This window comes from Solea solea, chromosome 21, assembly GCF_958295425.1.
Source record: "Solea solea chromosome 21, fSolSol10.1, whole genome shotgun sequence".
In the NCBI taxonomy this organism is placed as follows: domain Eukaryota; kingdom Metazoa; phylum Chordata; class Actinopteri; order Pleuronectiformes; family Soleidae; genus Solea; species Solea solea.
The window spans coordinates 21,184,285-21,256,373 of NC_081154.1; the positions used below are offsets into that span (position 1 = coordinate 21,184,285).

The 72,089-nt window shown below is 40.3% G+C and overlaps 1 protein-coding gene across 1 annotated transcript; it reads left to right on the top strand.

The window, feature by feature from the left end:
• Window positions 1–14,070: 14,070 nt before the first annotated feature.
• ngfrb (nerve growth factor receptor b) lies at window positions 14,071–58,948 on the top strand. The gene is made up of 6 exons (XM_058621737.1): window positions 14,071–14,386; window positions 22,172–22,313; window positions 30,824–31,180; window positions 48,643–48,874; window positions 51,098–51,258; window positions 54,259–58,948. Exons 1-6 carry the CDS (start codon window positions 14,348–14,350, stop codon window positions 54,600–54,602), a joined length of 1,275 nt encoding a protein of 424 aa, XP_058477720.1. The 5' UTR covers window positions 14,071–14,347; the 3' UTR covers window positions 54,603–58,948.
• The last annotated feature ends 13,141 nt before the right edge of the window (window positions 58,949–72,089 follow it).

Consider the following 72,089-nt stretch of genomic DNA (forward strand, 5'->3'; position numbering starts at 1 on the left):
GTATTTTTACAGCAATTTGTTACAGTGTACACTATACTATCCCTCAATGTTAGGGGATTAAACTCAGCTAGAACCGTCTGATGTCCGTCGGATGCAGAACAAACACCACAGAGTAATAGCAACCTCCGGGGATGGATCTAAGACCAAAGGGGTTATGATTGTAATGAAATGTAAACTAAATCTGGCAATTGATAAAACTAGCTGTAATAATTCAGGAAGATTGGCTTATTGTGGGGTTTCTATCCAAGGGAAAAAAATAGCCTTTGACCCATCTTATTTTCCTTGGTTAACTAAAGAGTTACTGTGTCTCTCTAATTTCTCACTTATTGTAGGATCAGACATGAATAAATTTTTCGATTGTAATCTAGATAGATCTAATCCATCCATTACGCACTCACAAGCCTTATCCTCTGACGCTTTAAAGAACTTTGCTAAGGACATTCATTTGGTGGATATCTGGAGGATGGTTAGGAATTACACATACTTCTCCCCATGTCATAAAATGTTCTCGAGAATAGACTATATCCTAGCCACACCAGACCTGATTCCAACTGTAGATGAAGTTGTATTCCTATCTCGTAATATCGCTGATCATAACGCAATAATAACCTCTTGTACAGGGTACACCCTTCCAGGTGGAAGTTTAATACAACTCTTCTTAAAAATGGAAAATATCTCTCACAAGTTAAAACCAAATTGGTAGAATTTATTAACATTAATGAAGATTCAGTCTCGGATAACACAATTGTATGGTCAGTGATCAAGGCCTTTCTGTGCCACAATGCGATTGGCTTCTCATCTTATCTTAAAAAATGCAGATTGCAAAAGATTTCCCTATTAGAACAGGCTTGCAGTAATTTAGAGAGAGAGCTTAAGGACCGCTATAGGGACGAAGTGGAGAGAAAGCTTAAGTCAGTGAGGGCAGAGCTAGATGATATACTTAGGCAGTGGGTTGATTTATGATGCACACCACCAAACATAGATATTATGCTGATAACAGTAAACCAAGTCGTCTCCTTGCTTTAACGTTGAAACGGCAAGAAAACCTATTCAACATCCCTTCTATTAACTTTCCCAGTTAAGGGACAGGTCAACAAAACAGCCAATATTAATAATACATTTAAGTCATTTTTCGAGAATCTATACTGCTCAGACACCCAATCCTGCATACCGGTGTCGCAAAAAGCAGTACATTTAGGTATAGAAATGAGTCCCTGTATCCAGGCAATAGCCAAATATAACTTTGAAAAAAATTAAGGATGACCTTGAGAGATGGGCAGCACTCCCTTCATCAATGCCTGCCCGTATAGCTACAATCAGTCAGTTCTATGCTCCCTTTACCAACCCCAGCGGGGTTCTGGCAGAAACTTGACTCAAAGTTTAAAAAGTTCATTTGGAATGGGAAAAAAACTCGCATTAAATGGTCAACATTACAGCGAGATAAACCCCAGGGTGGATGGGCTTGTTCAAACTTTAAGTTATATCATTCTTAGCGTTCTTGTTGCGTTCCTTAAAACACTGGTTTGATACAGAGGTAACTTCCCCCTGGAAGACATTAGAACAGGAGCTGGTTCCTCCCCTAAGACTACGGGATGTGGCTTTCTCTGGACTCAAACATAAGAAATGTTATTCTCAATTTGGCCCGATAATATCATATGTAATACAAACTATGGTGAGTGTAAAGAAATATATGGGTTTTAAGTCAAAATGGCATAAACACGCCCCTATTTGGCATAATGCCAATTTATTGACGGGTGGCGAATCATTCATTTCACAATTGTGGGCTCAACATGGCATTTGGACATTTAGTGGAGCGGCTAAGTGATATAATCGTTCAGTTTATGATACAAGCGTGAAAATTGGCATGAGCACTCTCCATGAGTCACTTGACAAGAAAATTGTCCGAGACATTTGAAATTTCAAGATGGCGGCCATTTTTAAAGATGGCCGACACCGTAGTGGAGCAGTTAAGCGATACAATGGTTTAATTGGTGATACCAGCGTAAAAATTGGCATGAGCAGTCTCTGTGGGTCACTTGACAATGAACCACCTTCTACTACTTGAAATGTCAAGGCGGCAATTTTTTTCAGGATGGCTGCCGCCTGCCATGTGGATCTTTAGATGTATTGGGTTCCTCAAGAGAGATTGTTTGACTGTGTTTTGTCTGACTCCTCGCCCACGACCTGTCCAGCTTGGTAAAACCTCTCAGGAGTTCCCTCCCACCGGCATAGCTCTCAGGGTTCACCGAGATACACAAGCTCCCTTACCACGACAAGGTAACAGTCACAAGGGAGGTATTTTTTTTCATACTTTTTTTATACTTTTAAAAAAAACAACTAACCGCCATTAAACATGCCAAATATATACTAAGGGGTGGGGAAACACAGTTGTGGTGCTGAACGGACAGTGCTCCAAAATAATAATTGAGCAATGGTTAATACTGAATGGCAATAGTGACAGATCCAGAGGCAACAGCATCTCTGGCTGACATGGAACCATGACAAACAGTATCTGAAACTGTACTAGGGAACTAAACTGAAAATGTGAAAGAAATGTTACAAAGTAACAACTGAACATGTCACAGTAATAGGCTGGTGACATGTAATATTTACTGTCTATATTCTCTCTGATGTGGATCAGGCCACAGCACCAAAGCACAAAAATGACATCCTCCCAGTTTGCAAGTGGATCTCAGAGAATAACGTGTTGCTGGAATGGCTGCTTTGTGCGACATTTTACAACGTCCTTTCACAGTATCTGAGGTGGACCTCCCACATCGACTCTGTCCATAAAAAGGCCCAGCAGAGGCTTCCTGAGGCAGCTCAGGAAGTATAACCTGCCCCAGGAGCTGCTCTTCACTTTCTGCCCATGGCCAAGAGGAAAGGAATTGGGCACGTAACCAGAAGGTTGCTGGTTCAATGCCTCTTACCAAGGCACCCAATCCCCCATTGTGCTACCCATTACTCCTGCACCCAGCTTGTGTGTGTTCACTACTGCTGTGTAACAAGAATGCAGAGGACAAATTCATCATCAATCACTGTTTGGTCTAGAACAGCTTCCAAACAGGGCAAGAACATACTGCAACACAGAATCTGGTCTGCAGATGACCAGATTCTCTATTGACTATGGCTATTTACACCTCTTATGCACCATATTCATTGCAAAGTGAACATTTGTATATATTTTATTTTATTTTCATTAAATTGTATTCTATTTTATTTATACTTCCCTCAATCTTATTCTCAAACTTTTTTTTTTTTTTTTAATGTGTACACAGAGCGATAAGAACCAAAGTCTAATTCCTTGTTGCATAATGCATACTTGACATGTGGCATACAGTTGATTCTGATTTTAATTCTGTTGTCTTGTGTTGTCCCACATTTCCATGGTCGGCCTCTGCTAGGGGCCTCCAACTGGGATTTGAACCTGTGACCAACACTGTGATCCTCTTCCTCCAGATCTTTCGCTAAAATTATTCTCGCACAATGACTTTCAATTTTGATGTTGTGTGTCTAATGTGCCATCATTAGATTTATACTATAGACATTGCACAAATAGATTTATACTATAGACATTTGTGTCAGACAAAGCCAACCAACAATTTCAGCAATTCATGCATCCAAACATGCTTGTTTTATGTGAGCACAATTGCAGCCCAGCAGGGGGCAGCATTGCATCAATCACAGCCATTCATAGTCCTACTATACTAAATACTGTAATACAGCCATTTCAAAAGAATCTAGAAAATAACAAATACAGATGAATTGTAATACAGTTGATCATTTAATTAAAAATGGCTGGGTCTCCTGTTATCAGTGAAGGTTCCATTAGCTTCTGTTACTATTCATTCAACATGTTACACATTACAATTCAATACAAACAAATCAATTCATTAGTTAGAATAAGATAGTCAGGCAGAAAAATAAGCACAGATCTGAATGAAATAACCAAGATTAATCAAATAAATATAATTATATAAACATTTACTAGACAGGAATGAAGGTTTTTTTGTATAAAAGTTTTAGTATTTATTCCTTTATATTTAGGGATTAAATGTATGGGTTAGTAGTTAGTAGATCCACAGTGCTGATGTGGTTTAGGATTTTTTTTAAGAGGTAAAAACAGATTTCATGTATATAATCTGTGGAATGGATCAAGATGGAGGGACGGTTTTTATTTATTTAACCTGTATTTAAGCAGGCTATCCCATTGAGACATTGAGACCTGTCAAACGTAATGTTCCTTTCCCTCCTTTCATTTTCTTGAATATCAGGTTGTCTAAGCTGGAGACACTTTTGGGACCTGAACATAAACCTGAAACTGTTCATGAGGAGAGATTTAACAAATGTGAACCACACCTATATTTAAAATAATATTAAAGAGTACATCATCCTCTAACCAGGAGGTCAGTGGATCAATCACCTGCACCACTAACCCATGTGTCAATGGATGAGACACTGAACCCTGAGTTTCATACTAAGTTTCATACTAAAAAACGATAAAAGGGGAAAACAATATTTTAATAAGGACAGTTTATGCCAGTTTTTTCCATAGGGAAAATCAGCATGTCTTCTGTTGCCTTGTTAAGTAAGTTTGTCTCACTCAGTATAGTCAGTATGGATGAAGAATTTCAAACATATTTATCTTGCTGGTGGAGGCAGCAGTGTTTGACACTTAAGTGTGTTTACAAATGGACACAAATGTCAGTTTCCAGTCTGAAAAAGATGCTGTTTAATGGTGAGATACAGCAGCAATGCATTAGGTGGATCATATGAGTCAATTTGATTTACAACATGGTTGATTAGTAAACACAATTGTTCAAACATAATATAACTCTGGACATTTAATGTTTATTTGGACATACTGATGTTACTGACCAGTATTGCTATACAGAAAAAGGCACCTGTTTGTAACATTATGTCTAACATGAATTCTATATTGTAAAAACAAAAAGATTCCCTACAATAAAGTATTTTGGATTCTGAGGTAAAATAATAAATAATGACACAAACTTACTTTTCAAGTAGCCTATGCAGAGAATTTCTCTTTCTATCGAGCTAGTACTATAAAAGTAATTATAAACAACAAATAAAGCGCTAAATAATGATATTGGTGGCTTACCTGATGCTTTCTCACTATTTCTGCTTTGGGGATTGAAGTAAAAAAAACACACATGTATAAAAAGTTGGCATGGCATGTGTGACAGGCGTGACATCAGCACTACAGACAGCAGGGAGGAAACGTCACTCCCACTCCCACATTTGAACTGGACTGGAGATGTTCCGGAAACATTTGATTTATGCTGCGTTCCATTTGCATCGGAACTTGGACTTGGGAGTTCACCACGTTCCAGTTGAGAAGTCAAAAAAATGGACACAAACACATCTTGAGCTAGCCAATGCTAGAAATGCTAGTTAATTACAACGATACTTGGTATTAGGTCAGTTGGATGTATGACTGATTTTCTGTAACACAAATATGACAGAAGTCATACAAACACTGCTAAAAGTAGCAGTGTTTGTATGGTGGCAGCCGCCTAATCCCAGTTTGGGGGTTGGTGAGGTTGCTCCAAGTTTACGACTTGGAAATTCTGGGTTCCTACTTCAAATGTAATGAATGTGTGGACTGATGAGGAAACCACAACATTCCTCTACTTAGAACAAGAAGCAACTACAATCATAGATGGAAGCAGCAACAGAAAACCACCATGTATCTGTCACACTGCGGTGAGACTCTAGGAACAAAAAATCACTCTCAAGTAGGCTAAAGGAGGCTAAAGGAGGCTGAAGGAGATTAAAGGAGGCTGAAGGAGGCTAAAGGAGGCTGAAGGAGACTAAAGGAGGCTGAAGGAGACTAAAGAAGGCTAAAGGAGGCTGAAGGAGACTAAAGGAGGCTAAAGGAGGCTGAAGGAGACTAAAGGAGGCTAAAGGAGGCTAAAGGAGGCTGACCTGACAGTATCATTATCTTTATTGACGTCATCATCGTTGTGTCTGTGGTGACCAGGACGTTTTCGCCACCTTGTCTCTGTGAACTAACCAACCAATGTTCCAGACACGACCCTCACCTTCCATTGATCTTCTTTCATTTATGGTGTTTCTCCATTATACAGTTCTAGCACGGCTCGGCTCAGCTTGACTCAGGGATAGTACCTGATACCTGGTGCTTTTTTGGTACCTGCTCTGGTGAGGTTCCAAGAGAGCTGAGCTGATACTAAAATGTGAGGTCGACAAACTGAGGACAGACTGAGAGTGTCGTCACTGGAAGAGTCAGATCCAACCGAACAATGCCGAACTGTAGATCAGTTGAAAAGACATGAAAATCCTGAAAACATGCGTTAATGTCCAACATTTAACAGGAGTCTGAGGAGTCTGGAGTATTTAACCACGTTCAATGACTGTGTGAGACGGAGTCTGTGCTCCAGTCGTGCAGGGAGTACTGAACCATTCTCTGAACAAATCTTTTTAATTCACTGAACACTGAAACAAAACACTTTGCTTGTCACTAACATGCCACAGTGGTCACTCCACACCCTGACACGAGGGCCCGTTCAGGGCCACTCACAGCCCTGGTTTTTAACAGAATTTTGTTTCAATTTGCAAAACATTTGACTGGAAACCAAGCTTGTGTCTGTGACTGTGATTGCATAATAGGATGCAGGGATTGGTCAACAGCCTGGGGCTGATTTTTGGCCTCATGTGTTAAAACTGTGAAGTGTGTCTGACCAAATGTGATCAATATAAAAGCCCATAACAGTCCTTGATTCAAAGCAAGCAAGAATATTGTACACAAATGCATCCGAGGCAGAGATACTGTCCGTCAGTATATAACTGTAAATCAAGGAGCTAATAACTCTTTGTGGTGTAATGTTTCCAGTGTGCTGTCTGAGGATGGAGGAGGATGTACAGTAAGAGGAGATCAGACGGTTTGGATCAATAAAGCGCAGATGAGGGAGTCCCATGAGAAGAGAAGGGCTGTGTTGCCATCTGGCCTGTCCAGGGTTTCAGTCCTATCATACCCACAGGCTGCAGCAGAGACACAGATTCAACAGCTTTAACCTTTATTGCAGTTTCTTGTCCATGTTCTTGGTTGTTTCTCATGTGTACGACGTACACAGGAACGCAGCGCTCTGAAGGTTTTCCCTGAACACAACATGATACCTCCCTCATGCAGTTATTGGTGTGAGTGCTCTCACAGTGATTTCAGCTCGTCCTTGGCTCGTCACATGATGCCTCTCCATCTATTACAGTACATTAGAAAGGAAAGCTTGCAACAAGACTCTGGATCACATTGTGTTTGGTCAGTGCTGCTCAATGCTGACATGACACATACTGCACATGTGTTTATTTGTTGTGTGGACAGATAACTTGCACCAAACTGATATGGACACATGGACACATGGACACACACACAGACACACACACTTTTTTTTCCACCTGTAACAAAACCCTTTTCACGGAACCTGAGATGTGACAGTGAGCTTGTAGTGGACCACCCATCTTCTGTCCACTCACTGGCTGGTGACAGATGGTCGGTGTGTGTGTGTGTGTGTGTGTGTGTGTGTGCAGACACCATAAATAACCTTATACATGTCACAGCTGCCTTTTGAATCGTCAGAAATACGAGAAAGGACACAAACAATTATGTTTAAATTCATTACAGTTCTTATATTAGAGACAAACTGCATAAATAAACTATATCTTATGGAATCAAAATATCTTATGGATTAATCACTTTGTAAATTGCAAACCAAACTCCAGAGAGAAAATCGTTTTTGATCCCAGCACTCAGGAGTTGTTGATCTACTGATGCCACAGTAAATGGTTATGGTAAATAGTCTGTATTTATACAGCACTGTTCTAGTCTTGATGATCGCTCAAAGCTGCTGTACACATTCACCCATTCACACCCATTCACTCACTTTTGAAAGACGACTGAGCAACCGTCGGCCTGTGAAGTTCTGCTGTGTTATTTTGTGACTTCAGTGTTCATTTAGGTAAATTGTCTGTTTGGATCTACCTAAATGAGACAAAGTTACAATAGAGCAGCAGCTAAAAATGCTCATTTTCATTATTTTCATTATTTTCATTGAGTCATTCGTTAAAAACTTTCAGGTCAGGAAAGTCAGTGAGACCGAATCATGTGTAGTAGTAGTAGCAGTAGCAGTAGCAGTAGTAGCAATAGTAGTAGTAGTAGTAGTAGTAGCAGTAGTAGCAGCAGTAGCAGTAGCAGTAGTAGTAGTAGTAGCAGTAGTAGTAGTAGTAGCAGCAGCAGTAGTAGTAGTAGTAGTAGCAGTAGTAGTAGTAGTAGTAGCAGCAGTAGTAGTAGTAGCAGTAGAAGTAGTAGCAGTAGTAGTAGCAGTAGAATTATTGTTATTATTATTATTATTATTAGTAGTAATAGTATTAGTAGTAGTAGTGGTAGTAGTAGTAGCAGCAGCAGGAGTAGTAGTAGTAATAGTATAACTATTAGTTGTAATAGCAGTACTAGTAGTAGTAGTAGTCGCAATAGTAGTAGTAATAGTATTACTATTAGTTGTAGTAGTAGTACTAGTAGTAGTCGCAGTAGTAGTAGTAATAGTATTACAACTAGTAGTAGTAGTAGTAGCAGTAGTAGTAGTAGTAGTAGTAGTAATAGTAGTTGTAGTAGTAGTAGTAGTACTAGTAGTAGTAGCAGTAGTAGTAGTAGTAACAATAGTAGTAGCAGCAGTAGCAGTAGTAGTAGTAGTAGCAGTAGTAGTAGTAGTAGCAGCAGTAGTAGCAGTAGTAGTAATAGTAGTAGTAGTAGTATTAGTAGTAGAATTATTGTTATTATTATTATTATTATTATAGTAGTCGCAGTAGTAGTAGTAATAGTATTACAACTAGTAGTAGTAGTAGTAGCAGTAGTAGTAGTAGTAGTAGTAATAGTAGTTGTAGTAGTAGTAGTAGTACTAGTAGTAGTAGCAGTAGTAGTAGTAACAATAGTAGTAGCAGCAGTAGCAGTAGTAGTAGTAGTAGCAGCAGTAGTAGCAGTAGTAGTAATAGTAGTAGTAGTAGTAATAGTAGTAGTAATAGTATAACTATTAGTTGTAGTAGCAGTACTAGTAGTAGTAGTAATAGTATAACTATTAGTTGTAGTAGCAGTACTAGTAGTAGTAGTATTCGCAATAGTAGTAGTAATAGTATTACTATTAGTTGTAGTAGCAGTACTAGTGTACGCGTGTGTGTGCATGAGCCTGGAGACTCCCTTTGTCTAGCCTCACAATCAGTGTCTCAGTTTGCGGGATGCTACCGTGATAACACAGCAGGTTGCCATGGAGACGTCCTCGACCGGGGCCCAGACAGAGTCAACAATCAACAGGTGTCCGTGGAGGAGGGGAGGTTGGAATACAGAGCGTCTCACTGCAGCGATCGCCTTGTCCGAGGCCGGTGCTGCGGGGTCCGAAACACAGATTATGATGATTGTTGGGTTAGGGCGAGTAGACTGGATTTACTCTGTTTGTCCATTTGGTCTCCAAGGCGGTGCATTCACTGTTGCAGAGCCGAAAGCTTCTCCAAGATGTTATCCATGTTGCGGTTAGTAACCACAGTCTGTGCTGACAGCGCTCAGACTGCAGCTATAAGTGCATAAACAAAGTGGGATTATACATTATTAAGCTAAATAAAGGCATTTGTAACCTCTCATATGACAATAATTCTTGAAACATGGATTATCAAAGGATTATCCCACCCTTGTTCCTGTTGTGTGTTTCAGAAAGTCTTATTGCAGCTGTTATCATGTCACCTCAGCATCAACAAGCTGTCACAAGGCTGACCCAGAATCAGTATATGGCTAGATCTGCAAGAGCTGACCTGAAGAGAGGAATCAGGAAAGCAAAAGCAGAGCACAGACAGAGGATTGAAAACCACCTCTCTAACAACAACCCCCGACAGGTGTGGCAGGGAATCCAGCAGATTACCAACTTCAGAGGACAGACCAACACAGGAGTGGACTCGAGCATCGCACTAGCGGAGGAGCTAAACTCCTTCTTCGCACGCTTCGAGACCCCTGCCCAACAGTCTGCAGCCACACCACCCCAGCCGAACCCAGCTCCCAGCCCCCAACCACTGGCACAGGCACATGAAGTGGAACGGATGCTAAGCAGGGTGAACCCCAGGAAAGCTTCGGGACCGGACGGTGTTCCAGGGAAGGTGCTCAAGGCCTGCGCCGCACAACTCTCGCAGGTCTTCACCACAATCTTCAACCTCTCCCTGACACAATCCATCATCCCAGCTTGCCTGAAATCGTCCTCCATCATCCCAATCCCTAAAAAATCAACCGTCGCCACCCACAAGGACTACCGCCCATTCGCACTCACACCCATCATCACCAAGTGCCTGGAACGGCTGGTCCTAACCCACATCAAGACCCGCCTCCCTCCCTCCCTCGACCCTCACCAGTTCGCCTACAGAGCAAACGGGTCGACAGAGGATGCAATAGCCATCACACTCCACACCGCACTGAGCCACCTGGAACACCGGGAGAGCTACGTCAGGATGCTCTTCATTGACTTCAGCTCAGCCTTTAACACAATCATCCCCGACATCCTGGTCAGCAAACTGTCTGACCTGGGACTCCCCCCACCCACCTGCTCCTGGATCAAGGAGTTTCTCACAAACCGACCTCAGACGGTCAAACTGGGTCACCACCTTTCCTCCACCCGGACACTGAGCACAGGCTCCCCACAAGGGTGTGTGCGGAGTCCACTGCTCTACACCCTCTACACCACTGACTGCAGACCCACCCACTCCAGTAACACCATCATCAAGTTCGCAGACGACACGATGGTGGTGGGACTGATCACGGGGGGAGACGAGTCTGCCTACAGGGACGAGGTCCAGAAACTGTCTGAGTGGTGCTCAGTAAACAACCTGTCTCTGAACACCACAAAGACAAAAGAAATCATCCTGGACTTCAGGAAACACAGGTCAGATCCACTTCCCCTCTACATACACGAGGACTGCGTAGAGAGGACCCACACCTTCACCTTCCTGGGCACCGTGATCTCTGCAAACCTTTCCTGGTCTGCCAACACCTCAGCTGTCATCAAGAAGGCACAACAGCGTCTGCACTTCCTGAGAGTGCTCAGGAAAAGTAACATCTGCCAGAAGCTGCTGGTGGCCTTCTACCGCTCTACCATCGAGAGCATCTTAACCTACTGCATCCCGGTGTGGTTCTCCCACTGCACCGAGGCGGAAAGGAAGAGGCTACAGCAAGTGGTCAAGACAGCACAGAGGATCATCGGATGCCCCCTCCCTTCCCTCAGAGACATCTACTCTTCCCAGCACAGCTGAGGCAATCACAGAAGACAGTTCCCACCCCGCACATCACCTCTTCGACCTGTTACCCTCTGGCAGACGCTACAGGTCCATCAAAACCAGAACAAACAGACTCAGAAACAGCTTTTACCCACAAGCCATCACTGCACTGAACACAAACAAACACTGACACACACACACACACACACACACACACACACACTGACTGACACGCACACACACCACCCAAGGACATTGTGCATATACTGTAACAACACTGTACATACTACCTATTTATCTATTTTATATCCTTTGCACTGAACATTGTTCCTCTTTTTTATTACCTGTACTTTTTTACGTACTTGACACTTGGTTGCTGCTATAATTTCGTTGTACATGTGCAATGACAATTAAAGGTTTCTGATTTCTGATTTCTGATCTGGAATCTCCAGTCTTTTATTTGCCTTGGACTCAAGGGAAACTAACAATGTGGGGGACAAAAACATCTTAATTACAACACGTCTGCAAGCTTGGCGAGCAATAAGGAAGTTAGAGGGTCGTTTCCCAACCCTGGTCCTCAGGGACCACTGCCCTGCTCCAACACACCTGATTCAGATGGTCAGCTCGTCAACAAGCTCTGCAGAAGCCGGGCAACCGGCTGTTCGTGTGAATCGCTCAATCTTCACTCTGCGAGCATGTGAACTTAAAGTATCTGCGATGCAAATGGAATGCTGATCTCAATCTTACAATAGATGAATCGACACGGCTTGAAATATGGCAGTTAGCGAGAGAGATCTCCATATGTAACAGAACTACAGAGACTCAGTTTAGAATACTGCATCGTCTGCAGATCCTGTATGTGTGTATGTGGACATGTATACATGTTGAGAAGTACTGAATTTGATGTTGATCCTCAGGTTCTTGTCTTGCCCGGTCCTCATATCAAAGACGGCCGCTCAGTATTTTTTATTGCTCTGATGGATTGATAATGCACCACCTACAAAGTGATATTTGACTTACTACCAACCTTTTTAGGACGTGGAGCCTTTCTTTAAATATGCTGGTGAAAGACTTACAGCAATGATCGATGGCTAACTGATGTTTTTGGGTATTAATAATTTCATTGATATTTTCTTTCTCTCCAGATATGTATGTGCTACATCGCTGTCAATTGTAATAGGTCTGAGTGTTTCCTTATGTCAGTGTGTGAATGTGTGTGTACATTGTGTATATCACATAATAGTTAGTCTGTTGTTTTTGTTTTTATCAGAAAATATAATTTTTTTTAAAAAGCTGTCAGAAATGATTAAGAGGTTTCACATGAAGCTGTAATCATTTTTTCTCCAATCAATTACACAGACCACACTGATTAGACGAGTTTATTTTGCCCCACATGTATGACTGTGAAATTGATTTTTTTCCTCTCCATCTGGCCCCTCCTTCTCAACTGTCATGCATTATTTATCTCAACCACAGCATCTTTGCTTCCTCTCTCTTCTGCAGCCCCCATGTCCCCCACTGGCCTTAGTCCTTTAATAAAAGCCTTAAAAACACAGGCCCATCAATACACACTTAAAGATCAGAAGAGGTTAGTGCAGAGAGATGCACTCAGTGATAACAGCTATACCTATAATGTTCCTCACGTGTTATTGGATCTTAAGATAACAAGCAAAACCTGACAGAACACACTGCACAACTTTGGACGTCTAAGGACGTGATGTGTTCGATTGTTTTTTGGATGAAGTCATGATTAGAGACGTGTGGAACCCCCCGTGAGCCTGAGACACATGAAACATCACATTTGAGCCAAGAATATGTTTTGTGTTCCATGTTAGACAACAGGAAACTGACATTTGTTTCACTTTGTAAACTCCATTGAGATTTTGTGACTATGTGGTTTTACTTAAATGAGACAAAGTTACCAAACAACGCAGCATTAGAGCAGCAGCTCGTGCAAACGCTGAGTTTATGATACATTTTGGTGCTGAAGAGTGACAGTGACCTGACAGTGACCTGACAGTGAGCGGTGTCTCAGGCTGGCTCTTATACAAGCATACGTCCGTAAAACACTGCTAAGAACATTTTATGACTCTGTGATAGCATCGGTTCTTTTTCTCCACCATCTTGTGCCTACTGCCTACACACCAGTGCATTATCCTGTGCAATTGTCATAATATTTATCAGTATTTATATTCTTACTGAGACTGTAAACACAATATTCACTATATTATTTATACTATTTCTCTTGCTTTTCATTCATTGTATCTCATCTTAAACTACTCCTTTAACAACACAGTGAACTCCATTAACAGGAAGTGATATGACAAATTCAACAAAGTAAACCCCACAACAACTAAATCAACCTGTATGGTGATGGTCATGATGTGCTGATGTGTGTGTGTCGCCTCAGGTGTCAGCCTGTCCTGACAGTGGCTCTTCACTTGTTCTGCATAAAGACAGCAGTGAAGCATTGATGTATCAAGATCCACGTCACATTTCTCTGTAGTTCTCTCTCGCTAACCACCATATTTCCAGATATTTAATTTAATTTGGCACAGATTTTTATCCTTCTTGATGCAACCCTCAATTTAGAGTGTCCAATGAATCCGTTAACATCCGTGAGCAGCTCTTTTATAAAGAATAAATAACTCAACTCAACTATTGGGCACCTTGCTCAGAAATACCCCAGCACTTGACCTGATGAGATTCAAGCTGCTCTCTCTCTCTCTCTCTCTCTCCCTCTCTCTGTGGGCGTGGAGTGGGAGATGTCTTCCTCCCGAGCTGAGCGCTCGTGCCATATGAGTCCAGCAAAGCGCACAGAGCTGAGCATCCAGTGGTCCAATATTAATCTTTTTCCTCTGACTGGGCACGCGCGCTCTCTCTCTCTCTCTCTGCGTCTTTGTGTGTGTGTGTGTGTGCGCGCGCGCAGCCGCAGCAGCTCGTGAACTCAGCGCAAACCAGCGGTGACACACACTTGGTCGCGAAGAAGACTTTTCGGAGAGTTTGAGAGAAACAAAGTGAAGACGCGGTGATGTTTCCTCCACGCAGGGATCACTGAGAGACTTTCAGGATGAACTCCGCTGTCACAGCAGTGGTCCTCGGAGTGCTGGTGAGTCATCTCAGCGTGTAATCTCAGCGTGTAATCTCAGCATGTAATCTCAGTGACCTATCTCAGTGTTTGTGTTAAACTTGAGGGAATCCTCTGCGTGTTTACTGCACCACCGCGCGCGCAGCTTAAACAGAGGAAGTTTATCTTATTCCTCTCAGTCTTAAACATCCATCACCAGTGCCGGTCCAAGTCTTTCTGTGGACCATTCATCAGAATCAGATTAAATATGTGAAAATGTTCTCTTGTCTTTGATGTGTGTAAGGAGTTTGAACTCTGAAGGGAGAACAAACACAACACAGACTGTGGAAGGTTTGCTTCTTTTTGTGGCCTGGCTCGAGTCCCAGTACTGTGCCCGGGCCCAGGGGTTGGGAACCCCTAATCTATACTTTATGAAAGAATGTGGTTAGTTTAGGGTGTAGGTGTGGTGTCCCTTGACCAGGGCCGCACATTTTCATTCATTGTTCTCAAATCAAAATCACAGTTTGCATCTATTACTGAGCATGGTTTTTGGTCTCAGCTGCCTGCACCTGTAAATGATCCGTGAGAGGTCCGTGTCTTTGCACCTGTCCACCACGGCCATTCAGGTTGTTACTCTATAGCTCCAGTTGCTGGATGTGTAGTTCCACCCTTCTCAGTTACATGTGGCTCTTCAGACACGCAGGACAATAACAGTGTCACAGTGAAAGGAGCTCGCCGTGAGGATCTCAGTGATTTGTTGAAACCCAGTAGCGTACCGTGGGGTTTCAGTCAGGGCCTTCAGTAAAAAAAACACAACCACATACAAAACACACTATTATGCACTATATTCACGAGACAGTTGATCTGCAACAACCATAGCGCACACGCACACCACTGCGCATCTATAGGCTACTGCATCATTACCACCACATCTTCCGTTATGTCACTCAGCAACTGCAATTTCACTATTTATGATCAACAGTTTTGTCCTCACCACTTCTAAAAAAATGTTATACATTTATCATTAACACTCCAACTACCGTAAATGATGTACCTCTTGGGTGTAGGTCTTCCTCTTGAAATTATTTCCTTCTTTTCTCCAAACGATCGCCGTGAAAAGTTCACATGAAGGAGATCAGAAACATGATGGATCGGTGGTGTTAATGCAGTGGCCATAGCTTACTTCAAAACCCGCCACAGGTTCAAACGTCGTTGATGACAACAGCGGGGGCTAGCGCCAGACACATCGCTGGGCCTGGGGCGTTCTGTCACTATGCATCACATTTTGATTGGCTGACGACACACGTCAGTCAAAGTTATAACCAAATAGGAAATGGCAGCTTCAACGAAAGGCCAGCAATGATACTAGAGCAGGTCCACGGAGCTATGATGCGTTTAATGACATCCAGGAAAATCCAGCTCAGCTTCACAAAAAATAACCATATTCTTTCTGGAAATATAATCATAACATACTGAAAAAGTAATTGAATTCAGACACGTTCAGACACACATTCATTTGATTATTTAAAAAAAATAAAAAATAAAAATAATAATAATAATAAATAAATAAATACTTTTTTGATATTGTCAGGGCCAGCCGAGAAGGCCCTGCTGGCCCTGACAGCCCACACCAGGGTTTGGTTTTATTGACCAAGCCCTGGTCAGATCAGAGCAGGGAGGACATGTGAAAACTCTGCATCCCCATGACTTACCATGGATTTCACTGTCTTTTATCTCATAGGGTCCAAATCCTGACAGCAGTTGTCATGTCTGTGTAGAGATCAGTGCTGATGCTCTGCTGCTGTTGTCATTGGGAGATATAAAACACAATTGAACCTTATGCTTTGTATAAAATACATGAAAATCAACACAGCAATGTGGGCTCTAAGCCTGGTACTGAGTAGGGCTGAACAATGAATTGAAATATTATTGAAATCGCAAAACAGCCTAATGCAATTTTCAAATGGCAGGAGGTGTGTCAGAATATCAGAGAAAAGAGAACATATTGGTTTCTCACAGATCTGCACAAATATCACACATGATTCTGAATCAGTGATTCAGAATCATTCAGCCCTGAACCATGTTGCATTTCACAGCCACATGTCCGTCTTTGCAGTAATTTTGGGGGAGATTTTTTTAACGATTTATTTGTATATGTTTTAAATAACATGTATCAATAAAGTTGTTATACATTTACCAGAAGTATATTAGAAGTTACAGATACGGCTGTAAGTTTGTTTGGGAAACTCTGGTCTGTCACGGCGTGTCATCTTTCACTGAAGTTGAATAAGTTAGGTTACCCGAGGTCTTTTTTTTGTTGTCTTATTGAACAAAACAAGAGTAGACTGGAAAGTGTTTCACAGCCTCTTTGTTGTGTGTAAGACGTCTGACTCCTGAACACAATACGGACGGTGGTAATGTGGCACAGCTCAGCCTAGCACAGGTGCCAGTACTGGCCTCCAGGTGCGGGGTTGGGAACCCCTAATCTATACTTTCCCAAAGGTCGGTTGAGGTTATCAGGGCGTTTAAAGGGAGTGTGGTGTTTCCCAAACCTTTAAATTGTGATGTCCACAGAATGTAATGATTGCTGTGTTACATGGAGCAAAGGATCCAGACAATATTCACATTTGAGAAGCTGAAACAGCAGACCACTCAAACTGATTTATCACCAACATTTAGTGAGACACTTTCCTACTTTATTCAAATTCAAATGATCCTAAGTACAAGTATTCATTTTTCAGGACTCTCCATTATAAAGCCATGCACAGTATTTCACAATAAGAGGATTTGAACCAGTGCTTTTACTGTGGATGTGTTGTGTTTGAAACCGTGGTCAAAGATCATTGTCACTGTCAGAGTGTGATTATGTGTACGAGACGGGCAGGGTGATGATGTTTGCATCTGCCCAGGTCTGCCCAGGTCTGCCCACGTCTGCCCAGGTCTGCCCAGATCTGCCCAGATCTGCCCACGTCTGCCCAGATCTTTGAGTTCAGGAGGACTGTCATCAAACATGAGTGTTGATAAAGAAGCACAGAGCAGGATTATGACTAATCAGGGTTATTCTCATAACTGATGAACTTTAAATTCAAAACCATTGTCAATGACGTCACACATCAGCTTCACATGACTCATGATGACGTTCCTGCACACAGGAAGTCCGTTTTACATCAGCACAGATGGAGGCAACAGCAACATTGTGCTAGTAAGGTGGGACAATTGCAAACAGTTTAAAAGAACACTGAAAACACAGAGAAGTGTCTTAAAGTGCTAAAAAACAATGGCAACTGGACTTTTGTTGAGTTCTTGAAGACGCTTCTCCTCTCAGAAGCTTTTTGGATAAGACGCAAAATGTAGTTCTAGTTTCACTTAGAAGCAAAGTTCATCTTTAATTATCTGACATTTTATTGTGATCTTCTGATTTGAAACTTTTTCGTTGGGATACATTTAGCCAGCCCTAGTTGGTGATTCCATAATGTTTTTGTTGCAGCTTCAATCAGGACTCTGCTATATAGTTACATAGTTATATAGTAATGTTTCTTTCCTGACATTGTTTGTGACTGAATGTTGAATATTGAACCTTTTTTATGAGCTATTTTTACAAAAGTGTATTTGCTGAGGACTAAGCACTCAGCAGTTCCCAGCTTTGCCCAAGGTCCTGGTTTAGGAACAGGCTGTATCACTGTTACATGACAGCTGATACCACTGATGGGTATGCATCCTCTGCTGGGTCAGCACACACACACACACACACACACACACTCAGGTTGACTCAGGTCCATTCACTTGGACATCTTAAAACAAAGCAAACCTAACCTGAACCAGAACTAGTTTGATTACTCAATTCATTAACTATTTTGATAACTGATTATAGATTTAAGAATTCTTTTAACAATAAAACCAGTTTCTTAAATGTCAACATTTACTAAATGACTCATCTTCTTCATCATCATCATTTTTTGACATTTGTGGACTAAAGAACAATCAATTATGAATATAATTGCGAGTTGCAGGCCTGAATACCAAACCCTAACTTTAACTGAACCACAATTCAAATCTAAGATGGGGTTCTACTTCATTTGAAGCGGATTTGGTCTCCATGAGGATTTCAAGTTTCAATTGCTTGCATTTGTCTCCTCTTTTCTCTTCGTAAAACATGATGTTTGGGAAGACGTGATGAAGCAGTGATGTCGTTCAGATCCAGGTCTGGATTTGAATTGGACTCGGCTCATGGGAAGGCTGTTACAGAGGCTGACGGCTGAGGTTCAGGGGTTAAGTGCCTCCAACTGAAAATTGACCACAGCATTAGTGAGATTGGTTGGAGCTCCAGAGTTATGCATCCAGATGCTTGCACACACACACATTTGAGTGTGTGATCAGCTTTAGGGAGATCAGCTGACTAAAGTTGAGGAGTGCAAGCCCTTGATTTCCCATCGAAAAACCAATTACAGGAAACAAGTCGAGCTCCAACTTGCTAAGTGCTGCTCGTCCTTTACTTGCTCAAATCACATTAGCCTCTAATTCATCTGTATATGTGCAATGCTACAATGAGGAGTTTCTACGGAAGTTTTGGGAGTTGCACCCACACCTGGAGCTAGAACAAGGTCAAAGAGGGGGAAAAAGAAGCAGATGCAGCTCAACACTGAAAGTTGGACTGATTTCAAAAGTGTTTGGGAACAGGTTTGTTCACATACGAGCTTGTTTACGCGTGTGTGCAAACGTATGCGTGCAGATGGGTGTGTTGCAGTATGTAAAGGACACTTGAGGAGAAGCAGCAGTGTGACACGTCTGACTCACACTGTTTGTGAGATTAACAATGGATTATTCACTGATTCAAAACTAAAACAAATACATAGAGAATCAAATAAGAAACCAGTGACTACCTCAGGGTAACAGAGTGTTATTCAACACATTTAAATTCATCAAAACAACATGATTTAGAAAATAACATGAGCTGCAACTTAATTGTTCCATATGGTTCCCAAACTGTGGTTGCCAATACTTAAAGAGCTCAATATTTTCTTACTTGGTATAACCACTGATCTATAAAGTGACCTTTTTTTTAATATTCACTATATATACACACAAAGATGAAACAATACTAGAAGCTTGAAAGTAAAGGGGCCGTGACACTGACACATGTGCACACACGCCCACCAGCTGACTCCGTGTTGCCTGAGGGAAACCTTGTAGTTTCTGTGGACCTGTGTCTTGTCAGCAGCATTCCACACACACACACACACACACACACACACACACCTAAACCCTGACAAATTGATGTTGTGCAACATTTTTAGACCAATGCAAGCCCTGATGCACACAGCTGTCCTTTTAAAGACGTGCATTGACTTCCATTCATTTGGACAGCCTAACCTTCAAATGTTGGTCCTGCACTTCACCACTTCTGTCTCATTAGGACAACAGTGTCACGCAGCAGTTAAACAGTGAGTTTAGCCATTGTTTGCCATTGCAAGAAACAGCTTTGATGATGCAAATGAAACTTAACTTTAATCTGTCAGCTTAAAGTTACACTTACATTATTTTGCCTCTGCTTGGAACAGAAACCATGTAACATTATTTGTTTGCTGTGTCCTTCATCTGAAAACACGCTCTGTCAAGACCTGACTGATGGAGCGTTTGTGTGTATACAGCAGCAGGGCAGGGCGGGCGGGGACAAGAATAACCTTTTTTTAGTGGAATAAACTTGTCAGTGCGGACCATGTATCAGTACATCAGACACATTTAAAATCCAAGCAGAGCAGAGCAAGAGAACGCTGTTCTGCAGTTTGTCTGACTGAGAGAAGAGAAGAACATCCTATCCTCATAAGTGAAGGCTTCAAAACTAGCCACTCTTCCTGTATATGGCAAGAAACACAGACTCTGACATTAATCGCTGTTTTTATCGGGCTTTACCTGATCTGGCTCGAAGATTTTACCTATATACTGTATATATATATATATATATATGTATATTTACACATACATATATATATGTATATATATATATGTATGTAAATATGTATATACACACATGTATATGTGTATATATATACATACATACATATATACACACATATATACATATATGTGTGTGTATATATACATACATATATACACATACATATACACACATGTGTATATACACATACACATATATACATATGTGTGTGTGTGTATACATATACTCAGTCAGTCATCATCTACCGCTTTATCCTCAACCAGAGGGTCGCGGGGGGTGCTGTGCCAATCTCAGCTACATCGGGCGATAGGCGGGGTACACCCTGGACAGTTCGCCAGTCCATCGCAGGGCCACACACAGATAGAGACAAACAACCATTCACTCTCACACTCACTCCTATGGTCAATTTGGAGTGTCCAATTTACCTATCCCCACATTGCATGTTTTTGGACTGTGGGAGGAAGCCGGAGTACCCGGAGAGAACCCACGCACACACGGGGAGAACATGCAAACTCCATGCAGAAAGGCCCTTGTTCCAACCGGGGCTCGAACCCGGGTCTTCTCGCAGCACCCTGGTTTTCTCAGGGTGTGGCAAAGCCAGCTCCACCTTCTTCTCAGGATCTCTGGCTCCATAGGACGCTGATCCGTCTTTATGACCTTTGACCTCTGGCCAGTGAATTGAAAGGATCCAATGTAGACACTGGTTGATGAATGTCTGGATCTGGTTCATGGTGGTTTTTGTAGTCCTCCATGTTTCTGCTCCATTCAAGTTGTAGAGACAGGGGCGGCTGTGCGACCCCATTTAAAGAGTTAGAATAAGATTACGTCGAGTCCCATGTGTGAACAGTAAATGATATATGATACATTCAATATGAGGATATTGTGGTATTGAAGTGTCTCAAAGTGTCTCAAAGTGTCCTGGACCTGTGAAGATCTCAGGTCAACTGGGTTTGTTTCAGTGGCAGTGAAACAAAACGGAGTGAAGTGTGAGATTAGAGATGTTCTACAGTTCCGGACGCTGGTGTCAGTGGTGAGGAGGAGCAGAGCATGGATGAAGGGAGGGAGCCAATCTTTATAAATCAGGACAGCAGATGGACCAAATATTTGGCAGCTTCTCCTTTTTTTCCTCAGTCTGACAAAAAAAACACTACATGTGCAGGGCTTTATTATTTTTCTTTTAGATTATCCATCTCTAAGGGTCACCACATATTTGATTTTATTATTAATTATTTATCATATTTAATTTTTTATTTTTTGTGTCCAATTAACTCAAACAATAAGGAGCAGTGGGGATTGGGTGTCCTGGTCAGGGCAACTCAGCCTTTCACTGAACTAAAAAACTAAAAACACTGGTTGTTTCCGTTGTTTAATTCCCAGCTTTTTCCCATGTCTTCATAGTTCATATCATGCTGTGGACCTTTAATAAAGTATTGCAGTTTCATGAGATTCTGATATTATTATACTGCCAGTGAGGACTACTTTTAATATACAGTTTTACAAGAACAACAAGAATGGAGAGGAAACGTGAGGAAACATGTAGACACACACATTCTCTTGTACGTCATCAATCATCAGAGATTTTCTGGATCCTCTCGCAGGGTCCTGACCTGAGCTGGGAAACCAAAATAAATCTCAGTGAAAGTTAGAAGATTAAAACAGTGAGAAAGAATGAAATGTGGCTTCACATGGGTTTGTTTATTTTGTTGTACGTTTGTGAAGCGCAGGCCTACAGCAAGGATTTCAAATGAAACAAAGAATTATCAAGGCTACAAGTGTTTAAGCCTTTGCAGACAATCATTACAAGTCATTTGTGTGTTAATTCTGTAATAAACTCATGCAGGACGCTTTGATCTCTCTCTTGTGATTGGCAGGTTGGGACTCTGGCCAAAAAGGACGAGTGTTTTTCAGGCCAGTTTACAACCAGAGGGGAATGCTGCAGGCAGTGTCAGCCCGGGGAGGGAGTCGTCAGAGCGTGTGGAGTCAACCAGACTGAGTGTGATCCCTGCCTCGACAGTGAGTAACACACACTCACTGTTATTCTATGTTCACATGCACAGCTCAGTCAAGTCAGACATTCTTCTTAAATTACAACATTTTTCATTTTTCTTCTGTATCTGAATGTGAATCCCTCAATTTGAACAATTTGTATCATTGCTTTCAAATTTTGAATCTGTAAAAACTGGGTTTGAAACTGAATGGATTGAAAGTTTGTCAAAGTCATTTTTTTTGTTCAAATTGGTCATTTTTAAATGTTCAAATTGTTCTATTCATGTTCAAACAGACCAATTCACAGTCAGATATAAAGAATTCAATTGCACAGCATTCTTCACCACCTTTGTTCCATATAACAAAGAAATCATTCAAACACATCAGTTTCTTGTGTGGACAAAACAACACATTTGACAACATCATCATTTTGAGGTTTGGAAAACGGTGCTCAACATTTTTCAATGTTTTTTTTTGTGACATTTTATGGTTCAAACCGTTTATTTGACTCATTGAAAAAATCATCGGCACACACACACACACACGCGCGCCATGCGTCCACTGCTCTAATGCTCTGTCAATGATGACTTTCTTACACAAAAGAAGACACATGGATCAAAGGGTGTTTTTAGACTATATAAACTTCAGTATATTTGCAAGGAAGTAAAAAATACTTTATTTATGTATACTGTGGTTTGACCATGTTGCTGCCAATAAAGCAGGAAATCCATCTGTAATTGATGATTGTTTCTTTAGTTTCACTTAAACGTGATTCAGAGCTCTGGACGCCTCAAAAAAACCAGAGTGGACATAATTCCTCAACCTACATCAATCCTTTCCATAACTTTGTCAAATAAAATAAAGGTTTTATTCATGTCAGTCCATCTCAAAAAATAGTAAGACATTACGTACATGCACTTTAACAGCAGTAAACTTAAGTTTAGCCTTAACTGCCGACTGCAAACTTTCACTCTACAGTTCATCTTTGGGTTCCCAAGATTCACTTTGAGTGTGTTTTATAGCAGCCATGCAATATTATGATGCATGGATGAAGGAGATAAAGTGAGTGCTTTAAATATTCTGAGATTTCCAGATGGAATCGCTGAACTAAAAAATCAACCGTTAAATGCGGCAGAATCTTTCAAAATTCACCATGATTTGACTTTTTAGTTTTTTTGATGTCAGTATGTTTTGTTGAGATAAAGCTGTTTCTGGTCCAGTCAGACTATTGCATATGACACACGATCCAAGCCTATAATCCAAGACCAATCTTGCCTCATTGCAGCTTTAAAACCTTATTGTGAGAAAACAACTATGTGACCTGGTGTCAGAGCATGATGTGTCTGTAAAGCTTCAGTGATGCAGCTCCCGTGTTACTGCCCTCCTCATAGCTTTTACCATGTAGGGAGTGAAGCAGTGTTGGACTGAAAGACTTGATGAGGACAGTGAAGTGGACACGACACAAGAGTGGGGCCAGAAAAATAAAACTGTAGTGGAAGATATTTATAGCAACAGACACTGGAATGATGAGCAGTGTAGAGATGAAATATGAAACAAGAAGGATATTTAAGGTCTTGTATGAGGTAGATTCATGCTTTAGTGTAGGGAAAACAAATGAACACATACTGTATTTTTCTTTGTAACTCCATCATGACATCAAAGATTAGCTCACACTTGGTCCTGAGCCCGAATCTTGCCTGTTCGCAGAGTTGTTTAAAATCCCTGATTATCCTGCGCCTGGGCCAGGAAGTAGCTGTAAACCTCCCTGGAAGCCCACGGTCAGAGAATGATTCAGACTCACAGGTCATGAGAGAAGTCACAGAATGATGCATTTATAAATGTGACCAGTGAGTTATTTTAATTTTTTATGTCTAGCATAAATACTACTTGAATTTTCTATGGTTCTGACTCTTCTCTGAAATGGAAGGTTGTTGGTTCAATTCTTGGCTCTACTAGTCTTCGTGCTGATGTGTGCTCAAACAAGACACTTAACCCCCCATGTTGCTAGTAATGGCTGTGCTGGCAGCGTGTGAATGGGTGTGAACGATGTGTGATAGAAAATAGATGGCGTGTAAAGCAGCTTTGAGTGGTCACAAGACTGGAAAAGGGCTGTTTAGTGGGAATTGATTTATTGGTTGAATATTTGAATGTGCTAGACTCCATGACTGCATGACAGCTAGTAAAAGTAATGCAGGGTTCACAGCATGTTGAGCTGAGAACCCTGAGAACGGGGGGGAGATTATAAGTCACTATTCCACCTGACAGTAGCAGTAACACCATGTAAAATGTAAAATGGTATGGTACGGTCCGGAGTAGACCGGCTCAGCCCACGACAGTCAGTTGATGGGTGACAGAAAACATTTGACATCTCTTTGAGACAAACAGCCACAGAAACAGCTGCTGGGTGTCCTCCATTGTTACTTCACCCCACAGGAATATGAGCAACAGAGGCCCAAGATCTTGACCCTGACCTGGATCTGAACACGCAACCTTCTGGTCTGGAGTTCTACAAAACCTGGTCCTAATGAGGTTATGGTTGAGGTTAGGCATTAACTGGCTGTGGTTAAGGTCAAGCATTAACTGGTTATGGTTAAGGTTAGGCATTAACTGGCTGTGGTTAAGGTTAGGCATTAACTGGTTATGGTTAAGGTTAGGCATTAACTGGGTGTGGTTAAGGTTAGGCATTAACTGGTTATGGTTAAGGTTAGGCATTAACTGGCCAAGGTTAGGGTTAGGCATTAACTGGTTATAGTTGAGGTTAGGCATTAACTGGTTATGGTTAAGGTTAGGCATTAACTGGTTATGGTTAAGGTTAGGCATTAACTGGCTAAGGTTAGGGTTAGGCATTAACTGGTTATGGTTAAGGTTAGGCATTAACTGGCTGTGGTTAAGGTTAGGCATTAACTGGTTATAGTTGAGGTTAGGCATTAACTGGTTATGGTTAAGGTTAGGCATTAACTGGTTATGGTTAAGGTTAGGCATTAACTGGCTAAGGTTAGGGTTAGGCATTAACTGGTTATGGTTAAGGTTAGGCATTAACTGGCTGTGGTTAAGGTTAGGCATTAACTGGTTATAGTTGAGGTTAGGCATTAACTGGTTATGGTTAAGGTTAGGCATTAACTTGTTATGGTTAAGGTTAGGCATTAACTGGCTGGGGTTAAGGTTAGGCATTAACTGGTTATGGTTGAGGTTAGGCATTAACTGGTTATGGTTAAGGTTAGGCATTAACTGGCTGTGGTTAAGGTTAGGCATTCACTTGTTATGGTTAAGGTTAGGCATTAACTGGCTGTGGTTAAGGTTAGGCATTAACTGGTTATGGTTAAGGTTAGGCATTAACTGGCTGTGGTTAAGGTTAGGCATTAGGCATTAACTGGCTGTGGTTAAGGTTAGGCATTCACTGGTTATGGTTAAGGTTAGGCATTAACTGGCTGTGGTTAAGGTTAGGCATTAACTGGCTGTGGTTAAGGTTAGGCATTCACTGGTTATGGTTAAGGTTAGGCATTAACTGGCTGTGGTTAAGGTTAGGCATTCACTTGTTATGGTTAAGGTTAGGCATGACTGTGGTTAAGGTTAGGCATTAACTGGTTATGGGTAAGCTGTCGAAATGAATGGAAGTCAATGCAAGGGTTAGGGTTAGGGCTAGTCTCTCTCGTCTCCTCTGTGACTCACAGCGTCTCTTCTGCTCGGCTGTGATGCGTTCACTGATGCTTGTACGTTCTCGTCTCCTCTCACAGCATCTGTGCACACATATACTGTACACTTCTGGCTTTCTCCAAATATTGGTGGGGACATGTCCCCACTGTCCATACAAGCAGCTTTTTTTCCTCAACCTTCAACTTTTCATATACACACACACACACACACACACACACACTTATCTCTGTCCTTGTATGGGTGTTGAGGGTTGAACATCAGAGGTGAACGTGCTGTTTTGATGATATAAATATGACCCCCCCCCCCCATGCTGCAGGCTAGTGTTATTAATGTATTGACTTTGCATTATTGATGCAAGGCATTATGATAATGGCTCTGAGAGCAGTGTGGTGGTGGTGGTGGTGGTGGGGCAGTCTGAGTGTGTGTGTTTGTGTGTCTGTTTGAAGGGGGGGAGGAGATAATGGGGTAACAGAATATGACTGGACACTGAACAGTGAGGGACCATAGTGTCCACTTCTGAAGACATGATTAAAGCAAACACAGAAGGATCCGTCCTCTCGAATGACACAGTCTCTGATTTCCTTTCATTTGTCTGCCTGTCTGAATCTGCCTGCGACTCCGCCTCCTCATCTCTGTTTTAATCTCGGCAGCATCAGAGCGTTTGCCGCAGTTGGTGGCCTGATGACGCAGGCCGAACACTTGATACACTGTGAGAGATAAAGCAGAGAGAAAGGTCCTTTTCTCCTGCCATGCACAGTTCACTTTTCTGTAGTTGGAGTCAGCATGGAGCTGAAATAATAATGTACATTTAGAAACAATTACCATGACACTACCATGAGCATCTTTAGGCTTTTTATTGGACAGAAGAGAGAAGAGATTTTATGGAGACTAGCATGTTGTCTCACAGTAAGAAGGTCACTGGTTTGGATCCCAGTTCATCTGAAGGCCTTCCTGTGATGCAGAATGGGGTTGATTGGACATACTAATCTGATGGTAGGTGTGAATGTGAGTGGGAGTGGTTCTTCCTCTCTGTGTATTTGCCCTGTGATGGACCTGTGATGGACCTGTGATGGACTGGTGACCGGTCCAGGCTGTACCACATGTCAGCTCCCTGCGACCCTCATGATAAAGTGGTAGAAAGTTGATGGATTGAATCCTGTTCCTGTTTCCACATCAGGACCAATGTGGAACATACGACATGGTGTAATGTCTGTTTGGACCAAACGTGTCATACTTTGACTGTTTGTTGCTTCATTTGAACAACACTGTCACTGTGAGGTCAAAGGTCCCTGTGATGCAAACACATAAACTACCGATAACATTTCATCTTGATAAGTTTTAAGTTCACAATGAGAGCCGCTCCCAAAACCACGAGCAGACAACCATAACCTAAAGAAGATCATGGAACCCACGGTGGTAATGTTACAAATGTTGAATTACAGACACATATTCAGTCATAATGTGATAATGAACCATATTTAGTTAAAGAAAGGTTGATTTATACTCATTTTCCAACTTTTCTTTTTTTAAATATTTCCTTCCTTTCTGTACAGATGATCTTTACAATCAAATGTGTTTTATATTACCGTATATATCAAAACTACTTCACAAAAACACATAGCATTTCCATTGTTTCCAGTATGGGGACACTCTTCATTACAGTCTTTACAGTATATAATATCCATAATATCCATACTTGTGAGTACTTTTCCGTACTTGTGCGTACTTGTCCGTCAAACCCGGAAGTGTTCTTGCTCCGCCCATTTTTACCAAATATGCATCGGGGATTGCATTTTGGCGGAAACTAGCAGCAGATAATAGAAATATAAATCTGAAATAAATATTTTTCTAACCCTAACTACAGGTTCTTTGAATCCTATCCACCTATAATTATCAAAAACATGTGGAAATGTTTTCAAAAACATTTCTGTCAACAATGTAGACACACACACACACACACACACACGGCACAGATGCAGCTCTTACAAATGGCTCTGTTGCATAATTTAGTGTGTTTCCCAGTTCTCTATGCAGCTGAAATACAATTCCATAAAACATTCAATATTGATTATGTTCTCTCCAGACAGATATGTCCAAGGAAATATGGCAGGTATGCAAAGGATTTATGAAACATATGTCATGATGTTTTTAAGTCACTGCGACAAAAAATGTTTGTGTTGGTGTTTATGTTGAATTTTTCCATGTGGCAACATTTCCATTCCATCAGAGGAAAACTTCTGTAAGAATCACCATGTTAGTGTCACTTAACAATAATAATAATAATAATAAGCAATAATAATGCTGTGATGTGATCTAAGGTACGTTACATCAATTAAAAATAATGAAATGCTTAGAATAAAATTATGAATTAGTAAATATGTAATATCATCATTATACTGTATATTTCTTTTACATTTGTTTTATTAGTCATATAACATATCGACCGCAAATGGCTAAAAAAGGCTTTTCGGTTTTCGGCTGAAGGAGTTTTATCACCGAAACACGACAGAAACAGGATGTTGTGATGACGCGGCCGGCACACGCTTCGAGTCTGTCCAAGATCAGTTTGAAAGATCAATAAAACGGCTCCAACGAGATGTGAGTACACAGTGGAACGGTGTCTGTTAAATGCTGGAAAGAATTGTGCAAAAGTGAAACTTGGCTGCAGACGGCGCAGATTATTCACTTCACACCAGTGGTTATTAATGGAGAACATTCTCTCTCTTTGAGCAGTGAACTAAAGAGAAAGTCATCTGATGCATCTGTGACAGACACTATTCCCTTAATGGCAGCACCAACGCGTCTTCTACACAAAGAGGTTGAGACAGAAAACAAAGAAAAAGTCGAATCCCCTGCACTTCATCGTGACTGTACTTGATCCTCGTCATAAAGATCATTACTTGGATTCTGTTGAATAAACATGCATCATTAATCTTTCTAACTTAAAGATGCTAAATTGCAGCCTTAAACATCAAAGGCATTGCAACTTGTGCAACCAATACAATCAATGAGTCAATAAAATGAGTTCCTACTCGAGTAAAATGATCTCTGAAATCGTATTGCAAACCAGTTTAGACAGCATGATAAAGAAAAATAATGTAATTATAATAATTGTGTTTTGTCATACCTATGGATGGTCTGTTGCATTGTAATCAGGGACAAAAGAAGGAGTCCAAGATCTGAAATGCTAATATGGAGCCAGAGAACAGCCTGTGAAATGTTCTTTACCTGTAAAGAACATTTCACAGGTTGGTGTTCGCTGTAAGACTGAGTTTTTGTAAAAAGCAACGAGAATGTCTTCTAGCATCAAGTCTTCTAGCTTCACATGAGACCTTTGATTTGAACTGGAGCCAAGTATTTCAGGCAGATGACGGACAGCCTGGAGGTGGAGTTTGAGCAGTGGAGGTCAATATGAGCCAAAAATGATCTGGCAATAACAATATTAATGTTGACATTTCATCAAATTTCATTGTGTTTGTTTTGATATGGAACATATACATGATGCAATATGAATAATGAAATGATAAATGAAGTCATATATAATCTGGACAACTGTAATTAAAACAATTACAGTTATTTAATGTAGAATGTAATACAAAACCAAATGTCTTATTATTACTATTATAAAACTATAGCTTCAAATATATTTAGTATACCAATGTTTTCACTGTAACATAATATGTAAGTAGTGGGGGCCGCATGTGGCCCACAGCCCACCAGTTTGACACTTGTGCTTTAAAGACTCTGAGATGACTGGGCTAAACGCGTTGTAGTTGTACCACTCTTCTAGATTACCTCTTTTTCCAAAAACAAAAAACATACATTTACACTATATTTGAAAAAAAAACAAAAAAAAACCAACTTTAATGCTGCATTCTTTACATTGGAACTGGGAAGTCGGAACTCAAAATTCACCCCGTTCCAGTTCAGCCATTGTTGGCCACACCAGGCGATAATAACACTCTACATCCATGGTTCCCAACCTGGGGTCCAAGCCCCCCTTAGCGGGGCGCCAGAGATCACATGGGGGGGCAAAGAGCTTTGACTGCTCTGAGTTTTGAGTGGGTTAATATAACTATATTTGTGCATCCCAATCAGACACTCTACTGGAAATCAGAAGTCAGTATCACCCAAATAATAAATAATAATAAATCACTTGTTTGGTCCACCTTTCAGTTTATTCACCTATTTGTCCCGATCACGTTCCTGTTGTGTGAGAAACGTAAAAGTACCAAAGACTCACCGGGATCAAAAAAAGAAAACAAGGCAAAACCTTGGTTTTGATTTAACGGAAGAACAGGACAGTTTTTATCCATATACACTGTGAGAATAGGAACAAAAAACTAAACTTTTTACGTGTGCGTGCCCTGGACAGGGGTTTGGGTCAGGTGGGCTCTGGTTTGTCCTGGACACAAGCAAGGGGGGCTTCAAGGAAAAAAGGTTGGGAACCACTGGTCTACATGGTAGAAACATGTCTATGGTTAAAAAATTAAACTTGGCTTGTACAAGTTATGGTTCTAAACAAAATACGCAACCTCAATTTGCTCTCAGTTATTGTGGGGTTCTGTTCTCGCCCCAATCGCTGTTCAGTCATAAATATCAAACATGTTTAATACTTGAAATTGCGAAAAACTCTTATGGGTTAGAAGAAGTTAAAATCACACCTGTTAATCCCTCATACTACAGGGTAATTTGGCCAGATAATCTGTTCAAATCATCCTAAAATCAGAAGCAGACCACAATAGTCATTGTGGTCTGCTTCTGATTTTGTATATTAAGTAAATGTACAAAATGGAGCTAAACCATGTTGTTGTGCGTGTGTCCTTTTAGAAACAGTTCCTTGTTTTTAAAAAACAACCATTTTGTTTCGTCTTCTTTTTCAGGTGAAACTTTCTCAGAAAACCTCAGTCACACAGAGAAATGTAAGACCTGCACACAGTGCACAGGTCTCCTCCGCATGGCAACGCCGTGCACGGACTCCAATGACGCTGTCTGTGTGTGCAACTACGGCTACTACCAGAACGAACTGTCGCAGCAGTGTGAACCCTGCACCAAATGTCCTGAGGGCCAGGGGATGTTGTTCAGCTGCGAGCTGGATCATGACACTGTGTGCGAGGTGTGCACTGTGGACACATATTCGGACCAGGAAAGTTTTCATGAGCCCTGCATCCCTTGCACCACCTGTGATGATGATGAGCTACTGCAGGCCTGTACGTCTGTCATCGATACAGTTTGTAAAGGTAAGACCATGAGCTCATACGCTTTCGTACTTACGCATTTTATTGTCATTTATCGTCCACCAGGACAACTGTGTGATTTTCTCGATGAGCTAGACACCCTGCTCTCCTCCATCCCCGAGCTTGACTGTCCCATGATTGTCTTAGGTGATATGAACATGAACAGACTTCCTATCACTGATGCACTCCTTTTAGCTGCAGTGGGTTCATAGCCCTCCAAAGAGCTTGATCTCATTCTAACCAGAAATTGTTCCTCAGATACCATCACGGTCACACCTTGACACTACATTTCATTCAGTTCAGTGTGGGTCTCCCACCCAGTTCTCGTCCCTTGTATCTCCACTCTTCCACATTTTCCTCCCTGGAGGTTAATGATGCCACTGACTATTTCTGCTCTACATTGAGCTCTTGTCTGGATAGCCTGTGTCCTCTATGCACCAGACCTGCTCGATCCTCTCAGCCTAAACAAAGTCCAGTCACTACTGACATTCTTCTCATCCAGTGTCACTGCTGCAAAATCTATGACAAGATTCACAATACCACTGACACCCGGAAACTATTCTCTACCTTCAAAACTCTACTTAACCCTGCGCCTCCACCGCCCGCTACCAACCGACAACAGCAGACAGGTGACAACAGCAGTGACAACTCAAATCACTGATGTTGCCACAAAGTGCTTCTTGGGTCTACTCCCATCTACTTAAATGCTCTCCTGAAGGCTTCTGTTACCCCTCGACTGCTCCGTTCATCCAAGGATTGTCTGGCGGTGCCAAGACAATCCAGACTCTCTTCATGTGTCGTTCCACGCTGGTGGAATGACCCACCAGCGTGGACCAAAACATCAAACCAGTATGTTTACATACGTATCAGCTGCTTAAATCTGTTATTCTCTGTATATCGCTGATGATATATCATGGTCATTAATGACTTAACACAATACATTTCTCACATAATGTACCTTTTAAGTTTGTCTGTGTGTAACTGCCAATTATTGTGCATTTGGCTTGTACATCAGTCTAAGGCTGACTGAAACCTCAGTATGGATCAGTGCAGGATCAGCTCCTGGCTTTAGCTTGATATTTATGAGAGTGCTATTGATCTTTTCTGACAACACTTGGCAAGACACCAAATGTCATGTTAAGCTTTAGAGCTTGAACACATCACTCACCCATTTACAGCCATTTGTACCCCAACGTCAAACAAAAGATAGACTTCAATATATGAGGTCTGTATCACTTTGGGCAAAATGGAGGACACAAATGCAGGTGAAACAATGAACAATGAGGAAATCAGACACAAACAACTAAAAAGCCAGTTCCAGTTCAATTAGAAGAGACTACTTGGTAAGGATAAAAAAAAGGTAGTAATGTAGCATTACAGATGCTGTTCAAGCACATCAGGATTAGCCAATATTCTAAGATTTTACATCTGTCCTAGCTGCGTCAGGAGGAGGCTAAATAAATAAATATACTATATATCATAATAGCCAATTCATTTCCAATTCCTATTTATACCTTCTTTGAATTGTGCTTGACAAATGACCTTTGTATCAAGTCAAGTTCTTGTATGTGACGCACAGGACTGGACCCAGATGCAGAGCGGTGGTAAGAAACAAAGTTTATTTTCAAAGTCAAAAACCGAGGATCCTCAAATAGATGGCAGGAAGCTGTCGGCACGAGATCCACGGTCAAGACAGTCACACAAAAAACAGGCAAACACAGAGAGTAATCCACTGAAGCACAGAGGTGCAAAAAATCCACAGAAAAATCCCACTGGACGGTGAGAGAACAGCTAGGTCGATGTCACACTGATGACGGCCGAAGACAAACTCACGATCAGACAAAGCAAGAGGGAGAGGTTATATACACTGAGACGAACAGCTGAGACGAACAAGACACAGGTGAAACAGAGGGGAAAAGTAAAGTGCACACAGACAAGGGACGAAAAAGACTTCAAAATAAGAGGGAATTTCACAATAAAATGACATGGACTACAGAACATGACATTGTATGGCTTGGAGAGAGTGGCACCGTCTGAAAGACCGATGCTGAGATTGACATTGGGAGTGACCAGGTTGAACAATTTGGAGATACAGTAAGAGAGTCAAGGTTGAGATGGTTTGGTCACGTGCAGAGGAGAGATATTGATTATATTGGACACACGATGTTGAAGATGGAGCTGCCGGGCGGGAGGAAAAGACGAAGACCACAGAGAATTGGTCTTCGTCACCAGGCCCCAGGATTCTTCATTGCTCCATTCATTCTCTAAAATACACACACCAATCAACACAGACTTTTTACACAGTTGTCTTCATTTTTAAGGGACTTTAGGAGTTGTTTAGTCCATACAATGTCAGAAAATGTTGGAATGTCTTATTTTGTCCACAAACCAAATGTTATCAGTTATAATGATTTTTCTTTGTTTTATGGAGCAAAGAAACCAAAAAATATTCACATTTAAGTAGTTGAAAAATCAGAAAGCTTGTTTTAATCATTAAAAAAACACTTGATTATCAAAATAGTTACCAGACAATTAATTTAGTAACTAATGAATAATTGTTTAATCGAATAATTGTTGCAGTCCTATAAATGATTAATCAAGAAAATGATTGACATAACAGTCAATAATGACAATAACCACTAGTTGCAGAAATCTAGTCTGAAATCTCAGGATATCATTTTATTTTTAACACCCTTATAACACCCACATTAGGCTTTTAGCTATAGATGTTTAACATTATGTATGCACATATGGCTTGTTTAAAGAATACCCTCCTCAGAAATGGTTTTTTACAGGACAAGTCATCCACTTCAGAGATTTAGTCCTCGGCTACTTAGCAGTGACAGGCTGTGGGATGACTCTATCTAAACATTGGGTGTGTTCATCATGAACTTTTATGCAGAGCTGTTAAAGCTGAATGATCGGGTGCGTGGCTGGGGTCATCATGGAGCATAGGTTCACTGTGCATCACTGTACGGTCCATGGTCACGGTCCATGGTCACGGTCCATGGTCCGACACAACCTCGGATCATCTCAGTGCGACACTGTACACATTGTTAGCTCATGGACCTAAATGCCACACCAAAGGTTGTCTCACTGTCTTCACCGACTCATCCCATGCAAAGACACAAAGAGAACTCTCTCTCTCTCTCTCTATGGGAAGGGTTTAGTGGGAGGTCACATCTCCCTGTGGGTATCACACAAAGCACAAATTCCTCATGACTGGAGTCACTGCTCATTCCAATGACTTGATGCCTTGCAGGTCATATAGATGCTTTTGTGAGATGACAATAAAAGGAGTGTGTTGATCGGCCATGCAGTCTGTTGTGGCAGCGGTTTGAAGGATGTTGTTATCACAGTGCCGAAGACAGAGCGGGTCTTTTGTGCCTATCCCATGATCCCGTTTGGCCTTCACTCGAGATTTCAGTTCAGTCCATGGGGCTATAGGAGGAACATATGTGGATATCTGTGATATGGTCTTGGGATGACTTTGTTTCTTCTCTCTGGTTTGAACTGAAAGATTTGAGCTATTTAAGCCTGCAGTGCATAAATGTTGAAAATAACCAAATGTCCACACAGTTCAACCCATTGTCAGATGAACACCACTCTCTCTGTATAGCCATGTTTAGTTTAGATCTTTGTCACCCTATGACAGTCCTGCACTGCATGAAGAGATTTGTTTTATGTGGAGACAAATGGAAGCAGCAGTAATCAGGTTTGAGTAAGACAAAAAACACAACAAAACACCTGCAAACATTTTCAGAAGTGGATTCTACTGCTATTTGACAAGATGAATGTCTCCTCCCTCTGTTTGCCCCTGTAACTCACTGAATGTGGCAGCACCACAAATCATGAGACTCTCTACACCAGGAATGCAGTAACTCACACATGTTGGCATACTTTTTATTGTAATTTAATTTATTAATGTTCACAAAAACTGCAAAGATACCCTTCATATAGTGGATGGAGGGGTGATTAGAGACACTTTTTTAAAGGTCCCATATTATACCCTATTTCTCCAAGTGAAACTAGTTCCCTGGTGTCATGATGAACATGTCTGTGACATGCTTTGGTCAAAATACCATAAAGATGGTGGAACCAGCCATGTGCGGTTCAACCATATATGTTTGAACCAGAGTCCGACCCTGAACAAGAGGAAGCTACAGAAGAAGTTGTAGTATGTAGACTGCAACAGGACGTGTCAGAATGGTCACTTATGACCTCTATTTGACCTGTTTGTACGTTGGTTAAATACGGTCACTGACTAAGTACGGCGAACACTGGCCGCTGTCTGTGTAACTCACTGCTTAGAAAACTCTAGATTTGTTTCAGTAACTAGCATGCTACTCCTGTGTTCTCCACAGCAGTGGATTATTATGAATCTTCTGGTCAGTCCAGCATTGTACTGACCAAGGTTCACAAAACAGTCTGATGTGAAGTGGTGCGAACACACGAACACACTTTGCTGACTTTATCCGGCACATTAGCTTCATATATAACATTTATCCACTGGACACACAAATCCTAAGTGGCTGTGGATTATATGAGACTTGGTGACGCAACACTGGAGCTACAGTAGAAAACAGAATTATAATTATGTCATGTGAGCTAATGCAATATATAAATATTTAGCGCCCACTGACTGACAGCTTTGGAAGAACTCAGAAAACCCCACAGGCTACAAATGTCTGTTTGATAAGCCGAAATGGATGCAGCGTACATTGATGAGGCATCTTTCCTTCAGCTTGATCCTTAAATGTAGTTTGATGTGGAGTGAGAAGTGTGGTTTATGGAGAGATGATTCATCCAGGATCAAGATACAAGGAACCAGAACTCCAGTAGGAAAACATCTTTTAGATAAATAACAGTCTGCTTCATAATTAATGTGAATTTGCTGTGTTTTCTAGCCATGATGGCTCACAGGCTTCATCATACTGTTCCATGCCCTAACTCACTTATGCACTCTTTATTCCTAATGTAATCTTTTTAGTGAAGGACAAGTTTTATCAGCGCTTACAAATCAGTAGTGCTGCCAGATGTCCAGATGCATTAGTGTTGTGGAGTCAGGCGACTCAGGCCTGAAGGCTAAACACACTCAGGAGGGTGGACGGAGAGTAGAGCACACACTGCTCCTGTTGTAACATGAGACAGTGGAGACATAGTTAAACTGGATCAGACCATCACTTTGACTAATACTGTCGGGTTTCTCCTGAGAGAGATTTGCTGGTGTTACTGCTTGAGATGAATCAAATTTCCCTTGTGTCGATTTAGTACCTCTCTATGTGGATACAAGCTCAGCTGATATGTTCCGTGAAAATCCAATTTCCTCTCACATTTCTAAAGGGATCAGGCTTTGGTCCAGCTTTGGGCCGGAAGAAGCATTAGTTTTTGATATAAAAAGCAGACCTTGTTTCTCTAAACCCACAGAGTCTGATGCTTATCTCATGAAGTGTGATATGATTTCCAGTCTTTTGCCTGCCACTGAGAAAGGTCAGAGGTTAAAGGTGATACAAGGAGGCTTGTATGTGGAAGGGGGTCTGTGTGAGTTTCCCCTGGGGAAGTGCATTGAACTAACATGGTTTCATCCACACGATCCTTTGACATGGGTCAAAACAACCATGACACAAATGAAGTTAATCAAAATGGCGTTTCATGTGACATTACCATCAGTTCTGGTAACTGTTTTTTACTCTTATCACAGTCGCTGTCACTGTCGAGACCAGCCAAAAAAAACAAAACCAAAACCAAAATGGTTTTCTCAATCAAATCAATATGATTTCAATCAACAACAATGGGAAATCAATGCTGTGGTTCATGTCCATGCTGGAGAAAAGTACACACCGTTAGTGACATTGTTTTATATACGACACACACACACACACACACCGTTAGTGACATTGTTTTATATACGACACACACACACACACACCGTTAGTGACATTGTTTTATATACGACACACACACACACACACACACCGTTAGTGACATTGTTTTATATACGACACACACACACACACACACCGTTAGTGACATTGTTTTATATACGACACACACACACACACACACACACACACACACCGTTAGTGACATTGTTTTATATACGACACACACACACACACACACACCGTTAGTGACATTGTTTTATATACGACACACACACACACACCGTTAGTGACATTGTTTTATATACGACACACACACACCGTTAGTGACCTTTTTTTTTATACGACACACACACACACACCGTTAGTGACATTGTTTTATATACGACACACACACACACACACCGTTAGTGACATTATTTTATATATGACACACACACACACACACACCGTTAGTGACATTGTTTTATATACGACACACACACACACACACACACACACCGTTAGTGACATTGTTTTATATACGACACACACACACACACACACACCGTTGGTGACATTGTTTTATATATGACACACACACACACACACATCGTTAGTGACATTATTTTATATATGACACACACACACACACACACCGTTAGTGACATTGTTTTATATACGACACACACACATACACACACACACACACACCGTTAGTGACATTGTTTTATATACGACACACACACACACACCGTTGGTGACATTGTTTTATATATGACACACACACACACACACACACCGTTAGTGACATTGTTTTATATACGACACACACACACACACACCGTTAGTGACATTGTTTTATATACGACACACACACACACACACCGTTAGTGACATTGTTTTATATACGACACACACACACACACACACACACACACCGTTAGTGACATTGTTTTATATACGACACACACACACACACACACACACCGTTAGTGACATTGTTTTATATATACGACACACACACACACCGTTAGTGACATTGTTTTATATACGACACACACACACACACCGTTAGTGACATTGTTTTATATACGACACACACACACACACACACACCGTTAGTGACATTATTTTATATATGACACACACACACACACACACCGTTAGTGACATTGTTTTATATACGACACACACACACACACACACACACACACCGTTAGTGACATTGTTTTATATACAACACACACACACACCGTTAGTGACATTGTTTTATATACGACACACACACACACACACACACACACACACACCGCTAGTGACATTGTTTTATATACGACACACACACACACACACACACACACACCGTTAGTGACGTTGTTTTATATACGACACACACACACACACACACACACACCGTTAGTGACATTGTTTTATATACGACACACACACACACACACACACACACACCGCTAGTGACATTGTTTTATATACGACACACACACACACACACACCGCTAGTGACATTGTTTTATATACGACACACACACACACACAGTTAGTGACATTGTTTTATATATGACACACACACACACACACACACACACACACCGTTAGTGACATTGTTTTATATACGACACACACACACACACACACCGTTAGTGACATTGTTTTATATACGACACACACACATACACACACACACACACACCGTTAGTGACATTGTTTTATATACGACACACACACACACCGTTAGTGACATTGTTTTATATACGTCACACACACACACACACACACACCGTTAGTGACATTGTTTACGACACACACAGACTAGTGACGAGCAGAGCAGTTGTTTTGGGTGTACTGAATCATTAGAATCAGTTCATTAAAAAGATTCGTTCACAGAATCGTTCAGTACTTCCTGCATGACCGGAGCACAGACTCCGTGTGACACAGTCGCTGGACTGAAATACAGGTGAATGGGTTGTGACTTGGCTCACAATCCCAGACTTTCGTCAGTGGTGTCGCTAAATATTGAGATTTTAGACATTTAGACATTCATTTGCATTTAGCTGTGTATTACTAGAATAGCGGTAGTATATTTGAAAAATGGTGCTTCCCTCCCACAGATAAATATGTTCCTTCATTTTTTTGTCACGTGCCCACCAGTGACACGGAATGACGCGATTCATGTGATTGCTCATCACTGTGGTCCGAGGTATTAAAGTATGCTAGTTCTGCACTTTTTAGGCGGGATCTTATTCCCACAATGTAAACAGTGTCCACCATCTTTGCTAATAGTTATGCTAACAGGCTCTCTCTCTGCAGAGTAAACTGAGAATGACAATGACAGAATATAGTTTGCAAACTGTTATGGCTACAAGGGAAAAGACCTGCCTTTCAGTGAAAACCAGGAGCCGGCTGTCGATTGGGCCAAGTGTATTTGGTTATTGGATTGGTAGTTAAGGAGGAGGAGGGGGAGGAGCAGGAGGGAGTTGTTTCCTTCCTTCCTGAGTTTGGTTGACCTTAATGATTGACTGCCCTCCAGATATCAGAAAGTGCAATCTGCTAACTCGCCCCATGCACAGCTCTCAGGGCCAGACCATTTCAAATCAACCCAGACAGATAAAGAGAAATAAAAGGGCCTCGGTTTACCTCGGTTTATTGGTGCGGGTAAAATGGACTCCCATCTCCTCTCTATGGTTACTGTTGCTATGCCTTTTAGCCAGGCTTTTGCTTCAATTGCTGCAAATTGCATGTTTAAATGGTTCACAGCCACCAAATTCAATCAGAATTTAATAAACCTTGTGTTGGTTTGTTGTTTGAATGTCCCATTTAAAAAAAAGAATTCTGACGTAAATGTGCTCTTGACGTCATCATGTCCTTCATCCTTACTGTTAATACAGGACGCCTGTCCCTTCCATGTAAGACATGACACAAAGAAGCTGTGTGTCCTGAAGACAGTTCTACTTACTTCAGGACAGATTAGTGAAATATCAAGTTTCCCAAATCCAGTAAAGAGCAGGTAAAAGGTGATAAAGTAGCATCCAAGACCAGCTGCCGATTATTAATCAATTACTAAATTAATCACTAACTATTTTAATAATTGATTAATGGGTTTGAAGCTTTTTTCTTGATTAAAACAAGATTTCTAATTGTTTCAGCTTCTTGAATGTGAATATTTTCCCAATTTCTTTGCTCCATATAACAAAGAAATCATTTTGGCTTGTGGACAGAAACAAGACATTCAAGAACATCATCATTTCCAGGTTTGACAAAAACTGATCATTTCAGTGTTTCTGACATTTTATGGACCAAACGATTACTCGATTAATCGTGAAAATAATCGACAGATTAATCGATTGTGAAAATAATTGTTAGTTGCAGCTCTAATTAGCACACACCTAAATCTGTTTGTCCTTTCAGTTTAGAAACGTTTAGGCTGCATCCACACATCAATACTGCATTTTTTAATTAAAAAACCTACTTCTAAATTTGCTCCATCTGTGTTCATACTTCCCCTCTAAATGTAAATTCGCGTGACCATTCACTTGGACATGTGCATGCCAGTGTACATTAAAGACGTTTGTTTTGTGAGTAACAACAAAGGTGAAAAGTAAGAGTGAATACTGTCATGAGATCAAAACAAGGTGAAAGTAAAACAGCTTTTCGGTCACTGATAATAGTTGATCCATGGCTCATAAGACCCAATCAGGAATTAAATGCTGGTAACTCCAAATTATTATTTTCAAAGGTCTCCATTTGTGTCCGTCCAGACTAAAATGCAGCTCCAGCATTTTCAAAACAAAATGTGGCCAGCAGTGTTTTTAAACTGATGTGGCCTTAAAGCTGCAGTGTGTAACTTTTAGTGATTTTTGTTGTTGTTGTAGATGTGATTATTCTGCCTCTATTTGGTCCCCGTGAACAGAAAAGTTTTAATATTATTGTCTAAACTGTTTGCTATAGCCATGTAACTCTTGTCTGGCCTGACATCCTGTGTGCAGAGTGGGGACACAGCTCTGCTATGATGATGGGGGGGTGGGGGGGTTGATTGCAAATATACGACAGACGGATGAAGAGCAAGAGACAAATGGGGGAAATGATAAAGGATAAAATGCCATCAACATTCCCAATTTCCTTGGTCCGAAGCATTACCACATCAATGGCTGTGAAGAATCTGGACTTAACAATTCACTGTCTTTGTTCCGCACAGTCACTCATTGTGTGGCTATAGCTTGATCGCCACACATCTACTGTCTTACGTCTCTATGAGTCGGGCTGTAGGGCCACAGCGACCTCTTTTAAACCCTTTCTCTCCCTTCTCCACACAGTGTGAGCATTGTGGAGCGATGAAGGAAGCGTTAATGTTGAGTATGTCACTTTCTTTGCGGCCAAACAAGAATCAACCTCTTGTGGCCGTGACTCAGTCGGCTGAAGTTGCCGTCCATGCCCCAGGAATTTGCCCTCTTGAGATTCCAGGCAGAATTTCTCTGAGGTGATTCGGCACGAGTGAGCCGCTCTAGTCCAAGGGTGACCACAACACTTGTGTTTCCCCTCGTGCCGTCCATTCACTGCCAGAATGTTTCTGCCTTCTAGGGAGTCAAGCTTTTGTCCTTGTGAGGATTTATTACATGTGTCTCTGCCAAACTCAGCCTCTTTCTCAGCAATATTCATCTCCTTATCTTTTATAGCTGTCTAAAGCTGAATTCCTACACTGTGGCTTGAAATGTGGTGTTATTTCTTTGCATGAGTTTGGTCAGATTAAAAGATCCAGCTCTCTTCCAAAAAATGTCTCTAAAATTCTTTACAAATGAATGAAAATTGTAAAAGTCGAGTGGCTGAGAACAAATCAATAACCTTAGATCTACTTGTAAGCCATTAATAAAGGGTGCTTTAAAGGAAAGTGAGGTGGATTTAAACAAGAAGTGACCACAATGACAAGCAAAATCCAAAGCTGAAAGGTATTTCAGGAAATAAATCACAATAAGAGTGGTACACAGGAAGAAGGAATACAGAGCTGCAGATAAAAAGGAGATGGAGGAAGCAGCAGAGAGGGAACAGATGCTCAGAACGTGGCCTGGTCGATAGAAGCGATGGAGTTACTCCTCTGCACTCTCGGGTTTCTCTGGTTGACCTCTATGAGTGCTGATCACATTCTGCCGCAGAACACACACACACACACACACACACACACGCACGGACGTGCACACACATGCATCCTGTTCAGATTCACTGACATGCATACACATTCAGGGGTGTGTTGGGAACACGTGGGCAGAAAAACGAGACGGTTCAAGTAAGATATAGAACCAAGCCAAATACCTCGGGGAGGAGAGCGATGTCTGAAGCAGATCCATGTTCTTCAGTAATCCTCATTCATCCCTTCATCTTTGTGTATTTTGCATCAACATTAATACCATGAAATTGTCCATCACAGCTTCTGCTGCACAATGGCAGAAAATAAAAAACACAACTCACCTGTTTCGGAAGCCTCTGCTTCACTTTTGGTTGAAATCCCAGTGTGTGGAGATCAAACAGCAGCAGCTGTTCCAAGAACAGGTTGGAATGTGGAGTTAAGCTCAGGTGTGGCTGCCGCTGAGTAGCTCACACATACACACTTACAGTAATTACATACACACAGTCCCACTGTATACACCCTAACCCTCATGTTGGATAATCATTAACAGACAAAACCAGGTCAACATTTCCTGTCATTTAAAGTTAAAGTTAAAGTTTAAAGTTTAAAGTGTCATTTCCCTAACAACTAAATAAAGGTGAACAATAAATAAAATGAATGGTGTTACAGCAGTTACAGTTGACTTAACCTCGCATATTTTAATGATTGTTGCCACAGTACAGAGACAGCAGAGACACCAGCAGGTTTTAATTTAAGTTTGAACTACCATCGTTGATACATTTTGGCTCACGCCTTAGTGATGTGTTGTGTTGCTCTTAAATATTCTATAATTGGCCAATCACCCAATCGTGAGAGAATCATTGCAATGATGATCATCGACAAGTCTTGACGGGATTATTCCAGGTATAACCACTTAACAACGAGTTCAGAAGGAAACCATGTCTCCTTACAATGTTGTTCCCACACAACTAAAATACATTCTCAATTCTGCTTCATAAGGAACATATTTTCACTAGATAAGTAACATATTTACATGAATGCAAGCATGCATATCAACATGCTGGTGTTTTAACAAAAAAGTGTATAATTATTTATAGCCGGTGGTCAATATAAGATATTCATTATGATATTAGACAGAATTACAAAGTAAAAGTGCTTGTTTTGATATAAAATGATTCACAATAAAAACATATTTATGATTTATATTTAAATTTAGCAAATAATGACGAGGATAATTGTGATTAAAACAGCTTAAATATATGTAATTTCATGTTGAGTGTAATACATTTAATAAAGCAATGATTACAACCCAATGTCTTATTACTATTATAAAAATATTGCCAGCAAATACATTTAGTCTTGTATTCCATCACCTCGCACAGTGGTGGGCGGGGCGCATGTAATTGATTGGAAGGCCACATGTGGCCCCCGGGCCACCAGTTTGACACATGTGTTCTAGTGGTTAAAATGAAAACAACATTTAAAAGCAGGTCTGAGATTAGTGTTATTTATTATATGTGAAATGATTCATTTCAAACTGGGTGCCAGCATGCTGAGTGAGCATTGGATGCTAATCATTATGCTACTTGAGGGGTACGTGGGCGAACAAGGGGGGGCCATCATGGATTGGTTCCAGCAGCCCAACAACCCTCATATGGAGGACAACGCGTTAGACGTTAGGTGGCACAGGTGAAAGTTACTCACATCCTGTGTAAGAGCTGTCATCATGAACACAGAATACAGAAGGTGTTACCCAGACCTAATAATGGATATCATGTAGATGGTGAAAGAAAACAAATCAAAGATATTTGTGTTCTTAATGAAGCAGCTCAGAAAGATGCTGTTTTGGTCAAACGGCCGTGAATTAGTGTCGACTGTGAACAAAATTGCAGGTAAAAGCCAGCAAATGTGCAGTGGGAGGTGAAATGGATAGAGACAGGATTGAAGGATGTAAAGATGGGGGGTGCTGAACAAAGAGGAGCTCTGTTAATGAATGGTGTCTGATTTCAAGTGTGTTATTGTGGGTTGATGGGGTCAAGACAGTCAGGGGGAGCCAGACAAGCCAAAAATAATGGTGTGTGCTTGTGTGTGTTTGTCTATTAGGGTGTAGCCAAGAGTATGGGGAGGAATGTGATATGGAGCAGAGCATCATAAACAGCCTCTTAGTGTGTTTTTTGTTTTGTTCACCTATTTTCCACAAAAACATTACATTAGGCAAAATGTGGCTCTTGAAAATCTTGGAAACCCTGTTTTTTGTCTTTTGGCTGCTCTCTTTCTAAAGGTAACCACAGCAAATGACTTGAAGCATTTGATTTGTTAGTTTCCCAATATTTCCATAATCCTGTCATGTTCACACCTATACAGAGGCCGTAGTACTTTGAGAAAACCTAGGAGAACAACTCCACTCACAGATGATCAATTTGGGAATTGAATCTGAACAGTACAAATACAACTCCATGTGACCCTGGAGGTCAAGTTGATGCCAGTTCTTCTATCAGGGGCTTTTAACTGCTTTTGAAGAAGAGGGAGCAGCACTACCACCTTTGTTTAAAACCAGAAACAAGTAGGCTGAGGTTTTGGAAGATTATGAAAGTGTGATTCTAAGATTTCCACCAACGTCTAACATATGGAAATCTGAACATATTTGAAGAAGCTGTGGCTATTTGAATATAGGCACTCCTCAAACTGGTTTAGGGAGAATTTTAGCCTTAAAGATGTACACCTTCTGGGAGCCAAGAAGTTGCTCAATCTCATAGTTGCTAAATCATTAGCATCACAGTCAAAGCTGGGTCATTCACACATTATTCAAGCTCATCAGTTGGTTTGTGCGTATCATTTACATTTTAAAAAGACAATACTGAGCTAGCTAATAACAATGGAGCCACATAACGTTCTGAAACACACAGTGGATTATTAACAGACAGCGTCCAGCATGAAAAAAACCTCTTTTAATCCCTGTATGTGACTTTGAATGAACACTAAAGTAATGCAACATTAACAAGATGGGTTAAGTAGGTATTTTCATTGTCATCTCAGAAGAACTGTGTCTGTCCAACTATTCTCATCCCATCCGTTGGTTGTGTATAAGTTCTGGAGAACGTTTGTGATTAAGACCCACAATACTGTGATTTCAAACATTAAGTGGCTTCTTCGAAATTTCAACTTGCATATTCTGTAAAAAACTAAGAAAAAAGGATTTTTCTTTGTTTAGCTGAATGGTTGCTGGTTTACTCGTGGTTTCATGTTTTAGTGTGTAAGAGTTCCCTGTAGGAACTACAGTGGCCTGTTCATATCAGAGCTGATGCTTCTTTTGCTTCATACACTGTAAGGTCCTTTTTAAAAACACTTAGTGCATACTGTATGTCTGGCTGATTTGTCCATTTAACCTGCTGTTGAAACATGGTGGTGCAAATTGGTGGCTTCTGTAAACAAAGTATCTTATCTTAAAATGGATTTAAAAGGCTTATGCTAAGGCTACAGGATCCACACAGTTTTTATTTTCCGTTTCACAGACATGCAGCCAAGAAACATGAAGCTGGCTAAAGACAAGAAGCTAACAACTCAACTGTAAAAATAGAGCTGATATTGTAAGAAAAGCACCTCAGCTCATGTTAAATCAAATTGGCACATCAAATAGCCATTAATATTAAGGGATTAGGCATTAGGGATTAGGAATGATGGATACAAATTACAGTATATTGGTGTTGCCATTGAGCACTTAAAGCCTCCACCATGAGAAATGGCCTGCAGCAGTTATGTGCAACTGTCTAAATCACATTTATTTGACTCATTAGTGAAAAATGGCCACCTCGCCCTCAGTTGCTCTCCTGAGGTTCTTAGAGGCTTTGATTTCCTGTTGATGATGTAAGTAACTGTGAGTAACTGTGAGTAAACGACAGATCAGGATGAGTTCCCACATCCGCAGGAGAAGTGAACAGGTCTGCTTAGTGTTAATGGTTAGAGAGAAGTGGGAAGGATGGGTTGGACACATTGGCTTTTACCTCTTTAATGGCTCCCAGTGGTGTGGGGGGGGGGGGGGGGGGGGGGGGGGGGATGACTAAGTGGTGTGTGTGTGTGTGTTATAATTGTGCTGATTCACTCTTAAAAATAACATGTGTTGTTACACAGTTCTTTATTTTTAACCATATTTTAGACTTATGTATTAAATGAATAGTTGCTTATACAACTGGGAACCTCAACCTTGATGTGTAACTTAACCCTGAAACACTTTCCCACACTCAAAGAAATAACTTGCTCATTGAACATAACAAGTCAAATGTGTTAACTTAACCAAAAACAATTTTGTTGAGTGAACTCAGTGTATATATGTTCTCGTGTTACTGTTACTTAATTACCAGGGTTCAGGCCAACTGCATTTGTGAGGGTAAATGCAACACTGACATAATCATTTTGGGCCATTTGAACTTGTATGATATGAGATAGTTTTTACTTTAATAGTGTAGGTACAACTCATTTTTAAAACAGTTCAGTTACTTGAACTAATTGTGCAGATCCAACAAAGAAAAGTTAGTTAACCTATATGTAACCCTTTTTGGTGGAGCTACAACATATATAAAAAACTGTAGTGAACAAATGCGATATCATTTATCTATGGCTAGTGAGATCAGAAACCCTAGAGTCGACTACAGAGCCAATGATGAACCAAACAACACACCAGGAACAACTCTGACACAGTATCTCTCCTTTGAGAAAGAACTCCTCTTCCCATTTAATAGAACAGGGAAGGATGAATAGAAAACACAGTTACACAGTGTATAATATGTACAATTCTGTATCAATAGTCTTTGGATTCAATGTTCAATTTAACCCTTTCAACTCAAACACTTAGTCCTAGCAGCAGGTAATACTGCTCAGTCCACTGTTTATGGTGGAAGCAAAGTTTCTGGGGTTCAGGGTTCCAATCTTCTGCATGCAATCGATTCTCTAATTCTTCTCCATTGGGCTGTAGCCATCAAACGTCCAAGCTCCAACTCCAGGTAGATCGGGAACTCTCGGGATCCACAAAAAAACCTGATCTATTGTGCAGACATTCAAGCTTCTAATCTGTACTCCACATAAAAGCTAGAATTTCCCTGATCATTCTCGAAATGACCAGAGAATAACTCATGAAACATTTCAAAAGGATTTCACAATTATGAAAGATCAACATATGTAATAATAAAATCTAATTGCTAGAGAAATTGCTAGAGAATTATGGTTACTGAAATAACCTTTCACTCATTGACCTTCACATATCTCAATTGGCATAAAATAATAATAATATAATAATAAAAGAAAAACACATGCTGTGTGCACCTCTTGTGCTGTGTGCATCTCAACATGCGACAGGCTGATATGTATGTATATATATGTATATATATAACCCCAGCTGTGGTCAAGTTTGGAGAAGAAAACAAAGCAAACTGGATTTGTTAGAATACAACTTTACTTACTTTTCTAGCAATTTCTTGAAACGTGTTACTTTGTAAATACAAGAACACATCCTAATACCTCTGCCGATTAAAACTAAATAAAAAAGAAAAACAAGCGTAACTGCAGAGTTACATTGGAGCCCACTCTGAGCCTGCCACCAGTTTAACATGTTAAATACAACAACACAAAACTGGGAGTGAGTGAATGTCATGATTTCCTGTATCTGACCCTTCAAATTAAAAGCCTGTAGCCTTTCATACCCAGTTCAGTCACACGGATTTTTGTGCCACCTGCTGATGAAGGAAGGCAAATATAACGTCTCAAAAATCCATAACTTTCTGTCTGGTGTTTTTATTTACAGACTATTTTTTCTTGCTTTTTCACTTCACTGGCCCCTCCTGACCAGACAAGAGGCTGAGTGGCCCCCAGGTCATGCCCATGCCCAGTGAGTACCTACTTAGTACCCAGGCAGCCTGGAAAGTACAGTAAAGTAGGCATGGGCTTGATGTGGACAAACATGGGTGGGGCCACCATGGAAACCACAGATAAACCCGCTTGGGAACCATATTGTCAGCACAAATATAATCTTATGGGGCCACACATGGACATGCTGGCTAATCAGAGCTCAACCTGACCTTGGAGTAAACATTCCCACTGTTATAGACAGCGTTGCAGAGACACACATGACAGCCTCAGTCATGTGTGGATTTTTCAACCGCCACTGATTCCTACTGCCTTCAAGTGGCCAAAATAAGAGCTAATGTAGGGTTAACTGACTATATGTGCCTTTTAATGGGCAACTGTAGGTCAGAAACGAGTCATCCACTAACTAGCAGGTCAGTGGTTTGAATACTGACATGTCCGTGGACAAGACACTCAACCGCAAAATGCTCCTGATGATAGTGTGTGAATGATGTTTAACATACAACACACTGACTGAATATTGAATACTGTAGTTGAATAGTACTAAATCCTACAGACTTTTTGTTGCTGTTTAACTCAGAAAACTCATATATGATACCTGTCCTTCACAGTTCAATACCTATCAGTGTCTCCAACCCCCTTCATGAACGAAGGAGGTGAAGATGAACTCTTTCCATCAGAGGAGCCTCCACCAGATATCCTTACAGAGAGAACCACCACCACCACCAGTGGTGACTCCCAGGAGCGGATCTACCAGGGTCTGAACGACAAACTCATCCCCATCTATTGCTCCATCCTGGCTGCTGTCGTGGTCGGCCTTGTGGCCTTCATCATTTTCAAGAGGTAAGGAAATGAAAAAGCTAACAGTAAACAAAATATTACATACTGGTATCTTATGACCCAAAATACTATCAAGTATCTTGTTAATATATGTTGTATTTTTATTTAAAAGCAGATTTTTGTCACTTTATTTAACCTTTATTTATTTACTTTATGGTGGAAATCTGTCTTGGACTCAACAACGCTAGAAACATTAACATACAATTGTCGCTAAATATAAGATACACAAGCAACAGAGATTTAAAAATAATAATAATAATAATAATAATAACACCGTAATAATAAAAAATACAGTATTGTGGAATCAACAACCCCAACACAACAAATAAATATTCAACTTAATTAATTAACAGGTTAATGAATAAGTAAAAGTCATCCTTAATGCAGCCTTTGTGAACAGCCATGGGTTGAAAGACTAACAAATTAGATTATTTAGAATTGAAGGATTGTGCAAATACATTCAGTGATTAACCTGAATTACACTTTTCATGTTGTTAGAACAAACATTTAAAGAAATTCTAAATTCAAAAGTTTAATACAAGAGAAGGAATATTGTGCTCATGACAAAAAAGCATAGGGCCAAAAAAATCCAATAATAAAAGATACAAACTTCTGAATTCTGAATTTTCCAGTTTCATATTTAATGATATGATCTGCTGCTTTTCTGGAGGGCAGTTCTTGGTTGCTGTTTTCTGGGTCATAATACTGTATGATCTCCGTTTCCACTGTTAATCATTTAAATATTCAGTGCACAATATGTTTTTGTGTCTGTGTCCTTTTGAGGCAAAGGAAGCACAAAACACAGAAGCCTCAAGACAGTCAGAACACTGAAGCTGAAGGCGGCGTTTCAACTGTTAAGCTGCAAACTGAATAATACATTTTAAATGATTTTTAAATTAGTAAAACTAACCTCAGATGCAGTATAAAATCAGTTTTCATCACCACATTTCCATCAATTAGCTGCTGTTGTTAAAGGCTGCCATCTGGACTAACATCCAAACATCTCAGTGACTTGGCATATCTGCAATTGTGCGACAATTGTGGGTCTTTTTAATTTGTTTTTGTGATGTGAGAACTGATTCTTTTGTATATGTAACTCTTAGTTCTTAGTGTGGAATTGTCTTTTTTTTAAGATTTAGTATTATCTTCTGTGACATACTTAAAACATAGTGTTTGATGTTGAGTTGTTTAATCTGTCAAACTGCATTCCCTCAGTGTCTAATAATCCTTTTCTTACGCTGCTCTCACACTTTCATGAGACTTTCACATTGGAGTGGCATGAGGAGGTAGCTGTCGGTTAGCAGAGCAGTGTCTATTATGACTAAATACTAAGCAAGTGTAGCTAATGTTCCTAAAGTGAAGGTGATGTTTGCCATGGTTAGGGATGTGTAGTGTTTTACCTAAACGTGATTTGATGGTGATCAGCTGTGCAGGAGTATTTGACTTTTCACAACTACTTTTCAAAGTGAATGAGAAGCATTTGAGTTGATGTGTGATTCAGCATTGAGGGTTCTCCTATCTAACATTATTTTAATTCAGTTCCAAATAGGCAAAAGGCGAAATGAGCTGTTGAAGATTTGGTGAGCTGAAAGGAGAGTGAAAACAAGTTTCACATCAGCTGAAAGTAAATGAGCTTGTATTTAATAATTGATAATTGATTATATGCACAGTCTCTTCTTGGTTTTTCATAGGGCAGCCAGACTATTTCCGCTAAGCTGTCAACCAAAGATGTAGAGATTTTCTACAGTTGGTGTCCACAGAAGTTACTAAGAAGTTATAGAATTTAGCGCTGGGGTCACCATGGAAACCTCCACCGAACCTGCTTGGAACCCATGTTGTGAACCCTAATATAACCTTATGGGACCAACATGTACATGCTTGCTGGGAATGTGCCCATTCACACTCAGATGGGCATGACAGCATTCACTATTAAAACACTAGGTAATAGATGAACTAATGACTGCATTTGTCCAAAACTAATGTGGACACTTGTGTCAGGCATGGTGCTGCTTTTGAAAGGCATTTTTAAAACAGGTACTTAACTGACAGAACTGCTATGCACCATCATCAGGGTAATGATAAGGTTGGTACACTTGGATTATCTGTTTTCATCAAACTTAATAATTGTCCATGGAACCGAAGATTTCCACAAACATTTAGAGTACATTCTTTGTTGATGATCTTCTTGTTCCTTCTTCTCTTCTTGATTTTCTTACTCATCGTCAGGTGGAACAGCTGTAAGCAGAATAAACAGGGGGCCAACAACTGCACAGCCAACCAGAACCAGACTCCATCACCTGAGGGGGAGAAGCTGCACAGCGACAGTGGCATTTCTGTGGACAGCCAGAGTCTGCAGGAGCAGCAGGGCCAGACTCAGGCCCACACAGGTAACACCTGAGCAAGTGTTATTATGCTTTTGGTGTGCGCACATGTTACCATTATATGGATCTGGATTTTTCTGTAATCCTCAAACAAGTCTGATCTGTAGCAAACCTGACTTCCTGTGAATGTGTCATGTGAGCTGCACCCTTAACTTTCCCAACGTGTCAAAGACAAGACTTCTGGTGTCTTCATCATCTCCACCCCCAGAACAACCTTTCAAACTTACTGTAGCAAATCAGCAAACAGGGATTACAACACTGACTGTTGTTCTTTGACTACTCTTTCTGTGAGTTTCCAGTTCTATTGTATCTGACCGGACTAAAAACACATGCTTGCTCAGCTATTATAAAGAACACAGTTGTTTTTTTGTGCTTCTATGTAAAGTCGCCTGTCACCCGTTGGATTTGTTTATGCGTAACAGTCACCTGATCATCAGACAGTAGGGACAAAGCAACATGCCTTCACATGTGTTCTTTGAAATGATGTTGAAAAGAAGTTGTCACTCATGTAAATGAGCTGGCTCGTGCTTCATCAGTCTGTTCAGACTTGTTTGAAATCTTTTGTACAGGTTTATCTAAGTAACACAAACTGAACAAATGAAGGCAGCAGTAGACCGGCAGCTTGGGTGTCACTACAAGCTAAATTCAAGGACTTTGGTGTTGAAGAATAAGCATGTTTACATAATGAATAAAACTAAATTTTCCAGTTAGAAAAGGGCTAATTAATGGACAGGTAAAGTGATGAAGACATTTTTAAATACACCATAGCTGATGTTGATTTTATTAGATGAGCGCTTTGTTAAAGAAATCCTTACCTTTCTGGCATTTTGAACATGAGCAACTCCGCCTCCCTCAAAGTCCCACCCTCTCCCCCCTGCCTGTGATGTCAGATGCTCCCGCCTCCCCCAACGCGGGTGGCGATAATGTGAGACACATAATTGAAAGTCAGTGGACTCTGATTCAGAGGCAGCGGTAAGTGAAATTTTGGCTGTGGAAGTGGCGGCTCGCCTCGGTCAGTCATTGTCAAGTCTTCGCGTATGAGGAGCCGTCAGGGACATTATTCAGATTCAAATGTTATGTGTGTATGAGAGCGTTTCATATGTGTGTATGAGAGCATAACATTTCATATGTGTGTATGAGAGCATAACATTTCATATGTGTGTATGAGAGCGTTTCATATGTGTGTATGAGAGCATAACATTTCATATGTGTGTATGAGAGCATAACATTTCATATGTGTGTATGAGAGCATAACATTTCATGTGTGTATGAGAGCATTTCATATGTGTGTATGAGAGCGTTTCATATGTGTGTATGAGAGCGTTTCATATGTGTGTATGAGAGCATTTCATATGTGTGTATGAGAGCATAACATTTCATATGTGTGTATGAGAGCATAACATTTCATGTGTGTATGAGAGCATTTCATATGTGTGTATGAGAGCATAACATTTCATATGTGTGTATGAGAGCATTTCATATGTGTGTATGAGAGCATTTCATATGTGTGTATGAGAGCATTTCATATGTGTGTATGAGAGCATAACATTTCATGTGTGTATGAGAGCATAACATTTCATGTGTGTATGAGAGCATTTCATATGTGTGTATGATAGCATAACATTTCATACGTGTGTATGAGAGCATTTCATATGTGTGTATGAGAGCATTTCATATGTGTGTGTGAGAGGATTTCACTAGTGTGTGTGAATGGTAATTCTGAATAATGTCCCTGACGGCCCGTCATACAAACTCACCTCTCACATAGACTAGTGAAACCTCTCACATAGACTAGTGAAACCTCTTACATACACTAGTGAAACCCCTCACATACACTACTGAAACATAGACTAGTGAAACCTCTCACATACACTAGTGAAACCTCTCACATACACTAGTGAAACCTCTCACATACACTACTGAAACCTCTCACATAGACTAGTGAAACCTCTCACATAGACGAGTGAAACCTCTCACATAGACTAGTGAAACCTCTCACATACACTACTGAAACATCTCACATAGACTAGTGAAACCTCTCACATAGACTAGTGAAACCTCTCACATACACGACTGAAACCTCTCACATAGACTAGTGAAACCTCTCACATAGACTAGTGAAACCTCTCACATACACTAGTGAAACCTCTCACATACACTACTGAAACATCTCACATAGACTAGTGAAACCTCTCACATAGACTAGTGAAACCTCTCACATACACGACTGAAACCTCTCACACATACTACTGAAAATCAAACCTCTCACAAATACTACTGAAAATCAAACCTCTCACATATACTACTGGATCATACCTAATACCAAGGGCTTTTTTAGTACCTGCTCTGTTGAGGTTCCAAGCAAACTTTGACAATACTGCAACTGATTGGCACAGAGTGTCGTCACTGGAAGAGTCATGAGCACGGAATCTGACACCAGAATCAACCTGAACCCAAGCCGAACTGCAGATCAGTTAAAAAGACTTAGAAATACAAACATCTGCAATATTTAGCACAGAAACCTCCAAAATCTCTATATCTAACAGAAGATTCTGGTGCATTTAACGACAGCACTGCCATCACAACTCGTTCAGCCATATTTCAGTTCAGTGACTGTGTCATATGGAGTTTACGCTCTGGTCATGCAGGAAGTACTGAAACAACTCTTTTTAATGAACTGATTCTCATGATTCAGTACACCGTACACAACATCTCGTAGTTTCGTGCAGCCATATAATTGGAAGGCACCAACAGATTTCACTTTTCAAACCGTAAAGCCACGTCAGTTTCTTGTACACAGTCTACGAGTGGATGTCAGTCAGATTATGGATGTGAAAAATGGGAATTAAGCTCAGTCTTCTTCTTCTTCCTATTCTTTCGGCTTCTCCCTCAAGCAGTTGCCACATCGGATGATCCGCCTCCTTCTCACGCTATCCCTTGATCGGTATACTGTAAATACATCATGTCGTTTAGATAACATACCAACTTGTTGCTCTCCATCTGCAGTTGTCACCATGGATGAAGAGCCTTGTCTGCTCCTTCCACTTCACACCAGGGAGAAAGTGGAGCAGCTTCTGTTCCGGGGCAGTGAAGGGGACAACTGTGATCACATGGACGACAGTGACTGGTGCAACCTTGCGGGCCTCCTGGGATATGAGGAGGAGCGGATCGCTACCTTCCAAAAGGAGGATCATCCTGTCCGTGCCCTCCTGTCTGACTGGGCGAGCAAGGACTGTGCCAGCATTGACGCACTGTGCACGGCACTGCGCAAGATCAACCGTGACGACGTCGCCCAGAGTCTAGTGCTCAGTCCAAGCACAGTGAAGCCAACAGCCACCTCTGTGGTGTGAGTGAAGGTCATCAGAGAGTGCCTCAAACATAACCTTTATATTGATCTGGCCGCCCTCACTCCACATAATTCATGCTAAACTGCTTTAAGCTATTCCCTCATGAAGTCAGCAGACACAGTGAATCATTTTATGTTTAATTAAGGGTTATAATGCCAGAGTCAAGTCAAGGCAGAGACAATAATTCTACTGTCAGGATGTGCCTGTAATCAACCATTCTGACATTTGTTCTTTTTAAATCCACACAGTGTAAAGAAAGGTGTGGATAAGGGTTTCCAGTAATCATTCTTTTGTGAGCCTGGAATATCCTTGTGCCTCCATGCAGCCTTTGACATCCAGCTGACCATTTCCTCAGACTTTTGCAACCTTGAAATAGCAGCTTCCTGATCCTCTACATCTTCAATCAACAATAATAGTTACTTAGCCAGTTACTTATAACTTATATGATAAGCTGTTGTACGACCTTGCAAGCATATGCTAACCAAAGAGGAGTAAACATCTCCAGACCACGCGCCATTACTGACATGCCATGTTACACACCACACAGTATGTGGATCATTGTAAATATGACAATCTGGGGAAAGATATTTGGATGCATTTCAAGTCGGTTCTTCAAAAGCCAAGTTCACCTACATGCCCTTATTTTATGTGCTTGTGTTAGGTTTCAGACATGTGGAATTAATCTCACCTTTGATTTAAATGATTTCTATAGCGAAGACTTTGCTCGTTTTTGCCTGCCACGTTCCAACCACGTGGTCTGTGCTGCAGGACACTGATTGAAGCAACATGAGAATCCAGACTATATGCTCAGGCCTGTCTACGCAACACAGGAGCCAAGTCATCCAATAACAACAACCATATATACTGTATATAGATAAAATGGCAAGTGCACACACCCAGTAGAAGGAGCAAAGTTTGTATATAGAACCACACATACCTTAGACCCACAATATGTAGCCATGCATGCATGTACTATACAGACTCTTACTTTCATTGTTATTTAATCTACAGAACACAGACCACACCACCGCCGTAAACATCCATCAATCCATTGTCTACCGCTTCTATCCTCACTGTTGTAATAACTCACCACTGACGCCGTTACTCTCAGGTAGCCTAAAGATTTTACTAGATTATTACTAACCACTCACATATTACACTTCATGTAGTAGTGTTAATTAAAATGAAGGTATTCTCACTCTACTCTCTAAGGACCATTGTGTTTTAATTCTCAAATCACTGTAAATGGTGTTATGTCTCCTGGTTGTAGCACTTAAAATGTACGTCTGCTTTCCATCACGGAAGTGCCTGGAGCTACTTCAGGTATCTGCTGATGTTGTACATTTGAGTTTTGGACTGTTTTTGTAAGTCTAATTGTTTTTGTTATTCTTTTTTTTTGTACTTGTAAATAATTAGTAATTTTCTATTTTTTATGTTACTAATATGTGAATGAGACTAGTTTGAAAAGTAAAGGCAAAGGGAAGGGAAGGGAAGGGAGCTGCATTTGTGAGGTGTTAAGTGTAACTTGAAAAATGACTCGGCATGAAGTCATGTGTCAAGATGCTACCAAGCTAGAGCTTCTAAACATCTGGTAACAAGTGGTGCCTTCACATTGGGTCCATTTGCGCTTAAATACCTAAAGAGTCCTTGTTAACAATTTGTGTTCCACATTTCTTATTTGTCTTCGGAAAACTTTCCTCGTGGAACGGTTTTCTTTTTGTCTTTCTTGCATTATGTCAACGTTAATGCCCATTTCTACTCTATTTGTGTCTGTTTTGTGTGCCAAACGTTATCTCTGTCACGACCCCTCTGTGCGTCTTTTTGCGTTGGTATGGACGATATGCAATTCTTCCTTTCAAGTTGGAAACATGGCGACCATTGAAGAGGTTACTTTAGTGTGCTTGATCTGCAACAGACAGAGACCACTGAGTTTAAGTTGTCCCATTAACATTATATAGATGGATGTAATTCCGCATCTTCTCACAGAGTTGCTTTTCAAAGCTTTCCGCCATTTGTTTAATCCCTGTAAAGACTCTTAGTTGTTTTCCTGACTGATTGGACGATTGACTCTATACTGCCCCCACGATTTCCAGTGGTGTTACTCATTTTGTTTGTAATCTTTGTAAGCTCTCCTGTGACGTGCACAATGACGGACAAAACTAATCAAAATACAGACGAAAGGCTCTTCCTTCTCTTTCTTTTGTGTAGTGTATATATATATATATATATATAGGCCTTTACCTGTACACACCTAATGACTTTACGACTTGAACACCAAGCATGTTGTTATGAAAACTTCCACGAGTCTCGTTTTAAGGCACCAAAAATACACTATACACTAGCTTTAGCTTTTATTCTTATTATCAGGGCTCTCATGTTTTGAAGTCAGTTCAGAGTGAGATTTTGTCGGGAAGGGCAGGGGTAGGTGAGAGGTGTCGGTGGGGGGGTTATGATTGTGTGTTGTATGCGTTGGTGTGTTCAGGACAGGGGTAAGGGGCTGAATCTGAATCTAATCTTTGAAACGATTAATGTATGCATGGCCAGGATATAAAACCTTAAAATTAAATATTACTACTAAAAGTAGCCTCCTGACTAAAATGGACTATGTAACGATCAACTTTCAAAAAGAAACAACAACAGATGATGGACATATGACTACACTAGTGTAAGACAAGAAATGATAACAGAATAAGCCACACCCCCTTTCTGTGTGTTTTTCAAGTTATTTAATTTCAAATGTTAAGAGGTTATAAAGTCCAGTCGTGTATGTATTGTATATGTATTGTTGTGTGTAGCAGTGACGCTCACGAACTAGTATCTGTGCTCCAGTTTCTGTGGTCAGAAGCGGCACATACAGAGACTTTCTGTGCTTTCTGCGCGTTTTCATGTGCGTTTCCTCCCGGTTCCATAGCGATAGCGGCGCGCCAAAATGAGAATTTATATTCTCATTTTTTTCAGCGTGAGAAATACAGTGCATGACTGTCGCGTTCACTGCGTGAGACTCGAGAGCCCTGTATTATATGAAAATATTTCTGCTTCTACCATCACTTAGAGCAAATCTTTAGGCTAATGCTGGGATCAGACAACACAGTATTTGTGTCTTTTACAGTGGTCATCATGTCAGATTATTAATCACAGCGGCATGGATGTTGTGTCTTGTTCGGGCAAAACTACAAGTATGACCCTGACCAATCATCGTTCATGACCCTGCATGAGTTCATAAGTCATTGGGGAGCCATTACTCACCAGTTTGCTGAAGTGCCTTCGCTATTTCTTGCCAACACTAATCAATTTAACTTTGTCATGGTCATCCCTTGATGCTAAAACTCAAGAAAACATCCTTCAGTGTCACTACTCCACCTAACAGCTGCAGCATCCCTCTTCCTCTTCCCCTTGTCTGTTAAGCCACATCACTCTGTTATCCTATTGGTCATTGTCCAGGAGATGTTGTAGGAGATGTCAGACTAGGCGGGAAAAATAGGACTTCTCATCAGGGTGTTGTGGAGCATCCTAGACACCAAATCTCTGTTCATTGATATTACACTACACATGTTTTATTCACAATTAACACTGGAAATATGTCGGTCATGACCAAATGCTTGAAAATAGGCCTGAATTCCGTGTAGTCTGATCCCGGCATTAGATAAACTAACAGACTGGCTATAGCCACACATTTGTCTTATTTTTACCAAGTCTTTGAATTTAAATCTTTGGAAGAAAATTATATAATATACAAAATGAAAAAACTGTGTTTCTGTGTGTTTATTCTCCCAATGCAGCTCACAGCATTATCAAAATTGAAAAGTGACCTTTTCATTGAGGTTATTTCTCCAAATGTTTGGACTCAAGGAACAGGCTGCATGCTAAGTAACAAGCTGAAAGCGAGAAAAGTATATTTGTCTTTTATGTCTCAAAAGCACCAACATGTTTCAAAGAGAATAATCAAGCACTGGTTCAGTATGATTGCATCTGCTAAATGAACATGTCTGTCAATTATTGGCCTTCACAAAACATCTAAGAACATTGTTTTTGGTTGTATTTGATAATATCCATCTCCACCTTGTTACCACTGTCTTCAGCGTCTCCTCGTGTCAGAATGAAGATGGAGGCTTTTCCTTGGGCCATATTTATTCAGTTTGATAGATATAGATATTTAATTTAATATGCATGATTTGCTATTGAACTTCTTATACTGTTACAGTACAGTACCAGGACTGAATTGTACAGATGTGAGAGATACTGTATGTTCGTTGTATACTAATACATATACTGTACTATACCTAATGTGAACTTGCAAAATTCCTACAAGAGATAAGCAGTAAAAACCACTAATAAAGCTCTTAAATCCACTTATGGTCTGTATTGATTCAACAAGTAAACAAAGTGCATGCACTGGGACATAAAAAGACCTGAAAATACACACATTCACCAATGTATATCTGAAGAATAAAGATTACTACACATAAAAATACATTGAAGAATAAACTATGAATGATTTAGTTTCAAATATGTTTTTATTGAGCATTAACAGTTATGTCAGTGCCTATTCTTGCAATTATACATATATATTATACATTATACATACATATACAGTATATATATATATATATAACTATATATAATATATAGTTATATATATATTGTAGCGACCGCAGCAGTACCGTTTGAGGATGGTGAGCGTTGATGGCGCAGAGACTCATGGGAGTGGGTTCTTGTGTGTGATAAAACTGTTGTTGTTGTTGGTTGTGTTTCAGTTTGGTGTTTAGTGTGCATGTTCTGAGTGTGTTGTTATGCCCTGCTGTGTTCTGGGGATGTTTGGTGTTAAACAGAGTGATTTTGTGGTGGTGGGGCGGGTGATGATGATCAAATGCTTGTGTCTCGGGTTGTCATTAATGTTATGGATTAGCTCACTGCTACATAAATAGCGCAAGATTTGTTGTTCAACTGAAATCTGTCTCATGAGACTTTCTTAAGCTTGAGCTCGCCACAATATATATATAGTTATATATGAATGTGATGTGATGGAATATGATTAAAACATTTATTTTAAAGGAAAATAAATAAAGATTTACATATAAATAAATCTATAAGACCAAATAAGTCTCTGGGGCTGATTGATTGATCAACTTACCATCGATTTTATAGTAGATGCAGGAGAAGACCAAGCCATATAACTGTACTTTTTGACTTTCTGAGTTTTGAGTGTCGCAGGCCTCCGCTCATTGGTCAAATTTCACCATGATGCTTTCTGTGACTTTGCTGGATGTGTGAAAACACACACAGCTTCTCGAAGTAGCAGCAGCTGTGTCGGGTAGACTGGGTTAAAGGATTGTATAGAGCTGGTTCTTTAAGCTCTATTCACCCCTGGCATCGGTCAGGACACAATAACAGGAGATGATGATTCAGTTCAGTCAATATACTACAGCATTTACGATACATGATTATCACAGTATATGATCAGACTTCAACACATACTTACAACAACATAATTAGTATAACAACCTCTCCATACACATCAATTCACCACCTCAGATTATATAAACTGCATAATAATATGAGGAATAAATCCTGACAGATATACTGTAAATGCCTCTGCAGCCTAAAAAGCGCTAATTGAGTTCACTCAAAGATCAAAGGGCTCACCGCAACGAGCCGCAATGGCGTTGCCCATGAACACATATGTCCAGACATGTCAGAACAGACCATCAAACTGACCTAATATAAGAATTTACGTGAATAAAGTGCACATCAGCCTCAATGACTTTCGCATGGACATTAAATCACAGAGAAATGATGAATAAAAAGTACTTCAGACACAAACTGAAGTGACAGAAGTGAATCAGTAACTTCATCCCAATAAGCCCATGACAGTAACAGTAAACGAAATAAACATCACAAGGCGTGCACACACTTTACTGAACTAAAATAATGCAGTTACATTCAACAAGGACGCACACTGACACTAAGGTGCTGCACGATGCACTTCGGCGAGTGATTAAAGAAAGGAAAAGAGACGGAAGATCCCTTCGCCGCTGTAACTACTATGACCAGAATGCTTAGTGCTCTTAAAGGCATACAGGTACACTCGACTAAGATGGCAAGTATTAAAGGGGACATATTATGCAAAATCAACTTTTTAACTATTTTAATACTTATATTTGGGACTCTGGAGGCCCTACCAGTCGCCAAAGTGTGGAAAAAGAATACTCAGTCATGTTTTCATGGTCCCCCTTAGTGTAAGTATAGGCGATAAAACACGTGATGTTGAATTCCCTGTGCTTATGACGGCAGCATGCGCATTTCACCACAAATGTTACCACCCACCAGTAAGTTTACTTGGAGAGCTCCACCTTAGCTCCACCTTGTCCCTATAAAATGCGAGAGTGCAGGCGAGGGAGGAAGAGCGGTATTATGGCAACGCAGAGGGACAAGTGTGCTGTTGGTGGCTGCACAGTGGAGCACAGTGTTTTACACAAACTTCCAGCCTCAGAGGATTTTATATATGAAGCTAATGTGCTGGATAAAGTCAGCAAACGTGTGTTCGCACCACTTCACATCAGACTGCGGCCAGCGGTCGCCGTATTTAGTCAACGAACGTATTTCACCAATGTACAAACACACATTTTTAAGAAAAGGTCACATAGAGGTCATAACTGACCATTCTGACACGTCCTAATTAAAAATATTTGTTCAGTACGTCCTCTATGACCGGAGCACAGACTCAGTCTGATACAGTCACATACAGCGGCAGTTTATGCAGCTCGTCAGTGGCGATCAGCGGTGGCGATCAGCGGTGGCGAGGTCTCCGGAGCACAGTCACCGGTCTGATACAGTCACATACAGCGGCAGATTATTCAGATCACCGCCCGCTGCTGGCGATCAGCGGTGGCGATCAGTGGTGCTGTCCCTAAGTGTTTTTAACTGTTTTACATTTCGTCAGTGTTCGGCTCGATCCTTATGTAGGACGTCTCTTCCTGTGACGGCACTCTTGCTGTTTTCCGTGCACGCTGCCATGTTGATATTGTCAGAGAACTAGTGGAGGGAGGGGGAGAGGAATGGAGCGGAGGGAACATGATCTGAGCGAGTGAGCGCTGTAAAGAGGACAAACCAGAGACCCCCTGGAAGGAGTGGGTGTGTGTTTGCCTGTGTCTCATTTGCATATAAAGGGACAACGCACAAAAGAGAGCGTTCTGAAAGGGGTGGGTTTAGCAGGGTTATTGAACTGCTATGATGCTTCATCCTTATGGTATTTTGACCAAAGCATGTCACTGACATGTTCATTAGGACACCAGGGAACTATTTTAATTGGGGAAATAGGGTATAATATGTCCCCTTTAAAGAAAATAATAAACCATACTAATTCACTGAAACTTCTGGAGCCTTTCTAACAGGCTGCATATTAAGAAGCCATGTGTTTCCTCTGTGACATGCAGCTGATTAGCCGAAAAAACAACAAAAGTACTGGAATGTGGTATCACCTCACCCTAACCAGGAATCCATTCACAGCGATAAAACAACCCTAATTCAAAGTTTCTGGTTTAAGACTCACAATACTGTGATTTGAAGCACCTAGTGGCTTCTTCAAAACTTGCATAATTTTGAAAAAAACGAAAATCCCTCATTTTCCAAAAGAAAATAATCTATTTTCTTTGTTTACTCGGATTGCGCTGGGCCGACTTGTTGCTGGTTTAGGGGGGTCACAATTATATTAGTATGTGTGTTTGCTCCTAATTTGAATAAACTACCATTGTTAATTCCACATATGGATACATATTATTTAATCTTTGGGGGACACATAAACTGTGTGATGAACACTCAGTTGGATCGCTACAGCTCCAAGGTAACCAGTCTCTCAAATGATCCTTGGAGACACCAAGACTTACTCATTTTTTCACATGTCCACAACACATAGGCTAGTCAAGAACATGTTCAGTGTTTTTTTGTTGATAGGGTTTTATTACCATCTGTACACTCTTCTGAATAGTCTCATAGTCATATCAGACCATGCTCCTTTACTGCTTGACTCTCCAGCAGCTGGAAATCCATAGTGGAGACTTAACACATCTTTACTGTGTGTAGATTCTTCCACACATAACTCAAGTAATCCCTCACTACTATGGGAATGCAGCTCATACAGACCTATTCTCTTTTAAATGTTGATGTAAAAATACTTCCCAATTACGTCTGTAGCAAAACTACACTTACCCATTCAATTCAGGAGCTACATAAACATAACTTTGTAAAAATACTAACCAAAGTGAAAGTAGACCTACAAAAATGGACTGGGTTACCACTCTCATTGGCTGGTAAAGTGCAAATAGAAATTAATATCTTGCGGAGGTTTTTGCGGAGGTTTTTTCTTTTTCAATGTCTTCCGCTCTTCCTGACAAAATCCTTTTTTAAACAACTGGATAAGATTATCCTTCCATTTCTGTGGGCAGCAACGGTAGAAAAACTAAAGAAAACGGCTCTGCAGGTGGCAAGGTGGGAGGGTGGACTGGGCCTGCCTAACTTTTTATTACTGGGCAGCAAATATAAATAAAATACTGAGCTGGGGACATGAGAGGGAATTAGACTGGTGCAGAATGGAGTCGCTCTCTTGTCATACAACTTAATTCCTTGAGATGCTCTCCTCTACCTATCCCAACCAAACGTATACTTAAAACCCTGAAAATATGGACTTCAAATTACATGATCTTACCCTTTTGGACCATTATCAATAACCATGACTTTTCGGTCTCTAAACTTGACCCAGCATTTTCACTTTGGAATGATAAAGATATCATGTCATTCAGAGAATTGTTTTTCAAAGGGACATTTAAAGGCCTGTCGTCTAAATATGGTCTCCCCCAAAATCATTTTTTTCCGCTATCTTAAGGTTTGCAGTTTTATTAAGGACCATTGCACTATATTTCTGCATCATCTGCCAGATGGTGAATCGCCTGTCTAGATCAGACGGGTCTGACATGGAAATCAGTTTCAAGACACTTGGTGGGATAAAGCCAAACTACAAGTCAATCACTCTTCATCATGTGCCCGTCTCAATCTAATTCAATTTAATGTGCTACATAGGATGCACTAAAGCAACGACAAATGATTTTACCCTTTGATGTAAGTCTATATTTGTTGTCTGTTGGTTTTTGCAGACATTTAAAACATAAAAATGTTTGATTGCACTAAGACACTGTACAATAGATCAAATAACCTAAACAATTGAAATGTTGAAAAGCAACAACAATCCAAAAGAAATTACTTAAATGATAATTCTTATTTTTTTTCTGAATTCTGACTATAATCTCAGAATTCTGACTGAATGCTGGCTTTAACAAAATTTTGACTTCATATTATTATGTCACTTATTAACTTATAGTTTTTATTTTGTGGCCCTAAAGTTTATATGAAACAAATAAAAAATATGTGAATGTAACACATTATATAATCAACATTTTTACAACCCCTCATATTCAGAAACTGTAAAAGATGTGTTAAAAAACAAACCACTGCATCTACAGTAGGTAACCTGTATGAGTATGCATTTGAAAATGCAAAACTGGAGTGTTGACTGATTTGAATAGTCATCAAGATTCAAAATTGCATATAACACAAAGCTTTTTACGATTATAGAATTTAAGTATTAGTATTTAACCTGTGTACTTGTTCCAGTCTGACCCATATCTGTTATTTCAGATCACAAATTGAATCAGTGGGGTTTGACCCAGTCTCTGTGTCCAGGATTGGTTTCTCAGTGAACCATGGTCCAAATGGAAAACACATTCCTAGGCAAACTGCTGCTAACCTCCAGTGAATCGTTAGTGAGGAATGCTGAAGTGTGAGGGGAACCATGTGTGCAGGGGTGACATGTGGTGGCCATGTTAAGTGTGGGTAACCAGATGATGTTTGCTACAGTTGAAGAGAGTGTAGAAAAGTTCAGGTCATCGTGGGACCAATCCTTGACATCACTTAAAATCTGTGTTTACAGAAAAGGTTCATGAGCTCCTATTATTTTTTACGACAGAGTATTAGAGCCAAATGTGTATATAAAAGTAATATATTTATATATTATATAAAAGTAATTACAATAAAGTCATAAGATTACAAGAATAAAGTCATAATATTACAAGAATAAAGTCATAAGATTACAAGAATAAAGTCATAATATTACAAGAATAAAGTCATAATATTACAAGAATAAAGTCATTATATCACAAGAATAAAGTCGTAGTATTTCAAGAATAAAGTTGTAGTATTTCAAGAATAAAGTCATAGTATTTCAAGAATAAAGTTGTAGTATTCCAAGAATAAAGTCGTAGTATTTCAAGAATAAAGTCATTATATTTCAAGAATAAAGTCATAGTATTTCAAGAATAAAGTCATAGTATTTCAAGAATAAAGTTGTAGTATTACAAGAATAAAGTCATAGTATTTCAAGAATAAAGTTGTAGTATTCCAAGAATAAAGTCAGCATATCACAAGAATAGCTTTTTTGTAATATTAAGTCTTAATTGTTATATTGCAACATCTTTCTCGTAATATTACAACTTTATGCTGGAGTCTCGTTCGTTATCAGAATTAACCAGCCACGTACCACCATCCACAGAATCAAGAAAGAGCTATCAATCTGTCAATCGCGGGTACGGGAAGTGTGTCACACAGAAGTCCAAAGAATATTACAAGAATTAAGTTGTAATCTTACGTAAAAAGTTGCAAAAGATCCCAAAACTGGTAGGCTTTCTTATGAAAAAGGCTTTATTTAGCCTTGTTTCCCCTGAGTTTAGTCTGGTACAGTACTGTCCATATGTTTTGCATTTCTAACAGTACCAAAATAATCATTGTTCCATTGTTTGGCACCCTTCCTTTGGGGTAGAGAGTAAAATGGTACAGTATGGTCTAGCTCCACCCACGACAGTCAGCTGATTGGGTAATAGAAAAACGTCACTCCCTTGCGATCGGTGTAAATATCCAATGGAAGTTGAGGTAAACGCCCTCAGTCTATTCGCATACAGAGCTCGACGTCTTATTGAGAGAAACAGCCACGACATATTTTCGATGAGTTTGATATTTTTACTCCAATACATTTTTCATGTGCTGCTTCATTACAATTACAAAATTACCTGCGGTTCCTGACATGCTGCAGTGCTCTCTTAGCAGCTAGCTAACGTCAACTAGCTCGCTATCATAAAGCCTACGTACGCTGGATCACTAATGTCTTTTAATATCTTTTATAGTGTAGTGGTATGAGGCACCACTGACTTAGTTTGTTTGACTGCACCCCGGCCCCTCTGGCTTATTAGCCAATCACTGCGCTTACAGAGGGGAGAAAAGTAGGCTGTGTCCCTCCTCCTGATCTCTCGCTCCCGGGTCGTTGTATGTGCCGCTAGCATCCGAGCACAGGTAAGCACATATTGTCGTGCTGTTTTGTGTATATTCGTCCGTGTTTCATTTAATTAAAACCGTCGTTCCCTAATAGATCCGGTGTTTTCGGCCGCCTGTGGTCAGCCTGTTTCCCCCTGCTACGTGTGTTGCTTTGTGTGGGTTTGTGCGTGTGTGTGGCTGTCACTCTTACTGGATGTGACGAGTCTGCCCGAACTCTCAGCCACTCGCTAAGATTGTGAATTATATGTGTGTGTTTGTGTGTGTGAGTGTTTTAAGTGCAATCCGGCAAGGTTTGGCTTAATTGTTTACTTATTTACTCTTTGTTTAAAGGCGACTTAGAATGCTTGTATCACATATATATGTTAGTTATGGAGGTCTACTTACATATATTAACTTGTTTTCATGGTCACGTATATGTTAGTTATGGAGGTCTACTTACATATATTAACTTGTCTTCATGGTCACATATATGTTAGTTATGGAGGTCTACTTACATATATTAACTTGTTTTCATGGTCACGTATATGTTAGTTATGGAGGTCTACTTACATATATTAACTTGTTTTCATGGTCACGTATATGTTAGTTATGGAGGTCTACTTACATATATTAACTTGTTTTCATGGTCACATATATGTTAGTTATGGAGGTCTACTTGCATATATTAACTTGTTTTCATGGTCACGTATATGTTAGTTATGGAGGTCTACTTACATATATTAACTTGTTTTCATGGTCACGTATATGTTAGTTATGGAGGTCTACTTACATATATTAACTTGTTTTCATAGTCACGTATATGTTAGTTATGGAGGTCTACTTACATATATTAACTTGTTTTCATGGTCACATATAGTTAGTTATGGAGGTCTACTTACATATATTAACTTGTTTTCATGGTCACGTATATGTTAGTTATGGAGGTCTACTTACATATATTAACTTGTTTTCATGGTCACATATATGTCAGTTATGGAGGTCTACTTACATATATTAACTTGTTTTCATGGTCACGTATATGTTAGTTATGGAGGTCTACTTACATATATTAACTTGTTTTCATGGTCACGTATATGTTAGTTATGGAGGTCTACTTACATATATTAACTTGTTTTCATGGTCACGTATATGTTAGTTATGGAGGTCTACTTACATATATTAACTTGTTTTCATGGTCACGTATATGTTAGTTATGGAGGTCTACTTACATATATTAACTTGTTTTCATGGTCACATATATGTTAGTTATGGAGGTCTACTTACATATATTAACTTGTTTTCATGGTCACATATATGTTAGTTATGGAGGTCTACTTACATATATTAACTTGTTTTCATGGTCACGTATATGTTAGTTATGGAGGTCTACTTACATATATTAACTTGTTTTCATGGTCACGTATATGTTAGTTATGGAGGTCTACTTACATATATTAACTTGTTTTCATGGTCACGTATATGTTAGTTATGGAGGTCTACTTACATATATTAACTTGTTTTCATGGTCACGTATATGTTAGTTATGGAGGTCTACTTACATATATTAACTTGTTTTCATGGTCACATATATGTTAGTTATGGAGATCTACTTACATATATTAACTTGTTTTCATGGTCACATATATGTTAGTTATGGAGGTCTACTTACATATATTAACTTGTTTTCATGGTCACGTATATGTTAGTTATGGAGGTCTACTTACATATATTAACTTGTTTTCATGGTCACGTATATGTTAGTTATGGAGGTCTACTTACATATATTAACTTGTTTTCATGGTCACATATATGTTAGTTATGGAGATCTACTTACATATATTAACTTGTTTTCATGGTCACGTATATGTTAGTTATGGAGGTCTACTTACATATATTAACTTGTTTTCATGGTCACGTATATGTTAGTTATGGAGGTCTACTTACATATATTAACTTGTTTTCATGGTCACATATATGTTAGTTATGGAGGTCTACTTACATATATTAACTTGTTTTCATGGTCACATATATATTAGTTATGGAGGTCTACTTACATATATTAACTTGTCTTCATGGTCACGTATATGTTAGTTATGGAGGTCTACTTACATATATTAACTTGTTTTCATGGTCACGTATATGTTAGTTATGGAGGTCTACTTACATATATTAACTTGTTTTCATGGTCACATATATATGTTAGTTATGGAGGTCTACTTACATATATTAACTTGTTTTCATGGTCACGTATATGTTAGTTATGGAGGTCTACTTACATATATTAACTTGTTTTCATGGTCACATATATGTTAGTTATGGAGGTCTACTTACATATATTAACTTGTTTTCATGGTCACGTATATGTTAGTTATGGAGGTCTACTTACATATATTAACTTGTTTTCATGGTCACATATATGTTAGTTATGGAGGTCTACTTACATATATTAACTTGTTTTCATGGTCACATATATGTTAGTTATGGAGGTCTACTTACATATATTAACTTGTTTTCATGGTCACATATATGTGAGTTTTGGAGGTCTACTTACATATATTAACTTGTTTTCATGGTCACATATATGTTAGTTATGGAGGTCTACTTACATATATTAACTTGTTTTCATGGTCACATATATATGTTAGTTATGGAGGTCTACTTACATATATTAACTTGTTTTCATGTTCACATATATATGTTAGTTATGGAGGTCTACTTACATATATTAACTTGTTTTCATGATCACATATATGTTAGTTATGGAGGTCTACTTACATATATTAACTTGTTTTCATGATCACATATTTGTTAGTTATGGAGGTCTACTTACATATATTAACTTGTTTTCATGATCACATATTTGTTAGTTATGGAGGTCTACTTACATATATTAACTTGTGGAGGTCTACTTACATATATTAACTTGTTTTCATGGTCACATATATGTTAGTTATGGAGGTCTACTTACATATATTAACTTGTTTTCATGGTCACGTATATGTTAGTTATGGATGTCTACTTACATATATTAACTTGTTTTCATGGTCACATATATGTTAGTTATGGAGGTCTACTTACATATATTAACTTGTTTTCATGGTTAAAAACCTCCTAGTCGCTGCAAACGAGCCGATCAAAATATCTCCTCACTGACGCTCTCGTCAGCCGCGCTGTTTCAGACCAAAATCACACCCCCAGAAAGTGGACTGTGTTGTGATTGGCCAGCCAATGAGAGCTTTCCCACTGTCCTGTGATTGGCCAGGTACCTGGAAGTGACGTAATTGGTAGGCCAGCTCTCAGATACACAGCTCCCCCTCTGGCACGGTGGATGCTCTGCATCTCAGCAGCTACAACGAGAGTAGTTCTTCTTCTTCTGCGGTTGAATGTACGCAACCGGATGTGCCCGGACTAGTGCCCGCGCCAGGAGGCGCTACAGTGGTGAGAGGAGTGGTGAGGTATACTGATGACAACATCAACATACGGAAGTGCCGATCCGCTTCGCAGAGCCCAGGAAAACAATAAAACCCTTTTTTCTCAGCAGTGGCTAAACTGTTTGTTCTGAAACTTTAGGGTTTCTTAAACGAGGTAATGACGCAGATACACACACAAACGCAAGGTAATTGGAGCTTCCGGTCTATGTCGCCTTTAAGATTTTCTTTGTTTACACGTCACCTTTTGCTGTGTGTGTGGGGTGTCCTCCTTTTCCTTTTGGATGTCACTTCCCCTACCCAAACCCCTCCTCCAGCCGGTAAGCCTCAGACCACATCCCCTTTTATTTGGGCTCCTTTCTTTTTTTGTTACAGTGCCAATCTCATGATTGTTTTTAATAATAAATTGTTAGACATGATCATTGAACTCCGTCTCATTCCCTCCCTAAGTAAACGAACCTGAGTGTCCTTTTGTTCTGAAGGTACTAGTCGACCTTTAGTACTGGTCCTTGGGCCCTAACCCAAGGTGGCGTTGTCGGTATTTGGTGTATAACATAGTAATAACCCTCGTATCGCCACAAACCTGGCGCTGTCGGCAGGATACACTCAGTGGAGGTAGAGACGTGTGTTCCATATTTTCTTTGTCTTTTTGCCTATTGATTTTCAGATTGCCGTGTGTGTGTATGAATGGCAGCTTGACGAACCAGCGGTAAACCTATCGTTTTTTCTCTTTGTAGCTGTGGCTCTAGCGTTCAGTTTAGCTGTAACTGTATCAAAATGGAAGGAGAGCTACAAGAGTTGAGGGATTTGGGGGCAGAGTTGAAGGCAGAGAATGACAGATTGCAGCAGGAGCAGGGTGCCTGGTCCTAGTTCTGCACCTGCTGTTCCTGCTGAACCTCTCCTCACACAGCCACTCCTTCGTTGATAGGCTTGCAGTGTGGTGTCTAGACTGCTCCTTTAGTGGCTAGTCCACCCCAGCCTTCAGAGCTGCAGGAGGTGAAACAAATGTTGAAGCTCCAACAAGAACAGCTTAAACATCTTACAGAAACTCTTGCTCAGCTGCAGTTCAGTCAGCAGCGTAACTATTCTTACTGTGATCCGGTCATCTGCCGGCGATGTCAACAGCCTGGCAACTTTGCCACGGAGTGCAGAGGAGAGCGTGTCCCTCCTCAACCTTCAGTGTCTGCTTCCAGCCGACCAGTCTCCTGGCGGGATCCAGCTCAGCATTTGGGAAACTAGTGCCCGTCGAACTGCGGAGTCAAAGTTCGAGGGGAGTTGCCACTGGCTCACCTGTCCTGTGGGGGGATCGGAGAGAAGCTAAGCTAATCAGCACTTGTCCACACCTGTATGTGGTTATGGGGGGAGTAACGGTTCCTTGTTTAGTGGACACTGGGTCCATGGTGTCCACGGTCAGAGAAAGCTTTTTCCAGCAACACTTTGAGACTTGGGACCAAGAGAAACTTAAAATCTTGCCATTGGCTTCAGCGTCAGTGTAATCCTGCCTTAAACCCACATGGGCAAGCATGTGGGTTAGGGTTAAGGTCGGACCTAACCCTAAACTCGGGTTTCTACTGTTGAGAAGCAGAGCAGTTCCTCCAACTTATTGTTCAGGGAGCGGACATTCGCCAGATGTATTGACGGGAGCGCTGTCCGAAAACCCCGCTGTCTGAGCTTAACATGCGCGCCGGCTCGCTTGCCCCGTCTGCGTCTCCTGAACATCCTACAGAGAGCTGCTGCTCCTCCAACTAAAAGTTCCGTGAATACACCAGAATCGCTGGGAAACGGCAAAAAGTGTGACCAGTTGAATGTTCAGACTGTAAAAGTTCCTCTCGAGTGTATTGGATGATGGAGGGACAACTTAGAACGCGACAAATAAACAAACATGGTTTTGAGTTCCAGCTCCCAAAGCACCAGCATTGTGCATGCCACATTCTTAATCTATTAGCCACTACTGATTCCATCAAGGCCAAGGATACTTACAAGAAATTATTCTATTCAACATTTGGCAAGTACAATGCACTTTGGAACAAGTGTTCAAGATCCTCAACAGCAGCTGAAACTGCTTGCTCCCTCCAACTTGTGCGAACAAGTAAAACATTGCATTGAATGATTAAATTGAATGATGAACCAATCCATTGCATGCTAATGATCAGATGATGTAGCAATGCTGTTTTTTGGTCTCTTATTTTTTATGTTCTTGTCTTCATCATAAGTTTAATCGAGCTGAACTCACATTCATGTGTGAGTATGCTGCTGTCATGACTCCAGTCACACAAGCAACTAACATCTTGCAAGCTGAAACCAATGTCCAGATGGGGTGGCCGCTCCCAACTGTCAATCTTTTGAAAATCAAGCAGTACAGGATCAAGCTAGGGCTGAAAACTGCATGCCGCTTGTTGATGCCTTGCAGGTGGGTACTGAGATCGCTTTGGCCCTATGATGGAAGACCCAGAGCTGGTCGCTGCTACTATTCTGCTTCCAAAATTCTGGACAAATTGGACACACGAAGATGAGACAATCAAAATAGGTAAGACATAATTGTGTATGTGTGCATTTTGTGTGTATTTTACCAATTTGTATTCAGGAGTCATACAGTACCACTCAAAAGTATGGGATTACTTTGGAATTCTTTCTTTTTTTTAACACACATAAGCTTGTCCTGCATAGGCAATAAGGCAAACATGCCTATAAACAGGGCATTATGATGTCA

What these genes read in the sequence shown, in the direction of transcription:
- ngfrb (XM_058621737.1), top strand. Translation starts at nt 14,348, where the DNA reads ATGAACTCCGCTGTCACAGCAGTGGTCCTCGGAGTGCTG. An exon ending in CATCGATACAGTTTGTAAAG is followed by an intron (nt 31,181 to 48,642) that starts GTAAGACCATGA and finishes TGTCCTTCACAG; the next exon opens with TTCAATACCTATCAGTGTCT. An exon ending in GCCTTCATCATTTTCAAGAG is followed by an intron (nt 48,875 to 51,097) that starts GTAAGGAAATGA and finishes ACTCATCGTCAG; the next exon opens with GTGGAACAGCTGTAAGCAGA.